This window comes from Solanum lycopersicum, chromosome 3 (assembly GCF_036512215.1).
Source record: "Solanum lycopersicum chromosome 3, SLM_r2.1".
Taxonomy (NCBI): domain Eukaryota; kingdom Viridiplantae; phylum Streptophyta; class Magnoliopsida; order Solanales; family Solanaceae; genus Solanum; species Solanum lycopersicum.
The window spans coordinates 44,607,714-44,679,802 of record NC_090802.1 but is presented as its reverse complement, the minus strand read 5'-3'; the positions used below and the strand labels follow the sequence as shown (position 1 = coordinate 44,679,802).

At 34.7% G+C, this 72,089-nt stretch overlaps 2 protein-coding genes across 2 annotated transcripts; both read right to left on the bottom strand.

Moving 5' to 3' along the window:
• Window positions 1–40,079: 40,079 nt before the first annotated feature.
• On the bottom strand, window positions 40,080–60,875 carry LOC101267487 (uncharacterized). Its single transcript, XM_069295887.1, has 9 exons — window positions 60,733–60,875; window positions 50,041–50,375; window positions 49,708–49,911; window positions 49,288–49,413; window positions 49,050–49,185; window positions 48,647–48,701; window positions 47,612–47,689; window positions 47,232–47,434; window positions 40,080–40,161 (listed from the first exon to the last, which is right to left on the bottom strand). Exons 1-9 carry the CDS (start codon window positions 60,873–60,875, stop codon window positions 40,080–40,082), a joined length of 1,362 nt encoding a protein of 453 aa, XP_069151988.1.
• Window positions 60,876–61,212: 337 nt separating this feature from the next.
• Window positions 61,213–61,839, bottom strand: LOC138347588 (uncharacterized). The gene is made up of 2 exons (XM_069295886.1): window positions 61,672–61,839; window positions 61,213–61,578 (listed from the first exon to the last, which is right to left on the bottom strand). Exons 1-2 carry the CDS (start codon window positions 61,837–61,839, stop codon window positions 61,213–61,215), a joined length of 534 nt encoding a protein of 177 aa, XP_069151987.1.
• Between the last annotated feature and the right edge of the window lie 10,250 nt (window positions 61,840–72,089).

Here is a 72,089-nt window from a genome sequence, read left to right as displayed (position 1 = left end):
CAAGCACATATTTTTAACTTGATTTTTTACACTATTGTAATGTGTTTGTTCGCATAATCTTCATCACCATGAACTAGATGTAATATGCAGTTGATTTTGCAGACCAAAAAAGTTGGAATTCATATTTTACTATCAAGTGATAGTATCACGGTTTTACTTTTTAATATAAAAGTGTGTGAATTTAATGTTTGGTGAAAACACACCATCTCAAAACAGTTTCTTTTATTTCTATCTCTGGATGTAGTCAATGTCAAGTTGGCTGGCTGATGTATTATTGATTTTGATAGTTACTTAGAAGTTTAAATTTAAGTCATTTCAATATTCAATAGTTGTAGAAAGTTCATTTAGTAAATAAAATTAACTTAAGAGTTTCGATTTTATGACACATCTACTCTAGCATTATCTTTTTATTTTTCTATAATTTTTGTCAAATATTTTCTTAACATGACATAGTTCAATTTGTGTATTATGACACACATTTTGTAGACTTCGGTTGGTGGATGCAATGGATCAATGCAAAGAGCAAATAAATGTTATGGCCGTTATGAAGCAAGCAGTCACGTATTTCATAATTTGAATAGTAAATTTATGAGGAATTATAGAGTACATAATAGAACTAGAGTAAATGATGAAATAATATTATTACATAATAATTAAAAATAAAATGAGGAAAATATATTAAGCTTATGACATAACACACCAAATTGATCACCAAACAATAAATTTAAACGAAATGATACAATAAAATTTAAAAACAAGCAATAAATTTTAATTGAACTTTGACTTATTTATTATTATTAAACCTCATATATTGACCATAGGAGAAATTTACGGTTAATAAGTATTTTCAACAATATAAAATATAATTGTGGATCAAATATTTTATATTTCATAATTTATAAATAAGTATAAATTAGTATAATCAAGTAAATGAGATAATATTTTTATTTGGTATATATGGTGTGTTTTTTAAATATGGTACTTTCATTGGTTACTGAATTTTTTTGTTATGTATTTTTATTTTAAAAAATTATATTTAATTAAATAAAATCATTTTATTTTTTAGAATTGAATTAGAGGAGTGTGCTAAAGAGGTTGCAATATGTTTTGCAAATTTTATTTACATTTCACTTAAAAGTATAGTCATTATTGTTGATACTAAATCTAAATTTGTTTTATTAATTCAAATTTTAGTCAATTAGCTCAAATATCAATCCATAAAATAGGCTGAAAATTGAATAACACCAAGTGTTTATATAAAATGAAGTATTATGCATGATTACACCTGCACTTCTATGACAATAATAATTTGTATTTCGTTTGTATTATAAAAATTTTAAAAGGAAAAATAAGTATTTTTTGGGGGTTTCGATTTATACTTAAAATTCTTTGAGTTATGAAATTTTATAAAGAAAAAAGAGGCATTCGAATGAAAAAATGTCACAAACATAGATTTTTTTTATTTTTAAAATTTGAATATTACTTTCGGTTATTGTATGGAATTATTCTATTATTCTATTATTCAATATTGATGTATATCAATTTTTTAATAATTATTTTGATATTTTGTGCAATATCAATTAAATTTATTGTCCTTTTCATTTTGAATAAATTTGAATTTGAATCTTATATGATTTTTACTCAATATTTTAATATTGTCCTTTTCATTGTTGACTCATGAAAGCAGTTTACTGCCAGAACTATGATTTCAATTCAGAAATTATATTATTGTTATCACGATAGATTTCAAATACAGTACTTAGTAAAAAATTTGTGATATTTGAGACATACCATGTCATAGTTGTATGTTATAAAGGCACACCATACCTTTATAAATTTTTCATTTTTCTTCTCACTCCTCTTTCAACCTTCTATTTAACCCCCTCTATGTAGAGTACTACTTTGTAAAATTTTAAATTTAAAATATATTTCTTGCACAATAAAAATAATAATATTCTAAAATTAATAATTTAGTATCTTTTTAAAACATTATTTCTCTAATTCTTTAATACAAAAAATAGTAATGTCCTAAAATTACTAATTTATTTTATTTATTGTTTTGATAATTCATAATGTTCATTTGTTTAAAATCAAATAGAGATAAATATATTAATATTAATTTAGATTTAAAGTCACATAATTACGTATTTTAAAAAAAGTAGAAATTAAGATTTTTACTCTTAACCTCATATAAATAAATTCAATTATTTTTATGACAAGAATAAATAGTTATTTAAAATTACTTGTAAATCAACAAAGTCAAAATCTAATTAATTATTTTTTTCTTTTTACTCTCTCTATTAATTTATTATTTTTTCCCCGAAATTCAAGCTATAAAATATTTTTTTATTATATTAACATGATGAGAATGACAACTAATAATATTTTAGGTTGGAATTGCAACTTAGTAAGAAGGTTATATTTTTTAACAAACACTATATGGTTCATTTCTTATCATGTTCATATATAATAACAAAAATTAAAGTATTAATTAATTTTACAGAATTACAAGAAAAGACATATATCATATAAATTGAGAGAATATATATGTATGTACTAGTTTATGGAAGATTTTCGATTTTGAATTACATGAAAATAAAAATAAAATTTATGTATTATTTGTGAATATTACAGATGGTCTTTCTATTATATTTTCTTGTTGGAGAAAACTGTATATATTTAAGTGTTTATGAAATTAGAAAATTATAAATTATTGAGAAAAATAATTAATTTTACACTCTTTTTTGTAATAGTTATTTTACAATTTTTACACATTCTTTAAGAAATTATTAATAAAAATGAGAATTTACTAATTTAATCTTTAAGATATTTTTTTTACAACTTTTCAAATTTTATTTATACTTTCAAAAAGAAACTTTATGTGATTATTTGTGAAGATTACGGATGGTCTTTCTATTATATTTTCTTGTTGGAGGATACTGGAAACATTACTTAGAATATTTGTTTATACAAATTTCTTTTATACTTACAAATTTTAAATTAAAATACTAAAATTAGACTTCACAATAAAAGTTTATGTGATGCTTCTTTCGATATTTTATATAGAATGTTGTCCTATATTGCAACATTAAGATTATGATGTTGCCACAACGTGAGCATATTATGAGTCAATCCATATGACAATTTTCTTAATCACCATATATAACATAAAATAACAAAGGTTAAATCAAATTAGACGAATGAAAATTTTCAAAGTAGAATCAGTATAAAATTTAAATTCTACAATAAATTGTATAGAAAATTAGTCTTTTGATGTCAGTTCTTACCTTGTGAATGATAAATCCTAAATGATAACAGTATTTCAAATATATTGATATAAAATGATAGATTGCAAATGTCTCTTTGCATGATCAGTCAATTTCCTTGTAACGACCTGTTTAGTCGTTTTGAGCAGCAGATTTTATTTCTGGAAAAACAGGCTGAGACGACGGAACCCACGACGGACCGTCATGGGCACGACGGACCGTCGCGGGGGTCTCGTTTCAAAACACTTAGAATTTTTGATAATTGCGTACTGAAATCGACTCTCTGAACTTCGTAACGGAATGGCAGGACGGACCGTCACAGACTCTTCAGAGAATTGAGTCTCTGAACTCTGTGATGGAGCAGCAGGACGGATCGTCGCAGGCACGACGGCCCGTCACAGGCTGCGTAATCCCAGACTGGGTCGGATTTCTGTAATTATTTTAAGGGACGTTTTGGACTATTCCTGCTTTAATTATAAAGTTAGTGGATTAATTTTTAATAAGTCTAATTAATTGGGGGTTAAAAGAGGTAACCTTAAGTTAATTAGTGGGTTATTATTGACATTTTTTATTCTTAATTATATGCTAATTAGGGTAAAAGAAAGAGGGTTTGAATAAGAAAGGTAGAAAGAACAAAGAGAGAGAGAGAGGATCGAACGAGGAAGAGAGAAAACAAAGAACAAAGCTTGGGGAAATTGCTTGCTTGATCACTAATCTTCGGTGGAGGTAGGTTATGGTTTTTATACTATTCGTAGTAAACTCTTAATAGCGAATGATATGTATGGGTAGTATTGTAAACCCTTCTATATGCTTAATTGTATGCTTGCATGAATGTGATTATGTAATTGTGATAAAATAAGCATGATGAAGCTATTGAATCCTGAATCTTGAGAAACCCTAATCTACTTTGTTAATGATGATGCCTTAGTATACGAGAAGGCTTGATGAACGAAAGTAGTGAGATTAGGGGATCAGGTGCCACGTTCTGGTACCAGGATAGTACATGAGGATCAGAGTGTCACGTTCCGACACCAGGATAGAATATGGATCGGGTGCCACGTTCTGGTACCAGGATAGTATATGAGGATTGGAGTGTCACGTTCCGACACCAGGATAATATATGGATCGGGTGCCACGTTCGGGTACCAGGATAGTATATGGATCGGGTGCCACGTTCCAGTACCAGGATAGAATATGGATCGGGTGTCACGTTCCGACACCAGCATACAATGAGGAGCGAAGTGTCACGTACCGACACGAGAGGAGTAAAGATAATGAATCTTGAAAGATGTTAATATATTCAATCTAATGAACCTAATTCCCAAATGAGTATGATGAGGAGGCGTGAGTCCTCATTGATGTGCTTGGTGTTGTAACCAAGGGTTATGGTAATTGTAAATGCTGCATGCTAAGGATATTAGTTTATTTTATGATGTTATCTGATATATACTGTTTTCTATTTTGAGTTGGCCGATGATACCTACTCAGTACTTGTGTTTGTACTGACCCCTACTTGTATATGTTTTCTTTTGTTCATTGTGGAGTGCAGCAAATGTACCGTCATCTTCAACTCAACCGCAACTCTAGCCTGTCTTCATTACACCGGATTTCAGGGTGAGCTAATGCTTCTAGCTTGGACTGGGTCTTCTTCTTCATGTCTTGACGCCTTGAAGTTCCAGCATGGACTAGCTGCTTATGTATTTTAGTTTCTTAGATACTCTTAGATTTAGTAATTTGAGATAGATGTTCTTGTGATGATGACTTCCAAATTTTGGGAATAATAATAGTTTTTGAGTTTTTAGAAGTTATTGAATTGGTTTTCATTAAAGAGTTTAAGTCTTCCGCATTACTTTCTGTTGATATTATATTGAAATATTAAGGCTTAGATTGGTTGGTTCGCTCACATAGGAGGGTAAGTATGGGTGCCAGTCGCGACACGATTTGGGTCGTGACAAACTTGGTATCAGAGCATTAGGTTCGTTGGTCTCATCACACAAGAACGAGTCTAGTAGAGTCTTAAGGAACGGTAGGGGGACGCCTTTGATTTTCTTTGAGAGACTATAAGACTTTAGGAAAATTCCATTCTTTCTTTCTTTCTTTCGTGCTATTACTTGGATCCAATTGGTATCTAGGTGATACAAATTGGTATCTGACCATCTTCACTCTATTTCGCAGATGGTTAGAACTAGAGCAACGACTGCCCCAACACCAACACCAGCAAGACAAGAAGTGTCCGAGCCAGCCACTGGGGCTGTAGCTCGAGGAAGAGTAGCGGCAAGAGGCCGTGGTAGAGGTCGTGGGAGGACGTCCTCTAGAGAAAGAGGACGAGCACCTAGCCCATCTGATACTAGGGCAGTGACTCCTCCACCGACTGAAGAAGTAGTAAGAGAGGGTGAGGAAGGGGAAACTGAACAAGTACAGAATGAGGGATTGCCTCCCCAACCTACCCCAGAGATGATCAATCAGGTTCTTGCTTATCTTAGTGGGTTATCTAATCAAGGTCAAACGCCTCCAGTGTTTTCTACACCAGCACCTTAGGCTCCAGAGGTACAACATGCGGCTACTGCGGCTCCCCGCATGGATGTTCCATTGGAAATAGGCACTTTTCCTCGTCTGACTACAGGGCCTATAATGATAAATGATCAACATGAACTTTTCAGTAATTTCTTGAAATTGAAACCTCCAGTCTTCAAGGGTGCTGAATCTGAGGATGCCTATGATTTTTTGGTTGACTGTCATGAGCTACTACACAAGATGGGTATAGTAGAATGGTTTGGTGTTGAGTTTGTGACTTATCAGTTTCAAGGGAACGCCAAAATGTGGTGGCGGTCACATGTTGAGTGTCAACCAACAGAGGCACCACCTATGACTTGGGCATCATTCTCTAGCTTGTTTATGGAGAAGTATATCCCCCGGACCTTGAGGGATAGGAAAAGAGATGAGTTCTTGATCCTAGAGCAAGGTAGGATGTCGGTTACCACATATGAGGCTATGTTTCGTGCATTATCTCGGTATGCCACCTAACTTTGTTTCAGTCCACAAGAGCGGATTCGCCGTTTTGTGAAGGGGTTGAGATCAAAGTTGCGAATTTCAGCCTTACAGGTAGCGGCTACAGCAAAATCTTTTCAAGAAGTGGTAGACTTCGTGATACAGGTAGAGGGAGTGAAGCCAGATGAATTCACCATGGCATCAACATCAAAAAGGTTTCGAAAGGGAGGTGAGTTTAATGGTTCTTACTCTAGAGGACAGGGTTTAGGAGGTTACTCAGTCCGACCAATTCAGTCTTCACTACAGACTGTAGTTGGGGGTCCACCTCAGACCGGTCAACACTTCTCTGAGAGACCTATGCTTGAATCCAGAGAGTGTTATGGATGTGGGGAGACTGGACACATTAAGAGGTATTGTCCAAAAAAGAGTTACAGACCTCTAAATGTTAGAGGTAGAGGTGGTTATGGAAGAGGTCGTCATTCTGGAGGATGCGGTGGTCGAGGTAATGGTGGTCACCAAAATGGTCGGGGTGACGGACAAATGGGAACTACTGCAGCGCAGCCTGGTAGAGGCAACGGACAGACAGGTGAGAGGGCCCATTGTTATGCTTTCCCTGGGCGGTCTGAAGCGGAAACATCGGATGCTGTTATCACAGGTAATCTTTTGATTTGTGATTGCATGGCTTCTCTATTATTTGATCCTGGCTCCACATTTTCATATGTATCTTCCTCATTTGCTAATGGTCTTAATTTACATTGTGAATTGCTTGACATACCTATTCGTGTGTCTACTCCGGTGGGTGAGTCTATAATAGTTGAAAGGATATATAGGTCTTGTTTGGTGAATTTTGTGGGAAACAATACTTATGTAGACTTGGTTATCTTAGAAATGGTTGATTTTGATGTAATTCTGGGTATGACTTGGCTTTCTCCGAATTTTGCGATCTTGGATTGTAATGCTAAAATTGTGACGTTAGCCAACCTGGGACAAATCCGTTAGTGTGGGAGGGTGACTACACTTCCAATCCGGTTCATATCATCTCTTTTCTTCGTGCTAAGAAAATGGTTAGTAAAGGTTGTTTAGAGTTCTTGGCACATCTCAGGGATGATACTACCCAAGTACCTCCAATTGAGTCGGTTTGGATAGTTTGTGAGTTTTTACATATGTTTCGTGCAGACCTTCCGGGTATGCCACCGGATAGATATATTGACTTCTGCATCGATCTTGAACCGGGTACTCGCCCCATTTCTATACCCCCTTATAGAATGGCTCCCATGAAGTTAAGAGAGTTAAAGGCCCAACTTCAAGAGTTGTTAAGTAAAGGTTTCATTAGACCAAGTGCATCTCCTTGGGGTACTCCGGTATTATTTGTGAAAAACAGGATGGGAGTTTTAGGATGTGCATAGACTACAGGCAGTTGAACAAGGTAACTATTAAGAACAAGTATCCCATTCCTCGCATTGATGACTTGTTCGATCAGTTACAAGGTGCTTGTGTCTTCTCTAAGATTGACTTGAGATCCGGTTATCATCAATTGAAGATACGGGCAACGGATGTGCCAAAGACTGCTTTTCGAACTAGGTATGAGCATTACAAATTTGTAGTAATGTCTTTTGGTCTTACGAATGCCCCTGCTGCTTTCATGAGCTTGATGAACGGGATTTTTAAGCCATATCTGGATCTCTTTGTGATCGTATTCATTGATGATATATTGGTATACTCAAAGAGTAAGAAGGAACATGAAGAGCATTTGAGAATGGTATTGGAAATATTGAGGGAGAAAAAGCTTTATGTCAAATTCTCCAAGTGTGAGTTTTGGCTAGATGCACTGTCCTTCTTGGGGCATGTGGTTTCGAAGGATGGGGTGATGGTAGATCCTTCTAAGATTGAGACAGTGAAGAATTGGGTAAGACCTACTAATGTGTCAGAAATAAGGAGCTTTGTTGGTTTAGCTAGCTATTACCGCCGATTTGTCAAGGGATTCTCTTCCATTGCTTCCCAATTGACGAACTTGACTAAAAAGCATGTTCCATTTGTATGGTCGGACGAGTGTGAAGAAAGCTTTCAGAAGCTCAAGACTTTGTTGACTACCACACCAATCCTTACCTTGCCAGTGGAAGGTAAGAATTTCATTGTCTATTGTGATGCATCCTATTCGGGGTTGGGTGCAGTGCTAATGCAACAGAAGAACGTAATTGCTTATGCTTCAAGGCAACTAAAGGTGCACGAACGTAATTATCCGACCCATGATTTGGGATTGGCTGCGGTAGTGTTCGCCTTAAGGCAATGGAGACACTATCTATATGAGGTTAAGTGTGAAGTATACACGGATCATCGTAGCCTACAGTACGTCTTTACTCAAAAAGATTTAAATTTGAGACAGAGGAGATGGATGGAATTACTGAAGGACTACGATATCACGATCTTGTATCATCTGGGAAAGGCTAATGTTGAGGCAGACGCCTTAAGTAGAAAGGCAGGGAGCATGGGAAGTCTAGCTCACTTGCAAGTTTCTAGACGTCCAATGGCTAGAGAGGTTCATACTCTGGCTAACGACTTTATGAGGTTAGAAGTAAATGAGAAGGGAGGATTTTTGGCCAGTGTGGAGGCGAGATCCTCTTTTCTTGACAAAATCAATGGAAAACAGTTTGATGATGAGAAACTAAGCTGAATTCGGGATATGGTGTTGCGAGGAGAGGCTAAAGAAGCAATAATGGATGAGAAAGGTGTTTTGAGAATTAAGGGAAGGGTATGTGTTCCCCGTGTTGATGATTTGATCCACACTATTCTTACAGAGGCTCATAGCTCCGGATATTCTATACATCCTGGTGCAACAAAGATGTATCGTGACCTAAAGCAACACTTTTGGTGGAGTAGGATGAAGCGAGACATTCTGGATTTTGTTGCCAAATGTACAAATTGTCAGCAAGTAAAGTACGAACACTAGAGGCCCGGAGGAACACTTCAGAGAATGCCCATTCCTGAATGGAAGTGGGAGAGAATTGCAATGAACTTCGTGGTTGGTCTTCCAAAGACATTGGGGAAGTTTGACTCTATTTGGGTAATCGTTGATAGGTTAACTAAGTCTGCTCACTTCATTCCAGTCAAGGTGACCTACAATGCAGAGAATTTAGCCAAAATCTATATCTCAGAAATCGTTCGATTGCATGGAGTTCCACTCTCCATCATATCAGATAGAGGTACGCAGTTTACTTCTATGTTTTGGAGAACATCGCATGCTGAATTAGGTACTAGGTTGGACCTTAGTACTGCATTTCACCCCCAGACCGATGGTCAGTCTGAGCGAATAATTCAAGTGTTGGAGGATATGCTTCGTCCATGCGTGATAGAATTTGGAGGACATTGGGATAACTTCTTACCCTTAGCAGGGTTCTCATACAACAATAGCTATCACTCAAGTATTGATATGGCTCCTTTCGAAGCATTGTATGGGAGGAGATGTAGGTCTCCCATTGGTTGATTTGATGCATTTGAGGTTAGACCTTGGGGTACAGACCTTCTGAGAGAATCGTTAGATAAAGTGAAATCTATTCAAGAAAAGTTGTTAGCAGCGCAAAGTAGGCAAAAGGAATATGCATATCGAAAGGTTAGAGACTTGGAGTTGATGGAGGGTGAACAAGTCTTGCTGAAGGTTTCTCCCATGAAGGGGGTGATGCGGTTTGGAAAAAGAGGTAAGCTAAGCCCAAGGTATATTGGACCATTTGAAGTACTTAAGCGAGTAGGGGAGGTGGCTTATGAATTACCCTTGCCCCCACCACTGTCAGGAGTGCATCCGGTATTTCATGTCTATGTTGAAAAGATACCATGGGGATGGAAACTACATCATCCGTTGGGATTCCGTTTTGCTTGATGAGAATTTGTCTTATGAGGAGGAACCTGTTGTCATTCTAGATAGAGAAATTCGCGAGTTGAGATCAAGGGAGATTGCATCCATCAAAGTTCAATGGAAGAATCGACCAGTCGAAGAAGCCACTTGGGAGAAAGAGGCTGATATGCGAGAAAGATACCCACACCTGTTTACAGATTCAAGTACTCCTTCTCGCCCTTGTTTTCCTTCTTGTGATCGTTCGGGGACGAACGATGGGTAAATTGGTATCTATTGTAACGACCTGTTTAGTCGTTTTGAGCAGCAGATTTTATTTCAGGAAAAACAGGCTGAGACGACGGAACTCACGACGGACCGTCATGGACACGACGGACCGTAGCGGGAGTCTCGTTTCAAAACACTTAGAAATTTTGATAATTGGGTACTGAAATTGACTCTTTGAACTTCGTAACGGAATGGCAGGACGGACCGTCACAGACTCTTCAGAGAATTGAGTCTCTGAACTCTGTGACGGAGTAGCAGGACGGACCGTCGCAGGCACGACGGCCCGTCACAGGCTGCGTAATCCCAGACTGGGTCGGATTTCTGTAATTATTTTAAGGGGCGTTTTGGACTATTCCTGCTTTAATTATAAAGTTAGTGGGTTAATTTTTAATAAGTCTAATTACTTGGGGGTTAAAAGAGGTAACCCTAAGTTAATTAGTGGGTTATTATTGCCATCTTTTATTCTTAATTATATGCTAATTAGGGTAAAAGAAAGAGGGTTTGAATAAGAAAGGTAGAAAGAACAAAGAGAGAGAGAGGATCGAACGAGGAAGAGAGAAAACGAAGAACAAAGCTTGGGAAAATTGCTTGCTTGGTCACTAATCTTCGGTGGAGGTATGTTATGGTTTTTATACTATTCGTAGTAAACTCTTAATAGCGAATGATATGTATGGGTAGTATTGTAAACCCTTCTATATGCTTAATTGTATGCTTGCATGAATGTGATTATGTAATTGTGATAAAATAAGCATGATGAAGCTATTGAATCCTAAATCTTGAGAAACCCTAATCTACTTTTTTAATGATGATGCCTTAGTATACGAGAAGGCTTGATGAACGAAAGTAGTGAGATTAGGGGATCGGGTGCCACGTTCCAGTACCAGGATAGTATATGAGGATCGGAGTGTCACGTTCCGACACCAGGATAGAATATGGATCGGGTGCCACGTTCCCGTACCAGGATAGTATATGAGGATCGGAGTATCACATTCCGACACCAGGATAGTATATGGATCGGGTGCCACGTTTCGATACCAGGATAGTATATGGATCGGGTGCCACGTTCCGGTACCAGGATAGAATATGGATTGGGTGTCACGTTCCGACACCAGGATAGAATGAGGAGCGGAGTGTCACGTACCGACACGAGAGGAATAAAGATAATGAATCTTGAAAGATGTTAATATATTCAATCTAATGAACCTAATTCCCAAATGAGTATGATGAGGAGGCGTGAGTCCTCATTGATGTGCTTGGTGTTGTAACCAAGGGTTATGGTAATTGTAAATGCTGCATGCTAAGGATATTAGTTGATTTTATGATGTTATCTGATATATACTATTTTCTATTTTGAGTTGGCCGATGATACCTACTCAGTACTTGTGTTTGTACTGACCCCTACTTGTATATGTTTTCTTTTTTTCATTGTGGAGTGCAGCAAACGTACCGTCATCTTCAACTCAACCGCACTCTAGCCAGTCTCCATTACACCGGATTTCAGGGTGAGCTAATGCTTCTAGCTTGGAATGGGTCTTCTTCTTCATGTCTTGATGCCTTGAAGTTCCGGCATGGACTAGCTGCTTATGTATTTTAGTTTCTTAGATACTCTTAGATTTAGTAATTTGAGATAGATGTTCTTATGATGATGACTTCCAGATTTTGGGAATAATAATAGTTGTTGAGTTTTTAGAAGTTTTTGAATTTGTTTTCATTAAAGAGTTTAAGTCTTCCGCACTACTTTCTGTTGATATTACATTGAAATGTTAAGGCTTAGATTGGTTGGTTCGCTCACATAGGAGGGTAAGTGTGGGTGCCAGTCGCGGCCCGATTTGGGTCGTGTCATTCCTCCTACACAAAAAGACACAATTAACATTTTAAAACCTTGTGAACGGTTGCAACTGTGTTTGAGTAATTAAAAGACGTGTCAAGTTTTAAGAGTCACCGATAGTACTCCCTCTGTCCCTATTTACTTGTTCATATTTCTTTTTTTAGTTATCCCTATTTACTTATCTATTTTGACATATCAAGAAAGGACAAAAAAAATTCCTATTATACCCTGATTTAAACTTCTTGAATTTTTCTAAATTTTAATTCATCCTTTTTGAAACCATAATTAATAAGGATAAAACTATAACTTCACTATGCTAATTATTGTTATCTTAATATGTGAATCATTTCTAATTTGGACAACTAAATAGCGACAGAGGGAGTACTTGTTTAAATATATTGACATGTACATTTTTTTAAAAAAAATTAAAATTTATAATATTTAATTAATGATTTTTTCTAAATTGAAAAATTGAAGAATAATTATGGCGCTGACACATCACATTTTTTACCTCTCTTATTATATATTAGATAGATTTTTTTGAGGCATTTTTCATTTTTTAAATTAACTTAATTGTTCAGTTTTCAAGACTATTTTTATAATGTTCTTCCAATTTTAGCTTTCATTAATTAGTGTTGAAATTAGTGATTAATTAATAATTAGTTATTTTAATCATAAATTTAAAAATAATAATAAGGGTAAAAGTGGAAAACTAAATTCAATTTATGTCACAAATCTATTTTTTTTAAAGAGTGTGAATTGTGAATCACCTCAAAAAATAACTTAATATAGAATTGAGAGTATTAATTTAGAGAAGTTCTAATGTAATCCTTGTTAGAAAACATATATGCACAACAAAAGCATTCATGAATCTATACTGCTTACATGAATAATACATAACCAATAATGTTTATGCTAAAACCTATATCATGCTAGAACACATAAACATAACGAAATATAATTCAATAATTACCTCTTGAAGCGTGAGCGAATAACTTCAAGCGAATTTAGAAGATAAACAATAGTTATGGTTTTTCTATAATGATCTCAAGTCACATCCGAACTCTCTCAATGGGTGGACAAGTATCGAATAGAATATTGATCTCATCTTTTCTAGGTTAGGAGAATCCCTATTTATAGAGATTTCTTCCTTGTCCAAAAAGGACCAGAAAACCTTGTTTTTCTAGTTGACTAGAAAACCAATATTATTCTTCCTTCTTCTTTTTTTACATAGAAATAGGATTCTAAGCTTTAGTTAAATATGGGCATTATAGGGATCAGAGAATTAATTACTGAGATTTTCTATTATGGAAATAATTCCAAATAATTAATTTGATTTATTCTTACCATGATAAATTACAAATCATTTCACCAGAAATTTGTTATTTCACTCCTCTATTTCGTAATTCTCCATTAAACACTTATGTAATTCCCCATGTTAAGATTTCTGATATACTAATCAATAAATTAAATTACTGACGAATTTAACTTAATGATTAATTTGCTTTAGAGCACGACTTAACTTATTTCATGTATCGGATTCATAAATTTACTTGCAGGATTTTTGACACGATGAAAGCTTATAAGTTTCTCAAAAAGGCATATCAATCAATCTTTATAACGAGACATGGATTTCATCAACTAACTTATTATTTTCACCAACATATATTATTATCATTCAACTTACCAGGCATATTGACCCATCTTCAGAATCTCACTTTTAATAAATCAAAACGATAATTAATATATACAGATCATAATAGTTATATCAGGATTAAGAATATAAGTACATTAAATAGGTTAGAGAATATGTTTTTGTCAGTCAGTCTAAAACAACTATTGCTACTAGGTTCCATTCAATACAATACAAAATGTACTAGCACAAGAAGCTGGAACTATATCGTTCCCATAATCAAGATAAAGTACATATAATCTTGTGCTACAGTCGTACCCGATGGCATGTCCAATTTTTAACCTAGATTGTGAACCAAAAATTTTATACTTATGAGAATCGATGATTTAATCCTCTGTGTATAAACTAAAACTGTACTCACTAAATCATCTACTATATAAGTAAATAGACACCATAAATGAATATATGATCTATTGAAAATGAGCAAATATGTATTCTCTAATAAATATTATTTCTTAACATATGGTTAATAGTATATATCCCAACAATCTTCCACTTAGACTTTTAACCATCACGATTGTTATAATGTACTATATCTAAATGTTTGGTTAGTATTATATACCATAACAATCTTCTACTTAGATATTTAATCTTGAATTGTTAAAATACTATGTTTAAACACATGATTAATAGTATATACTCTAACAATCTCCCACTTAGACTCTTAACTATGCATTTACAACTTTCACAGACATTCATTTTGTTTCTTATCAAAAAAAAAAAAATTTATCAAGCTATTTTCTTATGTAATTTTGTCTAGTAGTGCTTCGTCGTAACAAATCAATTAACCAACCTCGAAGTTCTATTCAAAATAAATAACTTAAGACACTAGTGTACAATAAGTTTCATTCAATTTAAAAGATACTTTCTCTTATGAGATAGATTAATAAAATTCAAATTGTATGAAATAATATTAATAAAAAATCACGCATCATACCACTACAAATGATATATTCATCAAATTCAATGATAGGAGAGTTACACACAAATGTATCAAATATTCATCTCTTATCAAGTTAGCAACTGAAAATTATTCCTTCTAACACAAGGTATATGTACAATGCATTTGAATTAATATTGTATCCCTATCAAAAGAAAAACTTAAGTAGTACTAAGTGGGTGCGTAAAATCCATTGAGAATATGAGATATGATACATTAAATATATCATAATATTTTGAATAATTTCAAATAATGAAATTCAGGGCTCATTTATACATATATATCCATGCATCTCAAGTAGCCAATCGATGGGATTGGAGGACTACTCATGCAATACACATGTACAATGATCGATTATTAACTTAATAAACTTATACAAAGCTAACGCAGATGGAGAGTCTATTGTTAGTTTAAGTGAAGTGAAAGTCCTCTAGTTACATTGATCCAATCTTTTATTACTCAATTTAAGAGAGTTAATACAGATTATCAAACTAGACGATTAATACATAGTGACTTGTATCAATTTCATCCGATAGGGAGGAAGGTCTAAGACAACACATAAAACTAATACTTCGCTACTATTTAATCAAAAATGACCAAAAACTCATATAACAATCCAAAATAAAATTAATTTCTTACTAGGCCGTTCTTATGAATCTACCAATTTAAGATCAATCAGAGTTTTTTTTTTTCAAATTTCAAAACTATGATCAATTTGATTGAAAATGTTGTTTGGCCATAATAGAATTTAAAATTTTCCCGCTCAGTAATTCTTATCATATATAATCACTTTGTGAAATAGATACACGGATCAAGAATAAAAAATGAAATTCTTAAATTCCAAAAGAAAAAGTATGTTTATGTATACATTGAATATTAAAATTCAAAACACACCTCATAGATATCCATGCATCTTAAACAATAAATTTTGATGAAAAAATGACTACTCATGCAACATACATATGTGGAATCAGATGAACCTACCGAATTTCTGATCAATTGGAGTTCAAAAATAATATTTATCTCCATATCTATGAAATTCAGATTCAAACGATTTAAGAAAAATGAATAAATTCACATCCTTATCATATATCAATATATGCTAACTCATCATGTGTAAGCATGTACCACATATAACATAAATAAAAATAATATGAAGGATGTCAGTCGCATTTTGATTCCAAAAAATAACTTTAAAATCATTTTAACTACATCAAGGTAAAACTAATCACCTAGCAATGAGTACTTGTTGCTAGGTCGTTATCAATGAACTTTATCAAATTTCAGGTCAATTGGAGTCTATAAAAAACATTTATGTCCAAATCTATGACCAAATTCAAATTTAAGTGATTCAAACATTTTTAGGAATTAAAATAATATGACCTACATTCTTATCACATATCAATTCATGTCAAATAACCATGTGCGATCATGTTTTAAATTTAACATAAACATAATTGACATAAAGAATTACTTTATCATATTCAAATCAAATTTTAATCCGACAAACTATCTAAATCCATTTAGACGATTTTCGTTGGTGCCATCAGATTTCAAGTCAATCGGAGATCATAAAATTCATGACCACCTAAACAATGATCAAATTTGAAAAATAAATCATTTTAGACATAGTTTTAGTTTAAAATAATTTGATTCAAATTTTCATTCTATTTTAATAATTATCTCATTAGCATAAGGTGTACTTGTGTTGTTTCTTTGGCTAAGACACACAAAACCTTCTTGTAACAAATTGTCATTTCGATTAATACATCTAAGAATTCACGATACTATTTTTTCTCCTTTTGAGTGAAACTTTAATCACTCTTCTCATGGATTGATTTAGCATCACTAGCATCTTTAAGAAATCTTTATTTAAAAAAAATTACCACTAGTATTCACTTCGGACGATTTATATATGATACATTGAGAATATTCTAATGACTCAAATAAATAAACACTTTAATGAACCCTATTTATTAATTATAATTCTCAATTCATATATTAATATTTTCTCTCATATATCTAAACTTTAAATTTTTTTTAATGATTTCAAATAAATAAACTACTTCAACAGTAACTATTTATTAATCACAAAATTCATAATTTTATGTAAAATATTACTCAAATAATTATTTTTTTTTTAAAAAAAATCTTGGCCAATTAAAAGGGACAAGCACGTGAAACTAAATTGTATAGATAATTTCGGCTTAATATTATATATTTAATCTGCCGAAATTTTACAACGGATAAAAATCTATCGGTACCATTACGCTATGAGGCAACATGCACTACTCTTTAAAATTAAAAGGTTATTACTTTGGCCTAATCACAAAGATTAGGCAGCCGCCAATCTACCACCGCCATTGTCATTTAAAGCATCTCTTTTAAAATAATTAACTTTCAGCCAATCAAAATAAAAGATGCTATGTGGTTAAATATTACCTGCAATTAGACAAAGAAAATACAAAGAAAAAAGACAAAGATTGCCATCAAGAATACAAGACTTAATTTAATTAAAAAGGTAGCTTCCTACTAACATAATTTAGCGTGCACTATACATATTAATTTGAATTAAACTAAAAACCTGCCACACTTTAGCAAGATTTGTTTTTGATTATTATCCGTGATAAAACACGCATCGACCATAAATAAGTAAGATTCAAATTTTTGTACACGGCGCATTAAACCAGCAGATTAAAACCACTTGTATCGTCTCAACAAATTCATCTCTCTCGTATAAGTTTCTCATGCTTCAAACATTAAAGAAACTTAAAATATAGCATATTTATGCGTATAATCACACATACATACCAATATGTTACGAGCTAACTATGACCAAAGTCATATTTGGCCACTCAAACTTGTCCCGGTTATTCATTTAGACACCTCAACTAGACGTACTACCTATTGAAAACTTCAACCATTCCTAATATGAACCATTTCAACATTTTTTGTCTATGTGACACATTGTTTGTAACCCACACCCTTTAGGCGCGTGAAGGTATTAAATTGGGCCTCTTTTTTTTGAAAAAAAACTATTATTTCTTCTTCATCTTCTTTGACAATCCTTCCTCCATCACACCACATTTTACCACTATCACCGCTGCTACACACCCCTTTTTCTTCCTCTTATTTTCTCCTAATACTTAAACTTTTTTTAGCTCGATTGTTGTTATATTTTTGGCCCCATTGTTATCCATATTAGGATTGGTTGCACCACCGTTGAAACCACCATTCCACCATGATTGTTGTCATTTTCTTTCATGTTTAATTTGTAAAGGCTTTAAGTTTGGAGTTTGTATCTTTGCTGTTAATTTAATAATTTGGTGTTAAATTGATGTCCAGTTGTTTGAATTTATTGGAGGATTTTTCTATCAATTATTTACTTTGCTCAAATTTTTATTGAAGTTTTTAATTTGTTGTAAATGTGTTGTTTTGACTTTAAATTGATGTATATTGGCGTAATGTAAGGATGTTTCCTCATCCAAAAAAATAATCGATTATGAAAAACAAAAAAAATCAAAATAATTCCATTTTTTTCGACAATGACTAATGAAACTTAAAAAAATTTTGGAGAAATTTTCCCCCATCTTTCTCTACCTAAAAAACGTGATGAAGTAAAAAGTTATAATTAATAAAAAAGCTGATGAAAAGAAAAAAATTTCGGGTTGAAGATGGCACTGTACAGGGAGGGGGAGGGTCGTCATTAATGGACACTACAAAAAAATACCTTACTCGTGGGGCTTTCAAAGCGGAGGTTACTTATAACCCCCACAAATTATCCTAACAATGGGGGTTTGATAACTCATGAAAAATAAAAGTAAATGGTGAAATTTAAAATTCCCAAAAAAATTTAATTAAATAGTGGGGTTTAAATACCTCCTAACTCAAAATATAATTTTTATTTCAATATATAAATATATATTTGTAATTCATAAAATATAAAACACTCACAATATTTGAAAGTAGATAACTTAATAAATAGTTATTTTTAACTTAACTACAAAATACAAAAAAAAACAGCTTTTGGAAACTTCCAAATTACTCTCAATGTCACACTTCTCTCAACGGCACTTCTCCACCGTCTATAGCGCAGTTCTCCGCCGTCTACGTCGGCACTTCTCTACAGCGGCACATCTCCTTACAGCTCTGTAAACTTCAGCTACTCACCTAATTCAAAATGAGATAGGTATTCTAAGATAATGTTTTCCACTTCTCACCTCTTTGAATAATGAATTTACCTCACATTTTTGGATTTTCTCACATGAATCTTCACAAATTGTACAAATTATTGGTTGTATTTACTAGGTAAGTTTACTTTTTGACTGTTTGTATTGATGCATGGAGGTAGATTTAGGTTAACTTTGTTATTCGTCATGGATGAAAATTCAAAATATCAAATTTGGTCATATATTTTGTTGTAGAATTAGGTTTATTTTGTTATAATTTTGGTGATTCTATAGATTCTTCGAGACATTCTGTGTCTACAGATCTTTTGGAGCCACTTTTTCTGAAATGGTGTCGCTAACAAGTGACTTGTTTCTTTTAAAAATTTGGAGTTGTCGTCTCCATATATCCTTTTGTTTATGCTGGAGTAAGGTCTATATTGTTTCCCCTTTGTTTGTTAATTAATTCTTTTTTAGCTGTTAATTGTGCCCTCAATGTTCACTTATCTCTGTATACTTGTATTAATATAATATATTCTTATTTTGGAACTGAAATTAACAGGAGAGCTTCTAGATCTTCAGGGATAAAAAAAAGTCCCATTCGATCCAAAAAGATGCTTTTGCCATATCCTAGCTTTCTTTTGGCCCCCCTCCCTCCTATGAGGTACTCTTTTATTTGCTTAGATCACTATAATTTCTCAGTTGTTAGGCCCCTAAGGAAATAGTTGAGGCCTCAAGTTCATCGTATGCTTATGCTTAAATCAACTATAATAGTACTAAACAGAGATATATAGACGTTTACTCTCAGTGGATGTTCTTAGTGTGGTTGCTGATATTTCTTCAGAATAATACTAGGATTGCACAAGTATAGTTGCATATATTTCAAACAGAGAATATTTGACAAGTGCTAGAATGAACTTCTAATTTTAATTGAATTTATGCTTTAATAAAAAATTAAATTGATGAATAAAATCAATTCTTAACTGAAAATTTCGTTGATGATTCGATCCGGGGGGAAAAGGCTCGGACATCTTTTGAACCTAGAAACATAATTATGGTTGCCAAACTATGACAGTTCCGAGAAGAGAATCAGGAGGCTTGGATAGTTCAAGCTATACATTATTTCGATTTTTATAAAATTGAGGAAGATCAAAAGCTTAATGTGGTGTCTCTCTACCTTGATGGTGAAGCATTACAATGGCACCCGTTGTTATTTAGGAACAATCAATTAAGTGATTGGTTGCATTTTGTTGATAAGATGAAAATTCAATTTAAACATAAATGATATGAGTCTGCGGCAGAGTGAAGCGCCAATCTCGAACAGGTAACCTACGTGACTGAGTACAAATATCGTTGTGAGGATATTTTGTCGAGCTTTGGTAAGTCCGATGTACTCTTCCCAGGCCACACATATGTTCATCCTTGTTGGAGCAACATAACTAACTCTCTTATACCATAATATCATGACCAATTATAATGCAAAAGCAATACAAATGTGTGGAAGGTGTGTGATGAGTTGTTCGATAGGTACAAAAATTCATATTCTCTCTCAGTCTCGCTATGTTCAGAAAGCTTATTGAACTTTTCATTCCAAATGGGCATGTCGAGTCAAGTACATGGTGTGCTATTATATTTGTATCTTTTCCAATATCAGTAATATAGCAATTTTCTACAACAGGTAAAATAAATGTATATTTGCAACAATCAATGGAGTAATAGTCAACATTGATTTATACAATGAATGTTGTTTTTACTACTAGGAGATTTTTTATTTTTTCTTACTAGTTGGACTACCTGTGAGGCTACTAACTTAGTACATTGATACTCAAAGAGGTAATACCTTGTTAATGGTGAATAAATTCACCTGCAATTATTAGAAAAATAGAAATATGACTCATTTCATATCTTTATCCAAATTCTCTTGACCAAAGATCATAGTTTTATCTACTTTTATTGTTAGAAGATATGTCGAAGCTGAAGCATTACGATAAGTTAGGCAACTCATTTACTCATCATCTAGTTCACAAGGTTTGGCACATTCTTCATCAAGAAATCAATCATTTGACATCATCAACTGCACGATCTACGTTGACATCTGTATATTGATAGTTGATTTCGCTGCTAAAGAATGAAAATTATATTGTGTACAGCTCAAGGTCAGTTTATAGAAAATTTGGTACATGTATGTTAAAATTGTTGCTCGTGTAGTTTTCTTTACTTTGTGTAGAATATTTACTTTTTGTGTAGTCGCCAGTTGATTTTCGTATGTGTTTTATAGGCAGATGTGCGGCTAGCTGCTTAAACTTTTTTTGTTTAGGTAAAATTTGACTAATATAAGTATTGTCAAGGTAATTTTACTCTTTTTTAGCATTATTATTTGATAGGATTAACATGTTCTGCCAGACTCACTGCTTTAGTCACTCCTGTTGATTTCTTTGTCTCTCGTCGGGCGGCAAAAGATTGTTTTCCCCCCTTGATAAAGCCTTCTTTAAGATAGTAAAGATAATGTAGTCTTCAGAGGCTAAAGGGAATATTTAGAAGTTTAGATGTTGCGTATCTTTTACCTTCTACTTCGTGCTTCATATACGTATTTGATTCCCAAAAATTTGTACAATCTTTGTGAGCAATATCGGAAGAAGCTTATTATTTTCTAGTTGAAGGTGTGCCCCTACTGCTCCTCAAATTTGTTCGGCTTGTTTATTTGTGGGTGCAGTGTAGTATGTTTCATATGCTTGTTTATTTGTGGGTGCACTTTATTTCTTGGACCTTGTAAGTTTCCCAAAATTATTAACAGCAACCAGTCACCTGGAGCCTATTCTGCAGGACTTGGATTGACATTCTTTAGTATCAACGATTTTTACGAGTAAAGAAAATGAATAGCATACCAGCTCATAGTTGCATAAGAAGGTCTGTGCTTTCAAAATTGTCGCCTGTTTCTTCTTCACCTTAAATCCTATTGTGACAAAATTATTCAACCTTGTGGAAGAATTAACATCAATAGTCACTTTTGAATCTTCACTTGCGACAGTAGTTGGTTGTGTTTTTCTTGGAACAAACTCAAGTGCATGTGTATTCATGATTTTTGGATAATCATAACTACTTATTTCAATAGCAGGATTTTGGTTCTTTACTTATCCATTTATCATGCAAGCATGACTGGTCCTGTGGTACTTACAATCCTTTGTCGTGATCATATTGTTCGTAACTATTGATATGTTACTCTCAACGGAATTTATTTATTGCAATGAGATACATGTACGTTGCGGTGTTGTTCATTGGAGTTACAAATAGCACTGTTGTCCAACCAGTTGTTTCCGTTGAAAGATTGAGTATATTGTGTTGTCGTTTTGAAATGATTTGAAATCCTTTCTCAATTAAATGATTTTAACTCTTTTTCTGTTGTTGTAAGTCTTTAGCATGCAAATTCTCTGTCCAAGTGTTAACATAGAAAGGAAAGACGTCATTTCTACTAGTATCTTTGTCTATAAATCAAAATTGTGAGTGTTCATGTAGTTGACTCCAACTTATTTGGGATTGAGGCATAGTTGTTGTCGTTTAATGCTTACAACCTTAGTATGTTAATATTACGGATGTTTTGTTTTGTGACTTGCAGTGAGCTAACAACCATTCTCAAGGAGTTATGCTTCCATTACCCATGCCTCTAAAGGTAATTCGTCCTCATTTCTAATCTAGATATACTGTTTGCATTCAAGCATTTCAGTCAATAGGAAAGTCATATCAATGAACATCGGATTATATACAACCTCATAAACATTATAACCAATCAACTAATAGTCAAAATATAAAGAAGTAAATATTAATTGTCTCTTATAAGAAAAATAGCACTCTAGTTCCTAGTCTGTCTCTTTTCTACTGACAAGAAACCTGAGATTCTTTGTTCATGTTTTAACTATTGCTAATATTTGTTCAAATCAGTTTGATGGTGTCTTGTTTAGTAGTACAGTATGTTGTCGTTTTGAAATGGTTTAGAATCATTGCTTGTGTAAATGGTTTAATCCTTTTCTATTGTTTTAAATTTGTTGTTGTGTAGTATATGATAATTAATGGAAATTATTATAAACTTTGGGTTTTACTACATTCAGCCATGATTTGGAGTTTGGATAAAGTCACTTACTATGTATTCTCCTTTGCAGCCAGCTGATGTTAGTGACAATAATTATAGTGAAACTAGTTGAAGTTTCATAAACTGATCCTATCTTAAGTTTGGGTGCTATTGATTTGATGTTTAAGTAAGTTTTGTAGTGATTTGAAGTAAAAGCAAATTTTATAGTGATATGAAGTTTCTTGAAATCGTAATGGTTGAAACAAATGATATGTTTTTGTTCACTTTATGATATACTTTTGTGTTGCATATTGTATTATTTCTTAATGCTAATATGTCCTTTGAAATGATGCACATGTTAGTTAATTAATTTATTTTTAGTATCTAAAATTGAATATTCTTGGCAAATGCTACAAAAAGTTATATTTCATAAATCACAGGGGTCCAAGCTCCTATTAATTTTAATTTAAAAATCATTAATTGCGGGGGTTTTTGACTACCCCTAGTTCACAAATCGTTGGGGTTTCGACTCCTAGTTTGAAATGCGGTTAGGGTTCGAAACCCCCGCGAGTTAACCCCTACTAATGGTACCGGGAGTTGCCCAGAAACCCATGCGACTTAATTGTGACACTCCTAATTGGAGGAGTTTATTCAACCCCCGTAACACTAAATTGCGGAGGTTATTGACCGTCACAATATGTTATTATAACCCCAGAATTTGAGCCTTTTTTTGTAGTGGGAGTTAGAGGAAAATGTATGTTTTGGGTTTTAGAGGAAGGCAGGGAAAGTGGTGATTTAAGTTTAAGTTTTTTATTTTCATTTTTTTTACTTTAAAATAATTTTCTTTTTTTTTAATTTATAATATAATGTTTAAATAATTTTTGAATTAAAAAATAACACATGTCATTATTTAATTGGTCAAATTGACATGTCAGCGCGAGAGTATTTCACACATCCTCTATTTTTAATTTATTCTAAAAAAATTGTTCAAATGGTTCAAATTTAGAATGGTAGAAGTGTTCAATAGGTAGTATGTCTAGTTGAGGTGTTTAAATGAATAATCGAGATAAGTTTGAATGGCCGCATATAACTTTGACCAGCTAACTATTTAGATGCAAGCAAGACTTTTGATGTCAATTGTTAGAAAATATATATGCACAGCAAAAGCATTCATGAATCTGTATTGCTTACATGAATAAACCATAACCAATAACGTTTATGCTAAAACATATATCATGCTAGAACACATAAATATAATGAAATATTATTCAACTATTACCTCTTGAAGTGTAAGAAGATACCTTCAAACGAATCTATCATGCTAGAACACATAAACATAATGAAATATAATTCAACAATTACCTCTTGAAGTGTGAGCGGATACCTTCAAGCGAATCTACAAGACAAACTGACCTTCAAGCGAATCTACAAGATAAACAATAACTATGGTATTCTGTAGTAATCCCAAGTCACATCCGAACTATTTCAATACTTAGTGGGCAAGTATTGAATAGAAAATTAATCTCCTCTCTTCTAGGTTAGGAGAAACCATATTTATAGAGATTTCTTCCTTATTCAAAAAGAATTCGAAAACCTTGTTTTTCAAGAAGACTAGAAAAATCAATATTATTCTTCCTTTTTTACATAGAAATATGACTCTGTTACGGGCAATATAGGGATCACAACATTAATTATCGATGCTTCCTATTATAGAAATAATTATAAATAATTAATTTGAATTATTCTTTCCATAGTAAATTACAATCATTCCACTAGAAATTTGTAATTGCACTCCTCTATTTCGTAATTCCCCATTACATACTAATGTAGTTCCCCATGTTAAGATTTCTGATACTAATCAATAAATTAAATTACTGGCGAATTTAACTTAATGATTAATTTTCTTTAGAGCACTACTTAACTTATTTCATGTGTCGGATTCATAAATCCACTTGCAAGACTTGACACAATGAAAACTTATGAGTTTCTCAGAAAGACATATCAATCAATCTCTATAACGAGACATCGATTCCATCAACTAACTTATTATTTCACCAACATATATTGTTATCATTCAACTTACCAGACATATTAATCCATCTCAGAATCTCACCTTTTAATAAATCGAAACGATAAGTAATATATACATATCATAATAGTTATATTAGGATTAAGAATATAAGTACATTTAATAGTTTAGAGAATATATTTTTGTTAGTCGGTCTAAAACAACTATCTATACTCGGTCCCATTCAATACATACAAATGTACTAGCACAAGAAGTTGGAAGTATACCGTTCCCATAATCAAGATAAATTACATATAATCTTGTATTACAATAGTACCCGAGGCATGTCCAATTTCTATCCTAGATTGTGAACCAAAAACTTTATACTTATAAGGAGTGATGATTTAATCCTCTGTGTATAAGTTAAAACTCTACTCACTAAATCATCTACTATACAAGTAAATAGAAAACCATAAATGAATATTAAATAAATATTTATTCTCTAATAAATGTTATTTCTTAACATATGGTTCATATATAGTATATATCCCGACAATCCTATGGAGGTGCGTGCATCGTCTGGAATGTAATACTTGTCAATTAGTTGAAAATCATAACCAATAATGGTTATACGTAACATGACGTGTCGTATTACTAGTCAATATTTATACATGAGCATATTCTTGCTCTAGAAAGAAGATAAAGGGGTCGAAGTGTGAGGTTCAAAAAACATTTTTCACCAAACACTAATTAGGCAGTTTATTGGACTTTTTCGCTAGTTCAAAACTTGGAAAAATAAAGGTATCAGATTCTCTCGTGTAATACAAGGAAACAAAACTATAAATACATAGTGAAAAATGACATATAATATAGTAGTTGTTAACAATTAAATATTTTTTTAAGAAAAACGTAACACATAATCTCAGATCATTGTATCATTGTCATGAAGAATCGACATGCAAAAGAATTGTCATTTTCAAAGACAACTACTTATGAGGATTCGAAAATACATAAATTGATAGATGTTCCTCCATATCCTAGTATTTATTATACCTCTCGTGAATTTGAGGCATTTAGAGACAAGAAAGAAGAGAAGTCAGGATGGGATTATAGCATTAACAAAGACAAAGCAGAAGACATAAATGTTGAAGCAGAAGCTTTCATTAAGTCGATGCACCGTAAATTTGAAGTATCAAAATTGATGTTAACCAAGTCTTCTTATTAAAAAAATTAATGAGTCATGTGCTATATATATGGATCTTTTTAGGAATTGTAACTGAAGTGTGCATACATTATATATATGCATTAAATAAATTATTAGGTATTATGTGGTTGTTTAATGTTTTTTTAATAATAAATATACTATTTCATGGCATTATATATCATCCGAGTATGCAATTAAAATATTTTAGTCTTTTTTTTAAAACAAATCTCTTCCCTTATTGTTGGAACTGGCTTATATCAACGTTGGAAAAAATAAACACTAACAATGTGTACCATAGGGTAATTATTCAAAAAATATTTAAGTTTAATTTTTTCAGTCTATTTAAACTAACAAGAGACCTCAAATACAAACTTAAGCTAGAGTTTGATCATAGATTTTCAAATATTTTTGATAAATTTTATTTGCTTGTGTATTTGAATAAAATTTCACCATGTGTTTGACCATAATATTTGAGAAATATATTTCATTTTTGTAAATAAATATGATTTATACCCAAAAAATTTTAAAACTATCAAAATTAATCATAGGTTTGTATTACATAGGAAGATAGAAACGTTAATGTAATAAGATTCATGACTTTCGAGCAACAAATCAATTGGATCTTTATTGCACCAAATAATAAGTAGCTAGTGTTCATGACATTAGAGCAATGTGGTAGTTTTGAGTAAGTGCAACAAACATTATCATTCCATACATGGTGAAGTAGACGAAGCATATGACATTATTACTCTAAGCTGATTGTTCATCATTTTCATCAACAACCATATTATCACTTCCATATTCACTGAATATTTTATCACTACTTTGGTGTTCACGTAAAAATTATGTAATACAATGCAAGCAAATACTATAGAGGGTAGTTTTTTGTACAGATATAAGTTTGGTGTACTGTAGACTTTGAGTTTTTAAAAGTTTCCAAATAATGAGATTTGACCCAAATACTAATTTTTTCTAGTATTTAAAAATTTGAGTTATTTGTCAAAAATAATTTCTAAATAATGACAAATATATAACAAGCACTATTTGCCAAAAAATTTCATGAATTTTACTAGGGAAATATATGTCAAAACGAGTCATTAGGTTTGGCCAAGCAACTAATTAACAACAAAAATAAATACATCATAATAAAATAAATCAACCACGCGATACATCATGAAATTTACATTAAAAGACTTTGTAGTGTAAAAAGTAAAAATAATGGGACAAAGCTCCACTCTAATCAACTAAAGTTACAACTTACAACAATGTTCTCATAAATGAAATCAGAAGGTGTCAAACAATGAGTAATAGATAAAGATAGGATCAAACACTAAAGAAGAAAAAAAGCAAAATCACTCAAATGCAACTATTATCTTACGAGCTGAAATCTCAAGTTGGGAAATTGCAAATTTACTTATGTCAACTTTCAATCAAAGAGTAAGATGATAAACACAAATTATATAACAATTAGCTCAATTGGTCAAGGAACAAATCCACAATCACTATCTGAAGTTGGTTGTTATTGCTGAAAATTCTATGCAAAAAGCTACACTTTCGATCTCTCTATTTATCTTCATGTGGCTACCGAAAATGTACTCGAGTGAATGTGATATAAGACCTAAAGAGATTTTATATTATACTCTATGATATTGAGCTTATGGGAAAGAATGTGCTAGTCCACATTGGGATTTTATTTATCCATATATGAATGGATAAACACCAAAATTCATCAATTCTCCCCATCTCGATAATGAAAGCTATAATTTTTGATATCATGCAATACTCTTCAAACTTCAAACTTCTTGACAAAGCTAATTTGGTTATCATATTAATATCATTATCATCTGTACAAATCTTCATACTCATAAGTTCAAGTAAGTTAAAGAGCATGCCACATCACATCTTAAATTCAATGATATTTCATATCAATATGTTTAGACCGATAATGAAATGCTATCAAGATGAGAAACAATTTAACTATCACCAATAAAGCACAGATCTCTCTTGAGCACAACTAAATCCTCCAAATAACTCTTCATTCAAAAAAACTCTTACAAGTTTTAGCGGGATCAATATGCACAATTTTTATAGTAGATAGAAAAATACATTTTTGCAACCCAAATTATTAAGAAACAACTCCCCTGGTCAAATCAAGATTAAAAAAGTTACATGCTTAAGAGGAAAAATAATTTTAAGCAAGAAAAGAAAATAAATTGTTAGAGAAAATATACACAATAATGTATAATTTTATAAAGTTTAGTAAGTTAAAGAGCATGCCACATCACATCTTAAATTCAATGATATTTCATATCGATATGTTTAGACCGATAATGAAATGCTATCAAGATGAGAAACAATTTAACTATCACCAATAAAGCACAGATCTCTCTTGAGCACAACTAAATCCTCCAAATAACTCTTCATTCAAAAAAACTCTTACAAGTTTTAGAGGGATCAATATGCACAATTTTTATAGTAGATAGAAAAATACATTTTTGCAACCCAAATTATTAAGAAACAACTCCCCTGGTCAAATCAAGATTAAAAAAGTTACATGCTTAAGAGGAAAAATAATTTTAAGCAAGAAAAGAAAATAAATTGTTAGAGAAAATATACACAATAATGTATAATTTTATAAAGTTTAGACAATAATGTTCGATTTTATAGAGTTTTTTCTTTGAAGCTAATAAAAAAATATAATGATGGTGAATTTTGTTATTTATGTAAGATGCGATTAAGTTTAATTAATACTTTTTATTTTGATAAATCTGTTAGGTTTAAGATAAGGATCAAATGAACACATTTTATTATATATTAAGGAATCATATATATATATATATATATATATATATATATATATATATATATATATATATATATATATATATATATATATATATATATATATATATATATATATATATAAATAAGAGAATCCTAGGCCCGCTTATGTGGCACCACCACAAACAAGGATTCCTTTTTAAATTTATCTATTACGAAACTAGCCTTTCCTTTTCATGAAAATTTGTATTTTTTATGAAAAATTGTGACTTTTTGAAATGTTGTGACTTTTATGAAAGTTGCGATTTTGTGAAAAGTTGCTACTTTTATGCAAAGTTGCGACCTTTAGGAAGAGTTATGACTTTTATGAAGAGTTGCGTCTTTTATGAAAAAATTGTAACATTTATGTAACGTTGTGACCTTTCTGATGAGTTGCAACTTTTTCAAAGAGTTGTGACCTACAATTTACTTAATATAAATAGATGAATTGTTTATCACTATTATTTGTCGCTTTTTTTTCGTTATAGGGTAATAATTTAAATACATTAATTATGCTTCTTATGAAGTTTGTTTTATTCCTTACAAATTGCTTTTTCCTACTTCATGGAGATTAATCTTTACGGTAAGTCATAGTTATTTATGTAACTATGACAATTTCTTTTTACTATTTTTAGTCACCTTTACTAACTCTGTTAAAAATTTTAGCTAGGATGATTAAAAATCGATCTTCTCTTTCTTCCCTTCCTACAGGTTTTTTCATATAAACATAGAAAAATCGTTTTAATCGCAATGTAGCATTATTACTCTTGCACCTCTCAGCTTACAACTCACAAAACTGCTAAAATGGTTCAATTCATTATATTAGGTTTTTTAATAAAAAAAATATTTTTTTCTGCCACCACTACTTGTAGGTTTTTTTTCGTTGTAAGGGAGTTGAATTTAAGTACACTATTTAAGATTTTTATGAAATGTGTTTCATTTCTCAAAGTTTTCTTCCTCCTATCGAATGAAGTTTAATTTTTTTACTGTAAGTCATAGTAATTATGTATCTATTGCAATTTCTTTTTTCTATAATGATGTTTTTCTTAACTCAATTAAAAAATTCAGTGACGATGATTGAAAATTTATCTTCTATTTTGTCTCTCTCTGTTGTTTTATTCCTATACTTTTTGGAAAAATTGCTTAGGAGGTCGTACTATATTTGATTGCACAGAATAGTAATATGTGATAATAACTAATACAATGCTAAAGTTTTCAAAAGAAGCAAACAGATTGTAGTCTTCTTTTGCCACAGTTAGTATATTATTTTGATTGCCCATTCTTAGGTACAAACATTTTATATGTCTTTGCATCCTTCCGAGAATATTAGTATAGAGACAATTAGTTCACTTCTTTTATCACAAGTTAACTAATTTGTCATATTTCTTCGTCTTTTCTTTTTAGGCATAAATTTTTTTTAAACAACTAAATTTCCAAAATACACTAATACAAAAATATTTTTTATTGGCAATGAATATGCACACTAACAAACATTGCTAGAGTCTGTAGCTACATTAATTAATTGTCATGACATTCGATGTTGCTATAGACTTTTACTAGGGACATTTATAATTGTCGCTAAAGATAATTTTTGCCGTAGTGATAAATCTTTCTTTTGATAAAGTTTTTTTTTTTTTTGCCTTTTTGATAAAGAAGTAATAACTCTTTCTTTTGGCTTCTTTTCATTAAATTTGTGAACTATAAACTTGGATACAGACTGATAGACTATCTTTTTGCAAAATATGTTAAGCAACATGTGTTTTTCTTCTTGATTGTTAGGAAAGTAAGGTTGTCGTTATTATTTGTGGATATTTGTGAGTTCAAACACTCAAAAAATTATGTTATGAGATTTTAATATGTTATGTGTAAAAATTTTGGTTTAGAATATCCAGTTATGAATGATGTCGCCTACTGCTTGGTTGATAATTACGTTATAACCATAACAATAACTATGGTTCAATTCCAAATAAGATGGGTTGGTGATATATTTATGATACCTAAGCAATAGTAATGACTATTCTGAGATGATGAGGAAAAATATTTATGATACTAACAATTATAGGGTCATAAGAAAGGAACTCGAAGGTCCTCTATTTAAATTATTTAACGTCTGATGTTGTTTATTATAAGTTCTTGAAATCTAGAAAATTTCATTACTTCTGACCAACTGTTTTCATGGAGATTTCTTAGACTTCTTTCTTATACTTAAAATAACTCTATGACTCATAATTTTTTTATAAAACAATAAAAAAAATAGCACTTTAATTATTTTGAATTGCCTTGAGATAAAATGATCTTAACAATGTAATGTATATATTACAAAATCGAATATTATCAAATGATCAATGTAAACTTAATAACATAGTTCAATTCCGTGTGAATCACAAATAGTTTACCTAATAGATATATATTTTAATCGTGAAATCTAATTTTGATCATTTTCTCATGAAATATGTGTGTTAAGACTCAAATGTGTGTATTTCATCATAAGACATGACTTATCATGATGTTTTACTATAAAATTAATTTTACTTTAATATGATTCACAAAGGTACAATAGGACTCCCATATTCTTTCTCTCTATATATAAGTGGCTTGACAAGAACTTCTTGGGTGTCTTGCTAGCTTGCCAACCAAGTGTTATTTTGGTATTTCATTAATTTTTACTGCTTTAACTTTTTTGTACTTTATGGGTACATGGATGTACCTTCTCTTTTTTGGGCAAAAAGTCATTATTTTCAAATTATTTAAGGTCTATCTTTGAATGCTTCTTAGATTATTTTACTCAATATGAGGGCCCACTTGCATTGTACTCCATACAAGTGGAGTTCGGAATCCAAATAAGCTAAAAAAATAAAAGTGACTAAAATAAGATAATATTTTAAAAAGTAATGAATATAGGTTTAGTGGAAGAAAAAATTTTACTTTATGCAATATTTCAATTTTTTTTTGTTAATCCCATAATATTTATATTTTTAATATATAATTAGGGGTGGAGCTATGACATGGCAAGGTTGGTCAGATCGTTAGAATTTTTTTCGAATATATATACTAAATATCAATTTGTTTTAGATATATATTAACAGTTGAACAACCTTGACATGATAAAAGTTGACAGCCTAAAAGTTAAGGCTGTGCAAAAATACCATTGTGTCCCGGGTTCAAGCCCCATTGTGGCGATTTTCTGAAATTTTTTCATAATTCCATTTTTTTTCTCTTAGAAAAGGCAAAACTTAGCCTGGTGCGATCCCAGGCTTAAACATTTCGCTTTTTTTTTTTTTGTATTTATTCCATTTTTCTCTTGAGAAAAAGTACAAAAATTATCCTTTTTAAGTTAAGAAAAATAAAAGTTCGATTTTTTACTTTTTTATTACCCTTTTTAAGTTAAGAAAAATAAATGAAAAATAAAAGGCCTATTTTTCACTTTTCTAATTATTTTTTAAAAAAAATAAATTCATAGGTGTCATCTTCTGTTAGTTTGTTGTCTTCTTCTTTTTTCAAAAACTCTTTACAACTTTACTCTTTACCTTTCTCTCTTCTCAACTTTCATCAGGGCAGAACTAAAACCTAATAAGGGTGGTCAAGTGAACACATAGTCAAGTGGTTGGTGTAGTCATTTATCTCATGGAGATCCATGGAGCAATTCTTAGATAGCAAACACTAGCTCCCGGTGCGACTTGGTCACCACTAGCTTTTTTAAAAAAATATAATTTTTTTTTGAAACAAAAAATACACAATTTTTTGTGACCCTACTAAAACTTTTTTTAAAAATAAAAAAATAAAATTTTGTGCATCTACTCATTGGTAAAAAAATGTTTTGTGTACCTACTCTGCTAAAAACAATTATCGATTCTTTAAAGGTTCAACACCCTTATCGAAATTTCTAGCTCCGCCACTGTATATAATGAAACTATTTCTTACACTTTATAGAGTGAAAGTTTTTCTTATACTTTGTAAAGTCAAATTTTTCTTACGCTTTATAAAAAGAAAGAAAAACTTAGACTTTAAAAAAAAAGAATATTTTCATGTTTTGCTCTCTTTATGAAATTTTTGTCGTGTTTGTCATATAATTGAGATATTTTCCCTATATATGTTGAAAAATATAAATATTTAACACATGCAATTAAATTACTTAAATAAAAAATAAGTGTTGGACATACTGATAATTATTTGTCACGACCCAAATCGTGTCGCGACTGGCACCCACATTTATCCTCCTATGTGAGCAAACCAACCAATCTAACCCCATCATTTCAAACATAATGAACTAAAACATTGCGGAAGACTTAAAAACTCATTAACAATATAAATCAAATAACTTCTAAACTCAAACATTTATTATTATCCCCAAAATCTGGAAGTCATCATCACAAGAACATCTATGATTAAATTACTAAACTAAGAGTATTCTAAGAAGCTAAAATAAGTAAAAGCTAGTCCATGCCGGAAGTTCACGGCATCAAGACATAAAGAGGAAGATCCAGTCCAAGCTAGAAGCATTAGCTCACCCTGAAATCCGGTGTAATGAAAACTGGCTAGAGTTGCGGTTGAGTTGAAGACGACGGCACGTTTGCTGCACTCCACAAATAACAAGGAAAGAAACATACAAGTAGGGGCCAGTACAAAACAAGGGTACTGAGTAGATATCATCGGCCAACTCAAAATAGAAAACAATATGCATCAAATAATATCATAAATCAACTACAATACTCAATCTATAGCAACAACATGTACAAGAATCTTTGATAAATAACGTCAAGTACACTCATGAGGACTCAAGCCTCCATATCATACTCATTTGGGAGTTAGGTTCATTATATTGAGTATATTAACATCTTTCAAGATTCATCACCTTTATTCTTGTGTTGGTACGTGACAATCCGCTCCCCTAATACTATGTGTCAGAACGTGACACTCTGATCCCCTAATTCTACGTGTCGGTTCGTGACACCCGATCCCCTAATTCTACGTGTTGGTTCCTGACCACGATCCCCTAATTCTACGTGTCAGTTCGTGACACCCGATCCCCTAATTCTACATGTCAGTTCGTGACACCCGATCCCCTAATTCTACGTGTCGGTTCGTGACACCCGATCCCCTAATTCTACGTGTAGGTTCGTGACACCCGATCCCCTAATTCTACGTGTCGGTTTGTGACAGCCAATCCCCTAATTCTACGTGTCGGTTCGTGACACCCGATCCCCTAATTCTACGTGTCGGTTCATGACACCCGATCCCCTAATTCTATTAATTCATCAAGCCTTGTTTTATACCAAGGCATCATCAATCTCATCACTTTAGTTCATCAAGCCTTCTTTTATACCAAGACGTCATTATTAACAAGGGTTTTTCAAGATTTGGGATTCAATAGCTTCATCATGCTTATTTCATCCCAATTATATAATCACATTCATGCAATCATACAATTAAGCATATAAAAGACTTTACATACAACCCAACACATATCATTCGCTATTAAGAGTTAACTACGAATAATATAAAAACCATAACCTACCTCCACCGAAGATTAGTGATCAAGCAAGCAAATTTCCCAAAGCTTTGTGTTTTCCTCCTTCTCGATCGATCCTCTTTCCCTCTTCTTGTTCTTTCTATTTTCTTTATTCAAACCCTCTTTCTTTTACCCTAATTAGCATATAATTAAGAATAAAAGATGGAAATAATAACCCACAAATTAACTTAAGGTTACCTCGTTTAACCCCCAAGTAGTTAGACTTATTAACATTAACCCACTAAATTTATAATTATAGCAGGAATAGTCCAAAACGTCCTTAAAACATTTAAAGAAATCCGACCTCGCCTGGGATTACGCAGCCTATGACGGCCCGTCGCGCCTGCGACGGTCCGTCCTGCTGCTCCGTCACAGAGTTCAGAGACTCAATTCCCTTAAAGAGTCTGTGACGTTCCGTCACGTCTGTGACGGTTCGTCCTGCCATTCCGTTACGAAGTTCAGAGAGTCGATTTCAGTACCCATTTTTCAAAATTTCTAAGTGTTTTGAAACGAGACCCCCTCGACGGTCCGTCGTGCCATGACGGTCCATTGTGGGATCCGTCGTCTCAGTCAGTTATCCAGAAATAACATCTGTTGCTCAAAACGACTAAACCGGTCGTTACAATAGATACCAATTTACCCATCGTTCATCCTCGAACGATCATAAGAAGAAAAACAAGGGCGAAAAGAAGTACCTGAATCTGTAAACAGGTGTGGGTATCTTTCTTGCATATCAGCCTCTTTCTCCCAAGTGGCTTCTTCAACGGGTCGATTCTTCATTGAACTTTGATGGATGCGATCTCCCTTGACCTCAGCTTGCGAACTTCTCTATCTAAAATGTCAACAGGCTCCTCCTCATAAGACAAATTTTCATCAAGAAGAACTGAATCTCAACGAATGATGTAGTTTCCATCCCCATGGTATCTTTTCAACATAGACACATGAAATACCGGATGCACTCTGGACAGCCCTGGAGGCAAGGCTAACTCATAAGCCACCTCCCCTACTCGCTTAAGTACTTCGAAGGGACCAATATACCTTGGGCTTAATTTACCCCTTTTTCCAAAACGCATCACACCTTTCTTGGGTGAAACCTTCAGCATGACTTGTTCACCCTCCATGAACTCCAAGTCTCTAACCTTTCGATCTGCATATTCCTTTTGCCTACTTTGCACCGGTAACAGCTTTTCTTGAATAGATTTCACTTTATCTAACTATTCTCTCAGAAGGTCAGTACCCCAAGGCCTAACCTCAAATGCATCAAACCACCCAATGGGAGACCTACATCTTCTCCCATATAGTGCCTCAAATGGGGCCATATCAATGCTTGAGTGATAGCTATTGTTGTAGGAGAACTCTGCTAAGGGTAAGAAGCTATCCCAATGACCACCAAATTCTATCACACATGCACGAAGCATATCCTCCAACACTTGAATCGTTCGCTCCGACTGACCATCGGTCTGAGGATGGAACGCAGTACTAAGGTCCACCCTAGTACCTAATTCCGCATGCAATGTTTTCCAAAAAAAGTTAGAAGTAAGCTGCGTACCTCTATCTGATGTGATGGAGAGTGGAACCCCATGCAACCGAACAATTTCTGAGACATAGATTTTGGCTAACTTCTCTGCATTGTAAGTCACCTTGACCGGAATGAAATGAGCAGACTTAGTTAACCTATCAACAATCAACCAAATAGAGTCATACTTACCCATTGTCTTTAGAATACCAACCACGAAGTCCATTGCAATCCTTTCCCACTTCCATTCAGGAATGGGCATTCTCTGAAGTGTTCCTTCGGGCCTCTGGTGTTCATACTTTACTTGCTGACAGTTTGGACATTTGGCAATAAAAATCAACAATATCACGCTTCATTCTACTCCACCAAAAGTGTTGCTTTAGGTCACGATACATCTTGGTTGCACCAGGATGTATAGAATACCTTGTACTATGAGCCTCTGTCAGAATAGTGTTGATCAAACCATCGACGCGGGGTACACATACCCTTCCCTTGATTCTCAAAACACCTTCCTCATCGATTTGTGCTTCCTTAGCCTCTCCTCGCAATACTTTATCTTGGATTCTGCTTAGTTTCTCATCATCAAACTATTTTCCCTTAATCTTGTCAAGAAAAGAAGATCTTGCCTCCACACAAGCCAACAATCCTCCCTTCTCATTTACTTCTAACCTCATCAAGTCGTTAGCCAGAGTTTGAAACACTCTAGCCAATGGACGTCTTGAAACTTGCAAGTGAGCTAGACTTCCCATGCTCCCTGCCTTTCTACTTAGGGTGTCTGCCACAACATTAGCCTTTCCCGGATGATACAAGATAGTGATATCGTAGTCCTTCAGTAGTTCCATCCATCTCCTCTGTCTCAAATTCAAATCTTTTTGAGTAAAGACATACTATAGGCTACGATGCTCCGTGTATATTTCACACTTAACCCCATATAGATAGTGTCTCCATTGCTTTAATGCAAATACTACCGCAGCCAACTCCAAATTATGGGTCGGATAGTTACGTTCATGCACCTTTAATTGCCTCGAAGCATAAGTAATTACATTCTTCTCTTGCATTAGCACGGCAACAAAACCCGAATAGGATGCATCACAATAGACAATGAAATTCTTACCTTCCACTGGCAGGGTAAGGATTGGTGCAGTAGTCAACAAGGTCTTGAGTTTCTGAAAGCTTTCCTCACATTCGTCCGACCATACAAATGGAACATTCTGTTTAGTCAAGTTCGTCAATTGGGAAGAAATGGAAGAGAATCCCCTGACAAATCGGCGGTAATAGCTAGCTAATCCAACAAAGCTTCTTATTTCTGACACATTAGTAGGTCTTACCCAATTCTTCACTGTCTCAATCTTAGAAGGATCTACCATCACCCCATCCTTCGAAACCACATGCCCCAAGAAGGACACTGCATCTAGTCAAAACTCACACTTGGAGAATTTGGCATAAAGCTTCTTCTCCCTTAACATTTCCAGTACCATTCTCAAATGCTCTTCATGCTCCTTCTTGCTCTTTGAGTATACCAGTATATCATCAATGAATACGATCACAAAGAGATCCAGATATGGCTTAAAAATCCGTTTCATCAAGCTCATGAAAGCAGCAGGGGCATTCGTAAGACCAAAAGACATTACTAAAAATTCGTAATGCCTATACCTAGTTCGAAAAGCAGTCTTTGGCACATCCGTTGCTCGTATCTTCATTTGATGATAACCGGATCTCAAGTCAATCTTAGAGAAGACACAAGCACCTTGTAACTGATCGAACAAGTCATCAATGCGAGGAATGGGATACTTGCTCTTAATAGTTACCTTGTTCAACTGCCGGTAGTCTATGCACATCCGAAAACTTCCATCCTTCTTCTTCACAAACAAAACCGGAGCTCCCCAAGGGGATGCACTTGGTCTAATGAAGCCTTTGCTTAACAACTCTTGAAGTTGGGCTTTTAACTCTCTTAACTCCGCGGGGGCCATTTTATAAGGGGGTATAGAAATGGGACGAGTACCCGGTTCAAGATCAACGCAGAAGTCAATATCGCTATCTGGTGGCATACCAGGAAGATCTGCAGGGAACACATCCAGAAACTCAAGGACTACCGAAACCGACTCAATTGGAGGTACTTGGGTAGTATCATCTCGGAGGTGTGCCAAGAACGCTAAACAACCCTTACTAACCATTTTCTTAGCACAAAGAAAGAAGATAATACGAACCGGATTGGAAGTGTAGTCACCCTCCCACGCTAACGGATCTGTCCCAGGCTTGGCTAACGTCATAGTTTTAGCATTACAATCCAAGATTGCAAAATTTGGGGAAAGCCAAGTCATACCCTGAATTACATCAAAATCAACCATTTCTAAGATAACCAAGTCTACATAAGTATTGCTCCCCACAAAAGTTACCAAACAAGACCTATATACTTTTTCAACTATCACAGACTCACCCACCGGAGTAGACCCACGAATAGGTATGTCAAGCAATTCACAATATAAATTAAGACCATTAGCAAATGCGGAAGATACATATGAAAATATGGAGCCAGGATCAAATAATACATAAGTCATGCAATCACAAATCAAAAGATTACCTGTGATAACAGCATCCGATGTTTCCGCTTCAGACTGCCCAGGGAAAGCATAACAATGGGCCCTCTCACCTGTCTGTCCGTTGCCCCTACTATGTTGTGACGTAGTGGCTCCAGTTTGCCCATCACCCCGGCCGTTTTAGTGACCACCATTACCTCGACCACCGCGTCCTCCAGAATGACGACCTCTTCCATAACCACCTCTACCTCTAACATTTGGAGGTCTGTAACTCTGTTTCGGACAATTTCTCCTAATGTGCCCAGTCTCCCTACATCCATAACACTCTCTGGATTCAAGCACAGGTCTTTCAGAGAAGTGTTGACCGGTCTGAGGTGGTCCCCCAACTACAGTCTGTAGTGAAGACTGAATTGGTCGGACTGAGTAACCTCCTGAACCCTGTCCTCTAGAGTAAGAACCATTAAACTCACCTCCCTTTCGAAATCTTTTTGATGTAGTTGCCATGGTGAAGTCATCTGGCTTCACTCCCTCTACCTCTATCACGAAGTGTACCACTTCTTGAAAGGATTTTGCCGTAGCCGCTACCTGTAAGGCTGAAATCCGCAACTCTGATCTCAACCCCTTCACAAAACGGCGAATCCGTTCTTGCAGACTGAAACATAGTTGGGTGGCATACCGGGATAATTCACGAAAATTAGCCTCATATGCAGTAACCGACATCCTACCTTGCTCTAGGCTCAAAAATTCATCTCTTTTCCTATCCCTCAAAGTCCGGGGGATATACTTCTCCATAAACAAGCTAGAGAATGATGCCCAAGTCATAGGTGGTGCCTCTGTTGGTTGGCACTCAACATGTGACCGCCACCACATTTTGGCGTTCCCTTGAAACTGATAAGTCACAAACTCAACACCAAACCGTTCTACTATACCCATCTTGTGTAGTAGCTCATGACAGTCAACCAGAAAATCGTAGGCATCCTCCGATTCAGCACCCTTGAAGACTGGAGGTTTCAATTTCAAGAACTTACTGAAAAGTTCATGCTGATCATTTGTCATTACAGGCCCTGTAGTCAGACGAGGAAACGTGCCTATTTCCAATGAGTCATCCATGCGGGGAGCCATAGTAGCCGCATGTTGTACCTACGGAGCCTGAGGTGCTGGTGCAGAAAACACTAGAGGTGTCTGGACTTGATCAGATAACCCGCTAAGATAAGCAAGAACCTGATTGATCATTTCTGGGGTAGGTTGGGGTGACAATTCCTCATTCTGCACTTGTTCATTCTCCTCATCCTCCCCTTCTCTTACTACTTCCTCAGTCGGTGGAGGAGTCACCGCCCTAGTATCAGATGGGTCAGGCGTTCGTCCTCTTCCCCTAGAGGACGTCCTCCCACGACCTCTACCACGGCCACTTGCCGCTACTCTTCCTTGAGCTACAGCCCCAGTGGCTGGCTAAGACGCTTCTTGTCTTGTCGATGTTGGTGCTGGCGCAGCCGTTGCTCTAGTTCTAACCATCTGCGAAATAGAGTGAAGATAGTCAGATACCAATTTGTATCACCTAGATACCAATTGGACCCAGGTAATAGCACGAAAAGAAGAAAGAAAGAATGGAATTTTTCCTAAAGTCTTATAGCCTCTTAAAGAAAAGTAAAGGCGTCCCCCTACTGTTCCTTAAGACTCTACTAGACTCGTTCTTGTGTGATGAGACCAACGAACCTAATGCTCTGATATCAAGTTTGTCACGACCCAAATCGGGTCGCGACTGGCACCCACATTTATCCTCCTATGTGAGCGAACCAACCAATCTAACCCCATCATTTCAAACATAATGAACTAAAACATTGCGGAAGACTTAAAAACTCATTAACAATATAAATCAAATAACTTCTAAAACTCAAACATTTATTATTATCCCCAAAATCTAGAAGTCATCATCACAAGAACATCTATGATTAAATTACTAAACTAAGAGTATTCTAAGAAGCTAAAATAAGTAAAAGCTAGTCCATTCCGGAAGTTCAAGGCATCAGGACATGAAGAGGAAGATCCAGTCCAAGCTAGAAGCATTAGCTCACCCTGAAATCCGGTGTAATGAAGACTGGCTAGAGTTGCGGTTGAGTTGAAGACGACGGCACATTTGCTGCACTCCACAAATAACAAGGAAAGAAACATACAAGTAGGGGTCAGTACAAAACACGGGTACTGAGTAGATATCATCGGCCAACTCAAAATAGAAAACAATATGCATCAAATAATATCATAAATCAACTACAATACTCAATCTGTAGCAACAACATGTACAAGAATCTTTGATAAATAACATCAAGTACACTCATGAGGACTCAAGCCTCCATATCATACTCATTTGGGAATTAGGTTCATTAAATTGAGTATATTAACATCTTTCAAGATTCATCACCTTTATTCTTGTGTCGGTACGTGACACTCCGCTCCCCTACTATTATGTGTCGGAACGTGACACTCCGATTCCTTAATTCTACGTGTCGGTTCATGACACCCGATCCCCTAATTCTACGTGTCGGTTCGTGACACCCGATCCCCTAATTCTACGTATCGGTTTGTGACACTCGATCCCCTAATTCTACGTGTCGGTTCGTGACACCCGATCCCCTAATTGTACGTGGCAGTTCGTGACACCCGATCCCCTAATTCTACGTGTCGGTTCGTGACACCCGATCCCCTAATTCTACGTGTCGGTTCGTGACACCCGATCCCCTAATTCTACGTGTCGATTCGTGACACCCGATCCCCTAATTCGATTAATTCATCAAGCCTTCTTTTATACCAAGGCATAATCAATCTCATCACTTTAGTTCATCAAGCCTTCTTTTATACCAAGACATCATTATTAACAAGGGTTTTCAAGATTTGGGATTCAATAGCTTCATCATGCTTATTTCATCACAATTATATAATCACATTCATGCAAGCATACAATTAAGCATATAGAAGACTTTACAATACAACCCAACACATATCATTCGCTATTAAGAGTTAACTACGAATAGTATAAAAATCATAACCTACCTCCACCGAAGATTAGTGATCAAGCAAGCAAATTTCCCAAAGCTTTCTGTTTTCCCCCTTCTCGATCGATCCTCTCTCCCTCTTCTTGTTCTTTCTATTTTCTTTATTCAAACCCTTTTTTTTACCCTAATTAGCATATAATTAAGAATAAAAGATGGCAATAATAACCCACTAATTAACTTAAGGTTACCTCGTTTAACCCCCATGTAATTAGACTTATTAACATTAACCCACTAAATTTATAATTATAGCAGGAATAGTCCAAAACGTCCTTAAAACATTTAAAGAAATCCGACCTCGCCTGGGATTACGCAGCCTGTGACGGCCCGTCGCGCCTGTGACGGTCCGTCCTGCTTCTCTGTCATAGAGTTCAGAGACTCAATTCCCTTAAAGAGTCTGTGATGGTCCGTCCTGCCATTCTGTTACGAAGTTCAGAGAGTCGATTTCAGTACCCATTTTTAAGAATTTCTAAGTGTTTTGAAACGAGAAACCCTCGACGGTCCGTCGTGCCCATGACGGTCCGTCGTGGGATCCGTCGTCTCAGCCAGTTTTCCAGAAATAACATCTGTTGCTCAAAACGACTAAACCGGTCGTTACATTATTTGCATAAAAAATAGGAGAGACATGAAAATATGGAAATGTCCCAACATTTTTCGTCACTTCAAACTGTGAGGACTGATCAAAATAATTATCTAATCCATAACTTTGAGCAATATTCCTTTCTTGCTGAAGTAAACCACTACAAAATACATAATAATAATAATAATAATAATAATAATAATAGTAATAATAATAATAATAATAGTTATTATTATTATTATTATTATTATTATTATTATTATTATTACAATAATACTAAATCATATAAATTAATAAATAATTAACAAAATGAACAAATAATAGTCGAAATATAATTATTGAGCATTACCGCTCACTTTCATTGATAGTTTCGTTCAAATCAAAATCATATCGATTGGTAAGAATATTTTTGATAATAGTCATGTTAGAAAAATTAGTAGATTGAGTTATCGGAAATTCATCAACGCTATGATGATTTTTTAATTGGGGATGAACATCGATCAATAAATGAGAACATTGTTGGCTAGTCTTAGGCTCTTTTCTAACATAGATTTCAAGTATTGTTAACTTGATTTGATCTATGTAATCATTTGGAACCCTTAGAAAGTCGATCAACGATTCGTCATTATAGATAATCCACTCTCCAAAATTTACTTGTCCTTGTGAAAAAAATGAAGTAGGTATTTTCCTACTATAATCATAATACTACATTTTATATCCCACTCTTTTATAAATTAATGAAAGAAAATATATGATATCGGATATTAATTGTATATTTAGCATTGTGTCTGGAAGGACAATTATAATAAATGGTATTTTCATCACGTATAATTTTTTCATACCAATAAATCAAAACTCTAACTTTTGTTTAAAAAGACATTATTTTGTGATTAAAATGAAGAATAATAGAAGACTAAAGATGTTGAATGTGCTATGTATGAATGCCCGTAAATAGAGCTTGGATGAACTTTCAGAATAAAAAAAATAAAAATACATATTGTAATAATTTTTTTTATTTTTATGATATGTCAAATCAATATAATTATTATGACAAACACTACAAAAGCATCATAAGGAGAGTAAAATTCAAAAAAATTTCCTCTTTAAAAAATGTAAGTTTTTCTTTCACTTTTTAATAAAATGTAAGAAAAAGTTACACTTTACAAAATGTAAGAAAAACTTACATTTTATAAAATATAAGAAATAGTTTCGTTATATATTAAAATATATTCGTTATGGGCTAACGAAAAACATTTGAAATATTAAATAAAGTAAAAAAATTTCTTCCACTAAACTTATTTTAATTACTTCCTAAAATAGTAATTTATTTTGATAACTTTTCCTTTTTTGCTTATTTAGTTTCCCAACTCTTAATGTGATTGCTGCCTTTCTGCTCGTGGGGGCAACTTTACATTAACAGTAGTTAATATTGATACTAGCTGGTCATGACCTGTGCAGGGACTGGCCCACCATGTACATTTGTGTATCTTCGACTTTTTTTATTCAAAATGCTGAAAAAGAAAATTTGAGCTTTAATTCGTCTTCTGTGTTGGTAGATTAATAAACACATATTTAGAAAACATAATTTATCATTACATGATGAATATATAAATATATAAAAGAAATTTTATCGTCATTGCAGTTCCAATTAAATAAAACGAATTTTAAAAATAAAATATATCTTCTATAATTAATGCAAAAAAATATTCATCAAAAACTTTTATTATGTGTAAAATATGTCAAATCATATTCGTATGAGATATTTATTAATCGACAAATGGGGACCCATCTCAAGGACAAAGGGGCATTTGTTAAGTTCTTGGCATCATTTTTTGTTTTACACTTATTTTAATATGTTCTTTATTTTTTTTAAATGTTTTTTTAACTAATCTAATTAGTTTATGTTTTTTTTTGTTTTACACTTATTTTAATATATTTTTTGTTTTCATTTTTATAAATGTATTTTCTTAACTAATTTAATTAGTTTGTATTTTTTCTTATTTATTTTTTGTTTTACACTTATTTAAATATATGTTTTGTTTATATTTATTTTAGTTTTACACTTATTTTAATATATTTTTTGTATTCTTTTTTTTAAAAATGTTTTTTTGTCACGACCCAAAACGAACCGTGAGTGGCACTCACACTTATCCCCCTATGTGAGCGAACCCAACCAATCTAACCCCAACGTTTTCAAACATAATAAACAGAATAAAATGCGGAAGACTTAAAACTCAATAATATAACAAATAAATAACTTCTAAAACTCAAAACTTATAATTATCCCCAAAATCTGGAAGTCATCATCACAAAAACATCTATGCTCAAATCACTAAATCTAAGAGTATCTAAGAAACTAAAATAACTAAACAGCTAGTCCATGCCAGAACTTCAAGGCATCAAGACGTGAAGAAGAAGATCCAGTCCAAGCTACAAACAATAGCTCACCCTGAAATCTGACGTGATGAAGACTGGCTAGAGTTGCGGTTGAGTTGAAGACGACGGTGCGTTTGCTGCACTCCATAAATAACAAAGAGAAAACATTCAAGTAGGGGTCAGTACAAAACACGAGTACTGAGTAGATATCATCGGTCAACTCAACATAGAAAGTAATATATATCAGATAATATCATAAAATCAACTACAATACTCAACAGGTAGCAGTAACTAGTATAAAGATCATTGATAATAACACCAAGTACACCCATGAGGACTCAAGCCTCCATACAATACTCATTTGAGAAATAGGTTCATTTTTTTGAGTATATTAACATAATTCAAGATTCATTCTCTTTACTACCCTGGTGTCGGAACGTGACACTCCGATCCTTCTCATACTATCCTGGTGTCAGAACGTGACACCCGATCCACTACTACTATCCTGGTGTCAGAATGTGACACCCGATCCATTAATACTATCCTGGTGCCGGAACGTGACAGCCGATCCATTAATACTATCATGGTGCAGGAACGTGACACCCGATCCATTAATACTATCCTGGTGCCGGAACGTGACACCCGATCCATTAATACTATCCTGGTGCCGGAACGTGACACCCGATCCATTAATACTATCCTGGTGCCGTGACACCCGATCCCCTAACCTCATTCTTTTAGTTCATCAAGCCTTCTTTTATACCAAGGCATCATCATTAACAAAGAGGTTTTTAAAGGTTTAAGATTCAACAGCCTCATCATGCTTATTTTATCACAATTACATAATCACATCATGTAAGCACATAATTAAGCATATAGAAGGGTTTACAATACTACCCAATACATATCATTCGCTATTAAGAGTTTACTATGAAATAGCATAAACCATAACCTACCTCCACCGAAGAATTGAAGTCAAGAAATCTATTTTTCCAATGCTTTGCTTTCTTCTTCGTTTCTCCCTCTCTCGTTCGTTCGTCCCCTCTTTCTCCTTTTTTTACTGATTTTTCCTTATTCAACCTCTTTTTCTTTTACCCTAATTACCATATTATTAAGTATAAAAGATGACCAAAGTAATACACTAATTAATCCAAGGTTATCTCCTTTAACCCCCAAGTAATTGAATTATTAACATTAAACCCCTAATTTTATAATTATAAGCAGGAATAGTACAAAACGCCCCTTAAAACTTTTAACAGAAATCCGACCCAGTCAGGGTTACGCAGTCTGTGACGGGCCGTCGTGCCTGTGACGGTCCGTCCTGCTGAGTCGTCACAGAGTTCAGAGACTGAATTTTACTAAAGGGCTTGTGACGGTACGTCGTGCCCGCGACAGTCCGTCTTGTCATATCGTTGCGAAATTCAGATAGTTGTTCTCAGTACCCAATTTTTCAAAATTCTAAGTGTTTTGGAACGAGACACCCTCGATGGTCCGTTGTGCCCATGACGGTCCGTCGTGGGATCCGTTGACTCAGACAGTTATTACCAGAAATAAACTCTACTGCTCAAAACGACTAACAGGTCGTTACAATAGATACCAATTTACCCATTGTTCGTCCCCGAACGATCACAAGAAGAAAAACAAGGACGAAAAGGAGTACCTGAGTCTGTAAAAAGGTGTGGATATATTTCTTGCATATTGGCCTCCTTCTCCCAAGTGGACTCTTCGGCTGACCGATTCTTCCATTGAACTTTGACAGATGCAATCTCCCTTGACCTCAAGTTGCGGACTTCCCTATCTAAAATAGCAACAGGCTGCTCCTCATAAGACAAATTCTCATCAAGAAGAACTGAATCCCAACGAATGATGTAGTTTCCATCACCATGGTATCTTTTCAGCATAGACACATGAAATACCGGGTGCACTCCTGAGAGTGCTGGGGGCAAGGCTAATTCATAAGCTACCTCCCCCACGCGCTTCAGAACTTCAAATTGACCTATGTACCTCGGACTAAGCTTACCTCGCTTACCAAACCGCATCACCCCTTTCATGGGTGAAACCTTCAGCAAAACTTGCTCGCCCTCCATAAACTCCATGTCTCTAACCTTTCGATCTGCATATTCCTTCTGCCTACTTTGAGCCGCTAAAAGCTTTTCTTGAATGCATTTCACTTTATCAACGATTCCCTCAGAAGATCAGTACCCCAAGGTCTAATATCAAATGCATCAAACCACCCAATGGGAGACCTACATCTTCTCCCATACAATGCCTCAAATGGGGCCATATCAATACTTGAGTGATAGCTATTGTTGTATGAGAACTCTGCTAAGGGTAAGAAGTTATCCCAATGACCACCAAACTCTATCACACATGCACGAAGCATATCCTCTAAAACCTGAATCGTTCGCTCAGACTGACCATCGGTCTGAGGGTGAAATGCAGTACTTAGATCCAATCTAGTACCCAATTCAGCATGCAATATTTCCCAAAACTTAGAAGTAAACTGTGTACCTCTATCTGATATAATGGAGAGTGGAACTCCATGCAATCGAACAATTTCTAAGATGTAAATTTTGGCTAACTTCTCTGCATTATAAGTCACCTTGACCGGAATGAAACGAGCAGACTTAGGTAATCTGTCATTAATCACCCAAATAGAGTCATACTTACCCATCGTCTTTGGAAGACCAACCACGAAATCTATTGCAATTCTCTCCCACTTCCATTCAGGAATGGGCATTTTCTGAAGTGTCCCTCCAGGCCTCTGGTGTTCATACTTTACATGCTGACAATTCAGGCATTGAGCAACAAAATCAACAATGTCACGCTTCATCCTACTCCACCAAAAATGTTGCTTTAGGTCACGATACATCTTGGTTGCACCAGGATGTATAGAATACCTTGAACTATGAGCCTCTGTAAGAATAGTGTGAATTAAGTCATCGACGCGGGGTACACATACTCTTCCCTTGATTCTCAAAATACCTTCCCCATTGATTTTTGCTTCTTTAGCCTCTCCTTGCAATACCTTATCTCGGATCTGGATCAGTTTCTCATCGGTAAACTGCTTTCCTTTAATCTTGTCAAGAAAGGAAGATCTTGCCTCCACACAGGCCAAAAACCCTCCCTTCTCATTTACTTCTAGCCTCATAAGGTCATTAGCCAAAGTCTGAACCTCTCTAGCCAATGGGCGTCTAGAAACCTGCAAGTGGGCTAGACTTCCCATGCTTCCTGCCTTTCTACTTAAAGCATCTACCACAACATTAGCCTTTCCCGGATGATACAAAATAGTGATATCGAAGTCCTTTAGTAGTTCCATCCATCTCCTCTGTCTCAAGTTCAAATCTTTCTGAGTAAAGACATACTGTAAACTATGATGATCCGTATAGACTTCACATTTAACCCCATATAGATAATGTCTCCATTGCTTTAATGCAAACACTACCGCAGCCAACTCCAAATCATGGGTAGGATAATTACGTTCATGCACCTTTAATTGCCTCGAAGCATAAGCAATTACACTCTTCTCTTGCATTAACACTGCACCCAAACCAGAATAGGATGCATCACAATAAATAACGAAGTTCTTTCCTTCCACTGGCAAGGTGAGAATTGGTGCAGTAGTCAACAAAGTCTAGAGTTTCTGAAAGCTTTCTTCACATTCGTCCGACCATACAAATGGAACACTCTGCTTAGTCAAGTTTGTCAATTGGGAAGCAATAGAAGAAAATCCCTTGACAAATCGACGGTAGTAGCTAGCTAAACCAACGAAGCTCCTTACCTCTGTAACATTAGTAGGCCTTACCCAATTCTTTACTACTTCAATCTTGGAAGGATCCACCATCACTCCGTCCTTAGAAACTACGTGCCCCAAGAAGGACACTGAATCTAGCCAAAATTCACACTTAGAGAATTTGGCATAAAGCTTTTTCTCCCTGAACATTTCTAATACTATTCTCAAGTGCTCCTCATGTTCTCTCTTGCTCTTCAAGTATACCAGTATGTCATCAATGAATACAATGACAAAGACATCCAGATATGTCTTGAAAATCCTGTTCATCAAGCTCATTAAAGCAGTAGGGGCATTCGTAAGCCCAAAAGACATTACTAAGAACTCATAATGCCCATACCTGGTCCGAAAAGCAGTTTTGGGCACATCCGTTGCCCGTATTTTCAATTGATGATAACCAGATCATAAATCGATTTTTGAGAAGGTTCAAGCACCTTGTAACTGATCGAACAAATCATCGATGCGAGGAAGAGGATACTTGTTCTTAACAGTTACCTTATTCAGTTGTCTGTAGTCAATGCACATCCGAAAACTTCCATCCTTCTTCTTCACAAACAAAACAGGAGCACCCCAAGGGGATGCACTTGGTCTAATAAAACCTTTCCCTAACAACTCTTGAAGTTGGTTCTTTAACTCTCTTAACTCAGCGGAAGCCATCCTATACGGGGGTAAGGAAATGGGGCGAGTACCCGACTCCAGATCAATGCAAAAGGCGATATCCCTATCCGGTGGCATACCAGGAAGGTCTGCAGGAAACACATCCAGAAACTCATGGACTATTGAAACCGACTCAATTGAGGGTACTTAGGTAGTATCATCCCTGAGGTGTGCCAAGAAAGCTAAACAACCCTTTCTAACCATTCTCTTAGCACGAATGAAGGAGATGATACGAACTGGAGTGGAAGTGTAGTCAACCTCCCGCACTAACGGATTTGTCTCAGGCTTGGTCAATGTCACAGTTTTGGCGTTGCAATCTAAGATTGCGAAGTTTGGAGAAAGCCAAGTCATACCCAGAATTACATCTAAGTCAACCATTTCTAAGATAACCAAGCCTACATGAGTATTGCTCTCCATAAAAGTCACGGGACAAGACCTATACACCTTTTCGACTATCACAGACTCACCCACCGGAGTAGAAACACGAATAGGCATGTCAAGCAATTCACAATGTAAATTAAGGCCAGTAGCAAATGAGGAAGATACATATGAAAATGTGGATCCAGGATCAAATAATACAAAAGCCATGCAATCACAAACCAAAAGACTACCTGTGATAACGGCATCAGATGTCTCCGCTTCAAATCTCCAAAGGAAAGCATAACAATGGGCCCTATCACTTGTATGCCCGTTGCCCCTACCATGTTGTGCTGCAGAAGCTCCAGTTTTCACGTCACCCCAGCCGTTTTGATGACCACCATTACCTCGGCCACCACGTCCTCCCGAATAGCGGCCTCTTCCATGACCACCTCTACCTCTGACTATTGGGGGTCTGTAACTCTGTTTTGGACAATATCTCTTAATATGTCCAATTTCCCCACATCCATAACACTCTATGGGTTCAAGCATAGGTCTCTGTGAGAACGAAAGAGTCTGGGGATAACCTCCAATCTCAGAGAATTGTTGTCCGGTCTGCGGTGGACCCCCAGCTACAGTCTGTAATGAAGACTGAATAGGGCGGGCTGGATAACCTCCTGAACTCTGCCCTCTAAAGTAAGAACCGTTAAACTCGCCTCCTTTACGAAACCACTTAGATGTCGATGCCATGGTGAAGTCGTCTGGCTTCACTCCCTCCACTTCTATCACGAAATCTACCACCTCCTGAAAGGATTTTGCTGCAGCAGCTACCTGTAAGGCTGAAATCCGCAAATCTGACCTCAACCCTTTCACGAAATGGCGAATTCTCTCTTGTGGACTGAAGCAAAGCTGGGTGGCATACCTAGATAGTGCACGAAACTTAGCCTCATAAGCAGTAACCGACATTCTGCCTTGCTCTAGGCTCAAGAACTCATCTCTCCTCCTATCCCTCAAAGTCCGGGGTATATACTTCTCCATAAACAAACTAGAGAATGATGCCCAAGTCATAGGTTGTGCTTGTGCTAGTTGACACTCAACATACGATTGCCACCACATTTTGGCGTTCCCTTGAAATTGATAAGTCACAAACTCGACGCCAAATCGTTCTACTATACCCATCTTGTGTAGTAGCTCATGACAATCAACCAGAAAATCGTAGGAATCCTCAGATTCAGCACCCTTGAAGACTGGAGGTTTCAATTTCAAGAACTTACTGAAGAGTTCATGCTGATCACTTGTCATTATGGGCCCTGTAGTCAACCGAGGAAACGTGCCTATTTCCAATGAGGCATCCATGCGGGGAGCCACAGCAGCTGCATGTTGTACTCCCGGAACCTGAGGTGCTGGTGCAGAAAACACTGGAGGTGTCTGGCCTTGATCAGATAACCCACTAAGGTAAGCAAGAACCTGATTAATCATCTCTGGGTAGGTTGGGGTGGTAATTCCTCATTCTGCACTTGCTCTTTCTCCCTTTCCTCCCCCTCTCTTACTACTTTCTCAGTCGGTGGAGGAGTCACCACCCTAGTACTAGATGGGCCAGGTGTTTGTCCTCTTCCTCTAGAGGATGTCCTCCTACGACCTCTACCACGGCCTCTTGCCATTGTTCCTCTTCGAGCTACAGTCTCAGTGGCTGGCTCAGACGCCTCTTGTCTTGCCGGTGCTGGTGTTGGCGCGGTTGTTGCTCTAGTTCTAACCATTTGTGAAATAGAGTGAAGATGGTCAGATACCAATTTGTATCACCTAGATACCAATTGGACCCATGTAATAGCACGAAAGAAAGAAAGAATGGAATTTTCCTAAAGTCTTGTAGCCTCTCAAAGAAAAGTAAAGGCGTCCCCCTACCGTTCCTCAAGACTCTACTAGACTCGTTCTTGTGTGATGAGACCAACGAACCTAATGCTCTAATACCAAGTTTGTCACGACCCAAAACGAACGGCACCCACACATATCCCCCTATGTGAGCGAACCCAACCAATCTAACCCCAACGTTTTTTAGCAAACCCAACCAATCTAACCCCAACGTTTTCAAACATAATAAACATAATAAAATGCGGAAGACTTAAAACTCAATAATATAACCAATAAATAACTTCTAAAACTCAAAACTTATCATTATCCCCAAAATCTGGAAGTCATCATCACAAGAACATCTATCCTCAAATCACTAAATCTAAGAGTATCTAAGAAACTAAAATAACTAAACAGCTAGTCCATGCCAGAACTTCAAGGCATCAAGACGTGAAGAAGAAGATCCAGTCCAAGCTAGAAACAATAACTCACCCTGAAATCTGACGTGATGAAGACTGGCTAGAGTTGCGGTTGAGTTGAAAACGGCGGTACGTTTGCTGCACTCCATAAATAACAAAGAGAAAACATTCAAGTAGGGGTCAGTACAAAACACGAGTACTGAGTAGATATCATCGGCCAACTGAAAATAGAAAGTAATATATATCAGATAATATCATAAAATGAACTACAATACTCAACAGGTAGCAGCAACAAGTACAAAGATCATTGATAATAACGCCAAGTACACCCATGAGGACTCAAGCCTCCATACAATACTCATTTGAGAAATAGGTTCATTTTTTTGAGTATATTAACATAATTCAAGATTCATTTTCTTTACTATCCTGGTGTCGGAACGTGACACTCCGATCCTCTTCATACTATCCTGGTGTCGGAACGTGACACCCGATCCACTACTACTATCATGGTGTCGGAACGTGACACCCGATCCATTAATACTATCCTGGTGCCGGAACGTGACAGCCGATCCATTAATACTATCCTGGTGCCGGAACGTGACACCCGATCCATTAATACTATCCTGGTGCCGGAACGTGACACCCGATCCATTAATACTATCCTGGTGCCGGAACGTGACACCCGATCCCCTAACCTCATTTTTTTAGTTCATTAAGCCTTCTTTTATACCAAGGCATCATCATTAACAAAGAGGTTTTTAAAGGTTTAAGATTCAACAGGCTCATCATGCTTATTTTATCACAATTATATAATCACATCATGCAAGCACACAATTAAGCATATAGAAGGGTTTACAATACTACCCAATGCACATCATTCGCTATTAAGAGTTTACTATGAAATAGCATAAACCATAACCTACCTCCACCGAAGAATTGAAGTCCAGAAATCTACTTTTCCAATGCTTTGCTTTCTTCTTTGTTTCTCCCTCTCTCGTTCGTTCGTCCCCTCTTTCTCCTTTTTTTCTGATTTTTCCTTATTCAACCTCTTTTTCTTTTACCCTAATTACCATATTATTAAGTATAAAAGATGACCAAAGTAACCCACTAATTAATCCAAGGTTATCTCCTTTAACCCCCAAGTAATTGAATTATTAACATTAAACCCCTAATTTTATAATTATAAGCAGAAATAGTCCAAAACGCCCCTTAAAACTTTTAACAGAAATCCGACCCAGTCAGGGTTACGCAGTCTGTGATGGGCCGTCGTGCCTGCGACGGTCCGTCCTGCTGAGTCGTCACAGAGTTCAGAGACTGAATTTTACTAAAGGGCCTGTGACGGTCCGTCCTGCCATGTCGTCGCGAAGTTCAGAGAGTTGTTCTCAGTACCCAATTTTTCAGAATTCTAAGTGTTTTGGAACGAGACACCCTCGACGGTCCGTCGTGCCCATGACGGTCTGTCGTGGGATCCGTCGACTCAGACAGTTATTACTAGAAATAAACTCTACTGCTCAAAACGACTAACAGGTCGGTACATTTTTTCATTCTTACCTAATCTAATTAGTTTATTTTTTTCTTTTTTATGAAGTGAATTTTCATTTCATTTTTTATGATAATTGTATAAGATTTTATTTTATTATATATTTTTTTCTATTCTATGCTATTTATTAATATTATAATAAGTAGTTGTTTGTATTTAATTTTTTGTTTATAGAATCAAGATATTGGTGAAGTCGCAAAAATTCTTTTTAAGGAAAAAGTTAATAAAGTTGTTATTTTTAATTATCATTTCCTTAGAAATGTATTAAAAAAGTAGATAAATAAAATATTTATTAAATTTCACCCAACTTAAATGTCAGGAATAAAAAATATTATATATATTAACAAACGAATTATGTTTTTATGTAGATGTTTATGAATAATTTTCATACTTTTATTAAAGTATGGAAGTGTAAAATTTGAAACGTTAATTAAAAAAGAAATCAAATAAAAAAAAAGTAAAAGATAGGGAGAACGTCATAAAGGAAAAGCGAGAAGAGGAGTTTGGGTCATTCAATTATCCACTTGTCGAAGAATAACTGAAGCCTTTGTACAAATTTTGTCTATCTCATTATATTTAAGTAAATTTTTTTAAATGTCAATATTTTAATATTTAAAATGACTCATTAGCAACACTTTTCATATTTAGTAAAAATGTTAAAATTTTAATTTATTATGTATCTTATTTATGTTTTTATTATTTGTTTTTATTTAAAGAGTACAACTATTTAATAACAAAAGAGAGAAAATCAAGGAATAGAATATTTCAAAAAAATAAAGATCACTTAATTTTCTCATCAGTTATATTTTTCAAATAAAATTCAAATTTTGTTCTTTTATTTCTCCAGAATCTCAATCTTTTTTTTATTAGTTTGTATTCATTCCAAGATATGCCAAATGATAATTATTTAAGAAACATATTTGTAGTCATATATTTGTTTCATGTGTATTTATTTGTTTCTTCAAAAATCTTGTATTTTGTATTCATTTCAATACGTATTTTATTTGTATTTCTATTTATTATTGTTTTTATTTAGAATATTATATGATAATATATAAAATTCAAAAAAATAGTATGATGAAAAAGTGAGATAAATTTTTTTTTTAGAAAAGGAACAAATCACTTAAAATTCTCATCATTAAAACTTCAAAAAAAAATTCCTTTTTCATTTTTGTTTTCATTATAATTGTATACCAATATTTTTTACATTTTATGTGCGTGCTCACTTTACCATTCAAATCAAAATTGATTTTTTCTTTCAAACTACAAATTATATTTCGGTGATCAAAATTGCATTACTTGATATATATATATATATATATACACACACACACATATACATATACATATCTCAATATATATGAATATGATTTATGAGCAAGATTTTTTTTTTGGGGGGGAGGGGAATATCATACTTGGTTATAAATAATAAATTTGTTGAGGAAGGATATAATATTGTAAAAAATAAATAAAAATTGACTATGAAAGAAATAAGAACCAATATTCTGGAAAACAGATAGCATACATAATAAAATAATATAATCAGAATACAATATTCTAAAAAAAATACAAAATTAACTGTTGAAAAAAAGATATTTAAGAAATACAAATTCATATGAGATATCATACATAGTGGAAGTGATATAATCAGAATACAATATTCTAAAAAAATACAAATTGACTGTTAAAAATCGAATACATCTATTCTTAATAAATACAAATTCATATGAGATACGTATTTGAATCACTACAAATAAAAAATATATATAATGTTCTTAATAAAAATACAAGTGATGAGTAAAATAAAAATAATTGACAAACAAAAGTTAATATGAATATTATTCTGATATGAATACAATTTCGCAACCTTGTTCTTTGACTCTCTCTTTCTTCTTCGTTTGCTATGTTCCTTTTTTCCAATTCTTTTCACCAAATTCAAATCTGAATTTGTGTTTATTTGTGAATTAATAACTCTAAAGAAAAATTCGAAATTATTAAATATGAATATACAAAAAAAAATCAAACAATATATTATGTATGAATGTTTATGTAGATTAATACAAATTATAATCTACTAAATCTCAAATATGAAAATAAAATCTTAAAAATTAATGTTTCAAATACTAAAATTACGAAATGCATAAATATTTAATGACTATGTTAACAAACTCATATAAAAATCGAAAAAATGACGAAAAATCTGTAATAAATACAATTCAAAATTCAACATAATTTTTTATTTCGAAAACAAAATCTCATGAAATGTCACGACCCAAAACGAGTCGTGAGTGGCATCCACACTTAACTACCTGGGTGGACGAACCAAGAAATTCAAATCCCAACATGTACCAAAAATTCAACTATAAATAATATAAATAATGCGGAAGCTCCAAAAGATACTAAGCAAGCAATTTAAATAAGTTTCTAAAGTTTAATACTTATCATCCCAAAATCTGATAGTCATCACATCAAGGACATCTAATCTCCAATACTAAGTCTAAGAATATCAAATACACTAAAATAAAAGAATAAAATGGTATGTGTCCGAAAGTATAGGACATCATGTCATGACCGAGAGAATCCAACACGAGCTTGAATTGTTAGCTCACCCTGGAACTTGATATGCGGAAGTTTGGTTAGAACTGAGGGAAATTAGAAGTCATAGGTACACTTGCTGCATTTCATAAAAGGAAAACAAAGAAGAAAACAAGTAGGGCGCAGTATGAGGCAACATATACTGAGTAAGTATCATCGGTCAACCCAAAATAGTAACTAATATACAAAAAATAATAGTATGAACTCAACTATAGCACTTAACATTTGATAAGCAACAAACAACATCAACAAGTGTCAATAACAATAAAGTAAGCACGTATTAAGTCAACGGCATCAAGATCACACATGAGGACTCATGCCTCCAAACCAAACCATTTTGGAAGTTGAGTTCTTTGAGATTGAGTATCTTTCATTAATTCAACATATTTTTCCTTTAATATTATCGTGTCGGAACGTGACACTTCGATCCCAGAATATCGTGTCAGAACGTGACACTGCGATACAAGAATACCGTGTCGGAATGTGACACTCCGATCCAAGAATACCTTGTCGGAACGTGACACCCCGATCCAATAATACCATTAATTTATCATTTAATATCACCACTTTTTCATTCGTTAATAATATTTCATCGATCCTTCTTTATTCAAGGCATTACTTCGATAAAGATGGTTTAAGATTATACATTCCAAGATCTTAGGATTTCAGACCAATTACAAAACACACGACCAAGCCACACAATCACACAATCAAGTACATAGAGAACTTCAAAATATCATTCAATGCATATCAGTCACTATTAAGAGTTTACTATCAAATAGCATAAACCATAACCTACCTCCACTGAAAAACCAAAGTCAAACAAACTACTTCTCCAATGCTTTTCATTTTTTTCAATGTATCGAACACTTCAAATCTATCAAATATATATAATTTGTAAATTAACAAGTTCATGGACATCCATCATTCTATACTTTTGGCCTAGATCCGAAAAAATCCTCAAGCACAAATCTATATTCATGTTCCTAATCTTGAGGTCAATTGGTATATCAAGTCTTTTATTTTTATATTAAAGCTTAAGGTTAAGTCTTGGTTCCTCCTATAGATTTATATAATGACATCCATATAATATAGTACACGTAATATTTAACTACCTATACCAACATATTAATACTAGAGTAATAATGTGATAACCATAAAAAAATTCCCTACCTAAAACCAAAGGCATAACCCATAACTTAAACACTGGAATAACGCCTAAAGCTTTGATCGAAATTCCAAATTCATTATAGAATTCTAATTAATTCTTAATTGATCACCAAAAAATTATTAATTAGTCATTAACTTTCTTAATTTTTTGTTGGCCATAATGTTTCATTTTTAAAATTGGCAATCACGAGTAGAGAGAGGAGTTCTCAATTTGCCTTTTTTCAATTAACACTATAATAATATAATTTTAACATTAACATTAAAATAATATAAATTCCCTACCCCAACCATTAACTATAATGTGACTCAGCAGGTAAGTGATAATCCTATCAATAGCAACGTTATAGTGCAGCAACCGACCTTTACAATTAAGTTTAGAATTTCATCTCTACCCACAACTAAATATCAATAATACTATCACTATATCCATGAAATTCATCAACATAGGCAGGGAGTAAAGTTCAATTAAAATTTTGCTTACCTGGTGCCGCACAAAGTAATTTTTCACATTGTTCGTCTACATGTGAGTTTCTCTCGCCTAAAACCCTTATTTTTTTCTACAGAGTATCTACAACCGAATTATAATATAGGAATAACTATAAAAATGATAAAAGTTACCAACTATTTGTTTTACTAGTATTTTTTAACCACTAACTAAGTAAATTATTAAAACTACCTCTCTAATTTTATGATTATAATTACGAATAGTCCAAAAGAATCATCTAGACTCTATAGGAAAGTATTTTAAGAAATAAACAACTGACTCACTGTGATTGGAATCCGACTTCCTTGTGACCCGGATAACGCAGCGGATGATACGTAGTACTCAAAACGACCATAAGAGTCGTTACAAGATCTTTATAATTATATATAAAATAGGTAAAAAAAAACAATTTGTGGATATACTCCTAAAAGCCGTCAGATGAGAGAAATGAAACTTTTCTATGATTTCATTATTTGGTCATAAGTCGTTGGTCAAGTAATTAAATCCTCTAGGAGCCCCACCACTATCATTGCTACTACAAACTCTAGTAATTAATATGAATATTATAATAAATATTCCTTTCATATTTTTTTTATATGCATATCAAAAAAACATAAATAATGTAATAATTTTAGCAATTTATTCAAAATATTTGTTCAAAATTTTAAAAATTAATGTGAATACTCTAAAAAAAAGAATTAGTTGCAACGATAATATAGAAAAAAAATTAATTAATGGTTTATAATAGTAAGAGGGGAGCGAGAAAGGGGAGAGAGTGGAGAGATGCGAACTACATATGTGTATCTGTCAGATAAATTATTTATTCGTCATGGTATACATATGTATTGTCTTGCGAGTAAGATTAAGAGAAAGAGAGGAGAGAGATTAATGAGATTGAGAGAAGAAGGAGAGAGGCGGGCGAGAGAGGAAAGAGTGTAGTGACAAATTAATTGTATTTGTATATCTGTCATATATATATATATATATATATATATATATATATATATATATATATATATATATATATATATATATATATATATATATAACATTTGTATTTACATATGCATAAAAAAAAGAGGCAAGAGAGAGGAAAAGTGGAGAGAGGTAACAAAATAGCTAAAATAATTTGCAAGCCGTAATTATTTCAAACTATAGCTATGTTAACTAATTTAACTAGTATATGTTTTCTTATCCGCGTAATTTTTCCTTAATAGTAAAGGTAAAATAGACACAAGATAAATTATTTCTAAATTTTTCAAACTGGACAAGTATTATTGAATAACTAATTTTTAGTACATTGGACAAATAAAATGAACGAAAAGAGTAAAAATTAGCGGCTTTGAATTTTAATAATTAAATTAATAAATTTTAATGTGTGAAAGTTCTATTTCTATTCTAGTTCATCATAGCTTTCATTTCACTTTACCTCTTAATTCGACACACATTTTCATAAAACTTCACCATTATATTCATCAAAAATAAAAATAACAAATACTTTTTATTATAATATTTGAGATTCTGCAAAAAAATAAATGAATAATGGAGTCAACATGTTCACAATGAGTCCACAATATAAACTCAGATTTTCCTTTAAAAATAGGATAGATCATAATTTTCATTATTTCCTACCATTTCAAATATTTCAAAATTCTCTATTTTTTCCTAATTCTCAAGTCAGTCGGATACATAAGTGTTCAACCTTACCCATGTTGACCCTTCCCTTTTTAAGTCCTTTAATCCCTCCCTAATTTTACTTTACAATCTTATCAGTTACAATTTCATCTCCATTTGAATTGTAAAAGAATTCTCTCTGCACTGAATAAAATTCAAATCAATTTATTGGTAAAATTTTCGTCTTCTTTGCTATCATATTAATACTCTTTCAATAAAAAAAATTCATCCTTATTTTCTAATTTAGATCACGCTCCTTCAAAAAAGGGTACAAAAGTTTCGTCTACAATTGTTCGACCTACTCCAACCATGATAATGATCTTTGATTTATTTCTACGGTTTTTTGATGTTCAATATTGCATTTAGTAGTTGATACAAATGCATGATACATTGCTAGAACAATGGCAGAAAAATTTCATCTACAATTTCTTGACTCACTCTACCCAATGTAACGATTTTAATCTAATTCTACGCTATTTTTCGATGTTCAATCTTGCATCTAGTAGTTGTTTCAAATGCACGATACATTATTGAAAAAGTAATTTTATTATATTCCAATATATGATATTCATATTTCAGATATTAATGCATAACGCTAATCTTGTTGGATCATTTTCTTTGTGTATCATCAATCCTATTCAAATGTAAGTTTTGTAAAATTTTGGTCAAAGTATATGTTCAATTCATTTTTATAATGTATCTCCCCCTTGAAGTGCATTGAGTGAGAGGAAGTTTTTTGTGTTACTAGACATGTGCTTTGAGCATCCACTATCCATAAACCAACACCGACTGCTACTTCCTTCACTCCCTGCAATAAATATCACTTGTTAGACTTGGGAACCCATTTTAACTTGAGTTCCCAGTAAGCATATAGAGGAGTAATCAGGATGTTTCTGGACCAGTGAGGCACTTTGGTCTTTTTCTTTTTCAAAGACTTAGGAATCGGACTAGGTCCCCCTTTTCGTGCCCTTTTCTGTGTAAAGTAGACTAAAAAGTTCTCTTGTGACTCTTTCCAAGTGTGGCAATGCTTTTTCAAATGACTATTTCTACAAAAGTGAAGACACAACAAATTATCTGATATATACACATAGTTACTGTGAGTATTGTAGAGAGGGGTGATGTTCAAACTACCTATACCCTTTTTGTTGTAATTGTTTTGACTGGTGATACTGGAGAGTAGTTTGTAGGATTTGGCCCATATAAGAGAAGTATTGAGTTCTTCCTTATCCTTGACCATGTCCCTCTCCAAATGATCATTTCTTTCCAATGCTAGAGCAAGTCGGGTCTCAATAGTTATAAAATTTGCTTCCAATTCAGCCTGTAAGCTTGTAAAACTCCCCCTTTCTTTTCCTAGATTTCTCAATCATTAAGTCCAATTGATTTTTGATTTCTAGTTTTTCAGATTCAAGAACTACTAGTTGTTCCTCAATGACAGACATTCTCATAGTCATCACGTCTGTATTCTCACTAAGATTATGAAGATTTGCGTTCATAGAGTCCTTTTCGGTGGTTAACTCTATAATAGAGTCAATCAAAGACATTTGCTAACTTTCTCAACCTTCTAACAGAGTAAGTGTTCAAGTTTTGCTTAAAGTCGAGGAGATTTAACTTATCTACATCATCTTCCTCATCTGACTTGGCCTTGAGTGCATACATTCCATCAAATACTTTAGCCCCATCTTGAATCACCATTATTGATGCATCCTAAGGATAATCTGATTCTCCTGAACCACTTGATGATCCCCCTTCATGCAGTAAGATATTTCTTCACTACGTAGTCCGCTGCAGCCATTTTGGTACTTTTGTCAAGTATCGGGTCCTTTCTTTTGTCCTTTTCACCTCTAGGACTTTGTTACTCGTTGTTTTCAGCTTTGAGCATCGGACATTCTTTATGAAATACCCAGCCTTTCAACATTTGTGACAGGAGTCACTTGCAATTACAGCCCGAGGAGGGTTCCCTCCTTTTCTAAACCCTTCTTTTTTTACTTACGATCTTCTGAAATCTCTTGGTAAGATAAGCCATATCATATTATTCACTAGATACTTCTCCAGGTGTAAGTTTTAGTACTAGACACTTGTCTTTCTTAGCCTCCTTCTTTGAGAAGTCTAGACTATTATTCATTTCATGCGTCTTGATATTTCCAATAAGAGATTCCATTGTCAGTACTTTCAGATTCTTGGCTTCAGTGATAACATCTACCTTGCTTTCGTATGATATATGAAGGATTCGAAGAACCTTCCTAACTTTCTTACTAGTACTAATGATCTCTCCATGACTTTGTTTCTCATTGGTTATGGAGGAGAGTTTAGTATACATGTCATGAATGGTTTCCCCCTCTTTCATTATGAAATTTTCAGATTGAGTAGTGACCATGTCTACCATTGATTCCTTGACCTGCTCGATACCTTCATGAGTAGTCCTCAGACAGTCCTAGATCTCCTTCACTGATTCACTGCAGTTGTATTCTTCAGCACCTTTACCACATACCAACAACTTCTTAGCCTTGTAGCCTTTCTCAATCTTCTTTCTGTCCGCTTCGTTGTACTGTTGGTGAGTATTTGGAACAACTCTAGTTATTTCACCGCCCTTCACTTCAACAGTTGGAACAAAGTGCCCACCCAACATAATTTCCCACAACTCACTATCCTCAGCCATTAGATAGTCATTCATTCTTGATTTCCACCATCTATAGAACTGACCATTGAAACGCAGTAGTCTTGTTGAAGATTGTCCTTCTTCTAGATTAAGTGGAACAACCAGTCTGATGTAGGAACCACTCTCTTGGTGTTAACCATCTACAGAGTACCTACTCTGATACTAACTGATAGAATACGTGCTTCAACTATCAGTCAATAGACCAAGTCCTTTGACACACTCGAAGTAAGAACAAAGAGTAAGTAAAGACAAAAAGCAGCAGAAGGAGTTTACATGGAAACCTCCTTGCTCAAAGGAGTATAACCACAACCTTTCACACAGGATTTTCAACCGTTTTCACTAATCTGCATAATCAAAAGTGAAACCCAATTACAACAATGTGAGAAGACGCTACTAAACTCATGAGCAAGCAATAACTTTATATCTTGAAGAGCCTAAGCAGATGTTACTGTTCCCACTAAGCTATCACCACTAGACAACTTAGGATTCATGTCACGACCCGCAAGTACACCCTATAAGTTAGGGAAACCCTTGAGTCGACCTCTCGTAGGTCTTGTACAAGCCTCTTGACTTAATTACATAACATCATGCATAAATGGTGGGAATTAAACAACTTTCTTTAAATACAAACCAAAAGGTATTTCATAATAGCAAAATTATCTCTAATAACATTGTATCAAAAACCATCTAACTTTGACATGAATGAAACATCTTGGAATGCAGCCCTCATAAAGTCGAAAACATAACGAAAACATAATGGAACATAAAGGTTCCTCCTTGAAGCTATGAGGAATCACCACTTCTTCTCTTCTTGGAAACCTTGGAACTCTACTCTTGAAAGCAACTCAACTTTATCAAGACCCTACATGGACAACATGTGGGCAATATGCGTTAGTACAATATGTACTAAGTATGGAAACTATCATTCCAAATATAAGATATCTCAAAGGGTTAGTCAATAATAGACATTATAATAAGAGATAAATACATAAGCAATACATGAATATTATAATCATATTAAAGAATCATAAAGTACATTATATTTCATACTTACTTCTTGTACTTATTACTCAAGTGAACTACACCACAATCTACCTCAAAGTATACTAGTGCAAGGCTAAGGTAGCATTCCATACTACTACCAAAGCTAAGTACATCTCTCTGTTCATCCTTGATTATAATCAACTTCCATAATTAAGACCTTAGTTCATCATTTCATATGAACACTATGCCCCTAATCCAACTCAAAAAATACTTGTGCAATGCAGGCGAATCATCCCATACTACCTCACACACTAGCATATCTTGAAGTCACCCAATATTGTTTCATTAAGTCTCTAGTAGCCTCACATCATACTAAAGAGTACTACACTCTTATGATTCCCTCAAAACATGCTTGTGCAATGCACATGAGGCAGCCCTTACTACTCCATATACTAAGCCAATCTTGAGGTTATCCTTAACATGCCCACCTTCCATAGCCTTATCATTAATTAACTTCATTTAATAAGAATATGTCATCTTTATTCTACTTTACTAGGAAAGGCAACTCTAGTCCAATCCTATCTTCAATCTCTTCTTCTTTAGTGACCCTAGGTTATACCTTGTGTAATACACTCATGATGTCCCATACCACCATTCATGCAAGATACTACTTTTGGATCCTTTCTTTATTACTTCTTACTTTAGAGCCTAGCCCTTATCTTTATCCTTTGAACACTATGAGACCTAATGGAATAGTCATCACAACTACTAGGTGTGACTCTCTATTCTACTTGGAGTCCGTACCCTTGCTAGACCATCCGTCTCACTTTGCACATCCACTTGGAGTCAAGCATATACTCCAAGGTTTACTTGTCAATCCTTGCTCAACCTTCTCTCATGGAGGGATATCCTAGACAATCTCTCCATGATCAAGTGAATTCCATCACTTTCAGTCAATCATCCTGAATATACAACAAACACGACCATCCTAAGGTTCATTATTCATCAATTCAATCTATCTTCATTCATAGGTAGATTATAGAGACTCTTAGCCTTAGCTTTCTTCTCACATTCTTCAATACTAGGTGAATATATCCATAGTTCATACTTTAGGGTTCAATTCAATCAATCCCAATCCCAATTCATCAAACCTAGTTAAATTCATTCTTAGATGATTCAATCATGATCAATTAATAAAGAATGTAATCAAGTTAAAAAGAATCAACATAATTCCTTCATCTAATCTATAATGGCCTAAGATCACCCCCAAACTCAATTATAATAATTCATTATGAAAACTCCATAAAAAAACATATAATCATCATATAAAACATTATTGAATTCTACCCCCTAGTTTGGGATCACAATCAAACCTTACCCACAATGCAATCACAACCCTCTCATGAATGGGGTTCTTTGGATTCACAATTGAAGGGATACTAGGGGGTCTTCATGGATGGAAGAATCCATGAATTGATAAGATTAAAATACCTTATATTAGAGCCTTAAACCTAGCTTGAACCCTTGATCAACTCATCCTAAAAGCTGCTGCAATTTCTCTTCTTCTTTAATGATGCTTTTGGGAAATTTTGGGAGAGAAAGGTTTTGATTTGGATTATAGGGTCTAATTAGCTATTATAATGCTTAAATACTCTTAAAATACCTAAAATAACCGCCAATAATTAATCCCTAATGTGCCCAAAAGACCCCTGCAACTATTAGACATTTTAACCAACTTAAATTTGACTTAAAAATAACGCGACCAAATCTTGGCACTTACTGCGCGTCGCAGAAACATTTTTGATTCTTGGTTCAGGAAAATAGTTTGGGATAGAATGTTTTACGATGTACCTGCTTTGCAAGGCAAAAATTTCCCTTTACATGATGGTTCCGTGTCGCGCAACCACTGCCAGATCTAGGCTGCCCGACAACTTCATTAGCCTATGTTTGGGTCCTCCTCGTGGACCCTTAGGATGGTCATCGAGGCGTCGTTCTCAGACCTTTTGACCCTTTACATGTCAGACTATGTATAGTAACCATCTATAATCAATTTCACCTTCAAACCATCCTCTAAAACTCTACTACAGTATACTACGACACACTAGTTTGACATCGACTAGTTTCAGGACGTCTTGTACGTTCTTGGGTGTTTGACCTCCAAACACTTCCAAACTTTATATACTGATTCTTGACACTATGTTTATTCATTTTAGTATATTATAAGCTCATTAAACTCATGTTAGGATATAGCTACACCTAATCCGTATTTGGGGTCATAACAATTCAATTAAGCAACAGGCAGGTTGCCCACTAAATCACCACGCTCCGCATGACCTAGAGTTTGATCAAGAAACACACAAGGTTGACACTAAATAAGCTAGACTCATCTAACTTAGACTTTTCAAAAAACCAAAATATATGAATCCTTTATATATTTATGAACATATTTACAATACATGCAATGAAGATATAATCCTAAGACAACTAAGCTTCCAGCTCTTTCTGATTCGAGTTGATCTTGAGGATGCTTCTTCACTTCTTTGTTGAGTCTTTGCAAGATTTCATGAGATGTTTTTCAAGTTGAAAGAACTAAAGTTATGATTATTGGACCTCATGCTTATGTAGAATAGTCACAATCTTTAAGGCCATGTCATTGACCGAGGTTTCTGTCACTTCTGTCATTGTTGGAGACTGTGCACCAACTTTTTGCACTTTTTCCAGCCTGATAGTTTTGTGTATATTCAACTTGGGAGGTCCCTTTACAAGGTCCATGAGTTTGTTATATCATCAAAACTACAAATAACACGTATTAATTTATAATAGCTACATTTCATATTTTAATTAATTAATTATATGTATGAAATTAATCTGATTCCATGTAGAGTTTCTTTGGAGTATAGGATGGAAGGAGAACGAATAGCTGCACAATTTGTGGCAGACAACTTGCATTCCGATGTATTTGAAATGCTTGTTAATAGTTCTACTTCCACAACAAAAAAAGCTATGGAGGCTGCTTATATCAGAACTGATCACCAATTCTTGAAACAAGTTACCACAATTCCGAGTTTTAAAATTTTTATTTAAAACTCCTACAAATTTTAGATTTTTCTTTTACTTTTTCAGCTTTTCTAAGTTAAGTAGATACAATAGTACCAACTACCAAACAGTTTGAACCATTTTTAACCTTGTTTGGGGGGTTTTAAATTAATTTAGGGCACAAGAGAAAAATATTTCAAGACATGCTTATGTGGAAAGTGTATTCCTTACTATTTAGCTTTCAATCAATTTTTTCTAGGGGTTCACAAGTTAATATATTTATTTAATTTTCTAAAACAAATAAATAATCTATTGAAAAACAAATGGGCACCACTAAGCTCCGCCCCTGGTTTGAACAATCTGAATAAGCAAATAGTACTTATTGGGAATCTATTTAAATTTCAATGAAGGAAAATGTTGTTCCATGTCTCATGTCCACTTGTATTATGACTTGCTTACGTTGTCTCCCTAAGCCTAAATAAAGAATTATTCAATGTGGTTGGGATTTTGAGGCATAGTTGTTATTCATTTAACAATGCACGTACTCACTGAGATTTACAATAGGGTGTAGGCAGTAGTGCTTGTTGTGTGATGGCGTTAATTGAAGGAAATGAGATTATAATTTCAAATTTGGGAGACTGTAGAGCTGTTCTATTTAGAAATGGAGTCACCAAAGCCCTCACAAGATATCATAGAACTGAAAGGCAAGATGAGAGGAAAAGAATAGAGGATAAGGTACCATTAATTGAATATAAAAAGAGATGGAAGATACATCTCTCGTCTCTCTTGATTCTGTATTAAACTTCCCTTTTGTGATGCAGGGAGGATATGCAGAACTTCACAAAGGAGGTTGGAGGGTACATGGTGTTCTCACTGCGTCTCGAAGCATTGTAGATGCTTAATGAAGGATTGGGTAAACCTGACACAAAGACACTCACTTTGACAGCAGATATGGAATACCTTGTTTTAGCTTCTGATGGTCTTTGGGATCAGGTTACAAAAACAAAAAATTCTCATGTAGCTTTTGATGAGACCAACTCATTTGGTTTAATGATTCTGATGTAAGTTGTTGTTTAGGTGGGAAATCAGGAAGCCATTGATCTCATAATGCAGTCATGTCTAAGGGAAAAGAGCATGCAAGTGAAAAATAAGAAGACAAAATTGATTGTGTAAGTAAAAGTCCTTCACCAAAGTTACAACGAGTTTCCCTAATCAAGTCAAATACAACGAAATGTCGTTCTCCATGCTGTAAGAAAACTGTCAACAACTGGATGACAAGTGAAGATGAATTTGGCAATGAAAAAAATGGTCCACCGACAAAGGCTAGGCGAGTTTCAATGGTCAACCAAACAAAGAGGAGTATGAAAATTTATTGCTCAAATCAAGAAAACAGTGGTTTGAAGAAGAAGCAATATCCCAATGCTCTTATGTCTGCTTGTAGAGAACTTGGAAACCTTGCTCTGTCAAGGGTAGTTTAGATGATATCACTGTAATGATAATCGATCTGACTCATTTCAAATCCCAGTATGGCAGTTATCCTTAGGAAGTTTCAGTTGCATATATATACCTCAAAGTTTAGCCCCGACTGTGATCGAGGTTAGATGTCGTAGATAAAAAATTGATGATTATTTAAATCGTTGAAGTACTCACGTATGAAATAAAATTAACAAAATGATAGCAGAGTCTCCGAGAATTAAAGTTTTATTAGATATATGTTAACATGATGAATATACAGGCTAATTAATTTAAATGTTAGATTTGGCGTGGAGAGTTTGTTTATCTGCAATTTGTGATATAATGAAGCTAAAGAGCAATACGGGAATTGTTTTGTCTTGAACTGTTTCATATCAAGAACATTTATCATTCTTCGATTGAGATCTGTTTCTTTCAAACAACATACATGGTCAAGAATATTCATCATGCTTCAGTGAAGTGTAGGGAAAAAATAGGCAAGATGGTCACGTTAATTGCAGGCACATGGAGGGACAAGTATGCAGTAGCTAATTACCAAAATAATAATGAACACTCTACCCCGAAGGAATAAAAATGGACCAAGGATCAAGCACTCGAAGAAGGAGCCAACGAACAACATCAGCCTTTACTACTTTACAAATAAATGTCATTTAAATTACTCATTCAATTCAAACTAAGAGGCAATGATTATTGGACACTAAAACCCTGAAAATTCACCCCTTCATGAGAGGACAAACAACATTACTTAACAATTGTTCCACAATTTACAATGTAAAGTTTCAATATATACCTATTTTCTTGTCTATATTTTGCTTGCTCATCAAGTTTATAACTAATCCGGAGACTTTCCAAACAAGGATTCCCATGGAATAAAGCTTCAAGGTAGTTAATTATGCGATTGCGCCACCTTTAGTTGATCAAGCCTGTTCTAGTGGCAGCACTACACCAGGAAATAAGCAGTCTGCAATAGAAAGTGGGATAATTGGTACTCATTTTCTCATCTAACGTTCAGAAACGCAACTGATATATAAAGAGTCAACAAACTAAATCCCAAGGCAGTGGGATGTATGGTCCAGTAAGGGCTACAACTGTTCACTTAATGGGCATTGATGAACTCCCAGATAAAAGCAGAGCTTGTAGCTATATTTAAATCATTGTATTCTTTGGATAATATACATTGAAATTACTCCGTACTTTTGTGGTAACATGGTATAAGAGCAGAGCTTGTAGCTAGGTTAAGTTAAGTTGCCTAGTTGGAATTGAGTTATCTCCATAGACAGGAGGCATTGTCTTTTCATTAGAAGTTAATAGTAATTTTCTTGGTTTCATTAAAATTAACTTGGGAGTCTCATGTTCTGGTAAATCCATTCAGATCACACTTTTATGGCAAGTGAGTGAGGGCAAGCAGTAATTTATGTTTGTTTGCTCCAAGTAAGTGCAAAACAAATTATTTCACAGCAAAACGAAATGGATTAGTATCTATTCATAATGATGAAACTTACAAATAAAGTTGAATTATGGTTGAGCAAAACAAAGAACCCATTCAACTGGACTTAGATTTTAAAATGGAAGCTACCATGGATGAACCAAACTTATATTAGTATATGAGCATGAAACCTACATAAAATTATGGATTTCTGAATCAAAAAACACCATAATCAGGAAACAAAGTTATGTTTTCCGGAAGTACATAATCATGGACTAAAAATTCAAACTTGGAAAGATAAAATTAAAAGCCTAAGCATTTTTCACTTCTTAACCCAAGCAGCAGCTATACATTAAGCAATCTTCCACCATTAAAGTGATTAAATCTCATATGTGATAGCTAATACACGATTAAGAACATCTAAACAACTAATTGAGCTTCTAAGGGGGAAAGAATCTTACGAATTGAGCTGCTCGAGTCTAAATTTATCCAGCAGCTCTTTTGTCGGTCCTCTTGATGTGGATAAATTGTTGTTAGGCCAAGGATTTAATAATATAGTTATGCAGTTACCTGAACTCGCACGTAACTACATGAAATTCACTCCAGATCAAAGTCGAACAAGGCAACAAGTGTATCAGACTGTTGCTGCGATTACTAGAGTCCATGACCAAACAGGAGACTCTTGAATACAATTGCACTTGGACTAGAAGCTGGGGTTCAGGAGCCACCAATCCGATCGTTCCCTCTCTTCTCTTAGGCGGCGGCAGCCATGACAACCGAGGTGGATCCTTTTGATTCACTTCCTTCTGGCGTTAAACTCCTTCTCAGGCATCTTCATGCTTCCCAAAAGATTATCAGACACAAATTACCCTACATGGAAAATCATCATTCTTACAGCCCTTGAGGCCAATTACCTTATCAAATACGTTGATGGAAGCACAGAACTACCGTTGGCAGTCATCACCGCCACGGACAAATCAGAAAAAAACCAATCCGGCCCGTGCCGTCTGGAAAGCCGTGGATGGACAGATCCGATCATGTTTGATTGCGGTCATCTCTTCCACGGTTCAGAAACACGTCCGATCCTACACAACTGCTTCAGCCCTGTGGACGGCCCTCGCAACACGCTATGCATCAATTTCCCACTCTCATATTTTTCAATTCTGTGATCGTCTCCACACAATTACCAAAGGCACGAAAACTATGGCGGAGTATTTAGACGAGGTCTCCACCATCATCACAGCCCTCGACACCGTGAACGAAATCATTCCCAAAAAAGATCTCGTCATGTGCGTCATTCGAGGGCTCCCATCAGCTTACTCCTCCATTAAACAGGCGGTTCGCATCAGTCCAACGCCCGTTGACCTGACTACTCTCTCGTCGTGGCTAAAAAGTGAACAAAACAATGTGGATCTGAAGAGCAAACTTCTTCTCCGAGAAGCCGCTATTATGGAGCTGGCCACCGCCCTCACCGCAAGCCAGAACTATCGTGGGGGGCGTGGTGGCGGTCGGCAGGGGAGCCGCGGCGGCTACGGCAGAAACAGCGGAGGCCGCGGGCGCGGCGGTCGGCAGGGAAGTCGTCCACCCTACGACGATCAGCAGCACGACAACAATAATAGCCTGCACTCTTTCGGCAGCGGCGGGCAGTCATCTTCCAGCGGCGGGCGGGGCACTTACGAGAGGGATCGTCCAACTTGTCAAATCTGTCAGAAAACAGGACACACCGCTGTTCGTTGCTGGTTTCAGTATGAGGAGAGCCGAAATAGTGATAACCGTGCCAATTATGCATCTCAAGCCGGCCCTTCCTCTGAATGGCTGTTGGATACTAGGGCCAACATGCACGTTACTTCTGATCTACCCAAGCTTAATGCTCCAAATTCATATCATGGCTCCAATGGTATTAATGTTGGCAACGGTGAGTCCCTTAATATTTCTCACACTGGCACGGGTACTATTAAAACCCCCGCCGCTATCTTTCACCTAGGTAACCTTACCCACGTCCCTTCTATTAAAACCAATCTCCTTTCAGTTTACCAATTCACAAAAGACAATAATTGCTCACTCTTGTTCACCTCTAATGATTTTCATATCCTAGACAATACTACCATGAGGGTGATTTTTCAGGGCCCTGTGAGCATGGTCTGTACGTTCTTCCTGGCACAAGCTCGTCTTCCCACCTAGTTTCAGAAAGCGTTCCTGTGGCTCTGGTGGCTCTTTCGGCTGATGGCCACAGTCTGTTGTGGCACAGTCGTCTGGGTCACCTGTCTACTCAAATAATAAATTCTTTAATGTCTCAATTAGGTTTTTCTTCCATTTATGTAAACAATTGTGACTCCTGTTCAATTGCTAAATCTCATAAATTACCTTTTACTTTATGTGAGAAACGTACAACTACACCTTTTCAACTTATTCATTCTGACCTATGGGGTCCTACTGCTGTTCCTTCATTTGATGGTTTTTGCTATTATATTTGTTTTGTGGATGATTTTACAAAATACACTTGGTTGTACCCACTAAAACACAAATCACAGGCATACACCACCTTTGTCGCTTTTGAAAAAACGGTCAAAACACAATTCAATTCTCATGTTAAACTTTTTCGAAGTGACAATGGAAAGGAATATGTCAATAACATCTTTGGCCAGTTTCTGCAATCCCTGGGAATTATACATCAAACCTCCTGTCCATACACTCCCGAACAGAATGGGGTGGCTGAGCGTAAGCATCGCCATCTCATTGAAACGGTGGTTACTCTTCTACATCAATCTCATCACCCTGTCTCCTTTTGGGTAGAAGCTCTAGCCACCACAAACTACCTCATTAACAGAATGCCCAGTCACACTCTCTCCAAAAAATCACCCTATCAACTCCTTTACCAAGAACTTCCCAATTATACCAACCTCCGCATCATTGGGTGTCTTGCTTTACCCTTGGCTACGCCCTCATATTACTCACAAATTGCAACCCCGATCGCGTCTTTGTATTTTTTTGGGCTATCATCGGACCTCCAAGGGTTATCGCTGTCTTGACCCACAAACTCATAAAGTCTACATATCTCATCATGTCAAATTTGTCAAAAATGAGTTTCCCTACGAGTCTATTTCCCCCTCCACAAATACATCATTCATTGGCGTCCTTCCCCTTTTTCCAACATACTCACAGGGTCCCTCACCACCTTCCCCCACACCTCCACCCACTACCCAACCACCACTAATCACCCCTTCGACCGTCACCCACAATACACCCGCAACCACCACCCACACTCACAACCAACCCGAACCACCCCATACCCACAACATATTCAGCCCGATCCGTTTTGGGTCTTTCCCGG

What these genes read in the sequence shown, in the direction of transcription:
- LOC101267487 (XM_069295887.1), bottom strand. Translation starts at nt 60,875, where the DNA reads ATGGTGATTCAAGATGGGGCTAAAGTATTTGATGGAATGTATGCACTC. An exon ending in ACAATTCTCTGAGATTGGAG is followed by an intron (nt 49,912 to 50,040) that starts GTTATCCCCAGA and finishes CAATAGTCAGAG; the next exon opens with GTAGAGGTGGTCATGGAAGA. An exon ending in TATTCATTGATGACATACTG is followed by an intron (nt 47,690 to 48,646) that starts GTATACTTGAAG and finishes AAACTGATCCAG; the next exon opens with ATCCGAGATAAGGTATTGCA.
- LOC138347588 (XM_069295886.1), bottom strand. Translation starts at nt 61,839, where the DNA reads ATGGCTGAGGATAGTGAGTTGTGGGAAATTATGTTGGGTGGGCACTTT. An exon ending in ACAAGGCTAAGAAGTTGTTG is followed by an intron (nt 61,579 to 61,671) that starts GTATGTGGTAAA and finishes GGTATCGAGCAG; the next exon opens with GTCAAGGAATCAATGGTAGA.